Source organism: Nyctibius grandis, chromosome 18 (assembly GCF_013368605.1).
Source record: "Nyctibius grandis isolate bNycGra1 chromosome 18, bNycGra1.pri, whole genome shotgun sequence".
NCBI classification, from domain to species: Eukaryota; Metazoa; Chordata; class Aves; order Nyctibiiformes; family Nyctibiidae; genus Nyctibius; species Nyctibius grandis.
This window is the reverse complement of record NC_090675.1, coordinates 796765-851371: the sequence shown is the minus strand read 5'-3', so window position 1 is coordinate 851371 and position 54607 is coordinate 796765. Positions and strand designations below refer to the sequence as shown.

The window sequence follows — 54607 nt, the reverse complement described above, 5'->3', positions numbered from 1 at the left end:
GATGGTGATGGGGGGGGTTGTGGTGCCCTGTGGTGTGTGGGGTTGGGGGCACTGGTCCCGGTGGCCCCTGTGCCACGGCTGGGGCGAGTGGAGGGGCCACGTGCCGGGATTAAAATACCCCTTGGCAGCGGTGCGGGGGCAGCTGGGGAAGGAGGGGCCCGAACCCCCCGTGCTGCCGGCTGTGCCACCGCCGTCGGGCGTTGGAGGGCAATGGGGATGCTCCTGCCCGGCCCCGAGGGGTGGGAAGGATGCGGCCCCCGCGTGCCCTTGCTGTCCCCATGGGAGCTGGAGGGTGGCCAAGGCTCCGCCACCCGCTCGGCTCGGCCGGACTCTGCCCCGTCCCTCCCCTCGGCTCAGCTCCCAGCTGCCCGCAGGGACGGGGACGAGGACGGACATGGCTGCCCCCAGCCAGCCCCAGCAGACCACCTACGATGCCATCGTCATCGGGGCTGGCATCCAGGGATCCTTCGCCGCCTACCACCTGGCCCAGCGCCACAGGGACACCCTCCTGCTGGAGCAGGTACCGGTGTCCCCAGCCCCGCCGTGTCCCTGTCCCACCACATCCCCAGCGCTGACGTCCTGGGGTGGGCACCTGCAGACCTGGCTGCCCTCTGCCACGTCATGGAGTCGAGCTGCTGCCAGCAGCCCTGATCCGGGGTGCCAGCACCCTTGTGTCCCCAGTGCCAGGACCCTGATGACCTCAGTGCCAGGACCCCCATGTCCCCAGTGCCAGGACCTCTGTGTCCCCAGTGTCAGCACCCCTGGTCCGCGGTGCCAGGACCCCTGTGTCCCCAGTGCCAGGACCCCTGTGTCCTGCCGTTTCCCAGTGCCACGGCTGGCAGGGCAGGCTGTGTCCCCGGGTGCCCGCTGTGTCCCCGAGTGCCCGCCGCGGCACAGCGCCGGTGCATGTGGGGCCAGTGGGGTTGGGGGGTGGCGGTGGCACAGTCACCCCCACATCCCCCCCCGTGCCCCGCAGTTCATCCTGCCCCACTCGCGGGGCAGCTCCCACGGGCAGAGCCGCATCACCCGCAGCGCCTACCCCCGCGTGCCCTACGCCCGCATGATGCCCGACTGCTTCCGCCTCTGGCAGCGGCTGGAGGCCGAGGCCGGCACCAGCCTCTACAGGTGACGGGGACGGGGACGCAGCCCCCGCCGGGCACTGTCCCCTCCCTGGGGGGTCAGGCTGGGGCTGCGGCTGCTGCCGCGTTGGGGCACAGGGTGAGGCCGCCCTGGCAGGCAACCGCCAGCTCCGGCTGATTTATGGGGCTCCATAAAGGAAGCGCAATTAAGGAAATGAGCATCTAAACGATCCCGCGATGCCGGGGTCGGGGCTGATGGCGCTTGTTGTATTTGGGGGGGCGAGTGTGATGCTGGCATGCAGACCCTCCCCGTGCACCACCCCACGTGCCCTTGCCCAGCACCGCGCCGCAGGGTGCCCTAGAACCAGGGAGCAGCACATCCCGAGCGTCACCAGTGCTGCCGTACCTCAGTTTCCCCCCCGGGGGTAAAGCAAGTGGGGGTCTGCGCGGGGAGGGGGCGAGGGGCGAGCTGACGTGGCTGTTGGGGCGCAGGCGGACGGGGCTGGTGGTGCTGGGGCCGGCGGGTGACCCGGAGCTGGAGCGCTGCCGGCGCAGCCTGGGTGCCGGCGAGGTCCTCGACGCCGCGGCGCTGGCTCAGCGCTTCCCCGGCCTCCGGCTCCACGCCGGTGAGGTGGCCGTGTGGGACGGCACCGGCGGGGTGCTCTTCGCCGACCGGGCGCTGCGGGCGGTGCAGGTGGGTGCTGCCGAGGGGCCGGGATGGGGGTCCCCTGGCTCCGTCCCCGCAGCCACCTCCCATCACCGTGCCCACCCAGGATGTCTTTCGCCGGCACGGGGGAACCCTGCGGGACGGCGAGAAGGTGCTGCGCATTGAACCCGGGGCTGTGCTCACCGTCACCACCACCGCCGGGGTGTACCGAGCCCCCCGGCTCATCATCGCGGCCGGAGCCTGGACCGGTGCCCTCGTGGCACCCCTGGGCCTCCGCCTGCCGCTGCAGGTAAGGGTGGGTGGCACCGCGGGGTGGCTCGGCCATGGCCAGGACTAACGCGGTGACCCCAGCCCCTGCGCATCGATGTCTGCTACTGGAGGGAGAAGGAGCCGGGGACCCCCAGCGCGGGCACAACCGGCCCCTGCTTCATGGCCATGGGGCTGCCCCGAGCCCCCCACGGCATCTACGGGCTGCCCGCCCTCGAGTACCCGGGGCTGGTCAAGGTGAGCGGGGCACGGTGGTGGCGGGGGCATCCCCTGGCCAGCCCCCCCCGACCAGCTGCCCTCCCAGGTGTGCTACCACCACGGCAGCCCCGCTGACCCCGAGGAGCGGGACCGGGTCCCCCCAGGCACCCCTCGCCCCGACGTCGCCCTCCTGAGCAGCTTCATCAGCAGCTACCTGCCCCGGCTGGAGCCCCGGCCGGCCGTGGTGGAGACCTGCCTCTACACGGTGAGAGCCCCCAGGAGCGGGACCCAGGGGTCCACGGTCCCAACCCCACCCCAAGGTGGACCTTGCCATCCCTCCCCCCCCAACCTTGGGTCCAGGAGGGGACCCCGTGCCCTCACACCGTGGCTCCCCCAGAACACCCCGGATGAAGACTTCATCCTGGACCGGCACCCCAAGTTCAGCAACATCATCATCGGGGCTGGCTTCTCAGGTAGGTGCAGGCACCCGGCCCCTCCTGGCACCCCAGAGCTGGCATGGGCCATGGGGGTGGCTGTGCCCCCCACTCCCCGCCTCCTTCCCGCAGGCCACGGGTTCAAGCTGGCGCCGGTGGTGGGGAAGGTGCTGTGTGAGCTGAGCCTGGGCGAGGAGCCGTCCCACAGCACGGCCCCCTTCGCCATCACCCGCTTCCCCGGCGTGCTCCGGCCTGCGCTGTAGGCGCGGGGCCCTGGCTGTGCCCACGGCATCGCACCAGCCTGCAGCTGCGGCCCGGTGTCCTTACACCCTGGAGTGCCGGCATCCCCGCGTCCTTGCATCCCCACACATCTCCATCTCCCTGCATCTTGGTGTCCCGATAGGCTGCACCCCAGCACCCTTCCACTCCCACACCCCAGCTACCCCGCATCCCCACGTCCCCGTACTCCACCATCCCCACACCCAGCACCCTGGCACCCCTCCATCCCAGCAGCCCTCCATCTGTGCACCCCAGCACCCCTGCATCCCCACATCCCTGTATCCCTGCATCCCCACATCCCAGCACCCCTGCATCCCCACATCCCAGCACCCTGCATCCCCTTACCCCTGCACCCTCACATCCCGGCATCCCTGCATCCCCACATCCCAGCACCCCTGCATCCCTGCATCCCAGCACCCTGGCATCCCCATACCCCTGAATCCCTGCTACCTGCATCCCAGCACCTCTCCATCCCCACATACCAGCACCCCGGCATCCCTGTACCCCTGCACCCTCACATCCCAGCATCCCCACACCCCAGCACCCCTGCATCCCCACATCCCAGCACCCCTGCACCCTGCATCCTTACAACCCTCCATCCCCACATCCCAGCACCCCGTACCCCTGCATCCCGCCATCCCCCATGGCGGTACCCAGCCGTCTCTACCCAGCACCCACTCCCTGGAAACAAGGAGCTTTGTCAGCCTCATGAAGATGGAGCTGGAACAGCGCGGAGAGACACACTCGCTTAGGAGTCAAGTTAAATGTTTTAATGTTAAATGTGCCATTTTATTATCATTAGATCGCTCCCACTTAATGAAAGCGCATTAGCGCAGCGTGGCTTTATGGCAGCGGGCGCCGAGCTTGGCCCATTTGTTTCCAGGAGATGGTGGGGAAAAGGGATCACACGACCCAGTGTGCCGGGGTCCCAAGGGTGCAGGGGGTCCCTGGGGCTGGGGGGGGCAGTGGCAGGGCCAGGCACGAGCCGGTGGGTGCTGGAGCCGAGGCCGAGCCGTGTGCCACGGGCGGCTGGCGATGCACATCAGCATCTCCTCCGCGTTAAATAATGAACGGCGGCAGGCACAGGGCTCCCGTCCCCGCTGCTCATCTGCATGTTGATGAAGATTGATAAATGATTCAGTGCCGGCACCCACGAGGGCCGTCTCCCCCCTCCCCATCACCCATGGGTGCAGCGGGCTCGGGGCCCGGCTCGGCCTCTCCGTGCAAGCTCTGGATCCTCACCGGGGCTGGGTGCATCCCGCCAGCCCCCCCCGCCATGCAAACACCCCCCCCCATGGTGACCCCCGGCACACGGAGCAGGCGGCAGCCGGTGTCACCAGCCAGAAATGACGTTTTATTTTCATACTGAAAGTAAAGGAGGTGGAGGGGGGACACGCACAGCTGGGCTAGTGCAAACCGACCAGGCAGGGGTGGGGGACCGGGGGGGGTGACAACAACCCGGGGGGCGCGTGGGACCCTGTCCCCATGTCCCCTTCCTGGCTGCGGGGCGGCTGCTCCCCAGGGCCCGGCCAGCGAGAGACGTCTTTGGCTCAACTAAAAGGGGGTATGAGGATGGGGGGGGTGCCCGGGGAGGGGGGGGAGTTTAAGTTATAAAATAAGGAGCCAGCAGGCACTGAGGACTGAACCGCTGAGGAGAGACGGGGGTGGGAGGGGGGCTGCCATGGGGGCTGCAGCCAGCGAGCCGGCTGGGCTGCTCCCCCCGCGGCCAGGGCTGGGGGGCGGCTGCATGTCCCCATCCCCGTCCCGGTGCAGAAGAAATACCGGCTGTCCCGGGGTGGCCCCGCAAAGGAGCTGAGTGTTTCTGGGGCGATGGGCAGGGGTGGGGGGGGGGCTAGGCGGGGGTCTCGGCGGCCCGGCTCTCCGCCTCGCTGGGGGAGCTGCGGGAGGAGCGGCGTGTGCTTTCCCCGGCGTCCTGCTCCTCGTCCCATCTGTCGTAGGCGAAGGGGTGCCGGGAGCCTGGGGGGCTGTGTGGGAGAGAGCGGGGTTAGTGGGGGGACGGGGTGGGGGGGTCCATGCCCCAGCACCCTGCCGGGCTTGGCTGCCGGGCACACCTCCCCTCTGGCAAGCCGGCACGCTGGCAGCCAGCCCCACGGAGCCTCATCGCCACCTTTTTTATTATTTCCCAGATATTTGGGGCATGCTGTGCCCTGACTGACCCCTCGCCCCTGCTCCGCAGCGGGGCCGAGCCCAGCCTGCCCAGGGGCTGCAGCCCCCCCGGGCACCCGGCCCCACACACTCAGAAAAGGGCACGGGGCCGTGGATGCCACCGCTGGTGCCCACGGGTGTCACCGCCCGAGGGTCCTGGTCGCTCTGGAGCCCGTGGCTGGGGGCTGGGGGTGTTCCTCCCCCCCATCACCCCGTGATGCCTCCCCGGCCCCAGGACAGGCAGCGGGCAGCCCCACTGCGCCCGCGTTTCCAAAAGGCTTTTTCCCCTCCTCCAGCCCTTCTCCTATCCAAGCTGTCGGAAAGGAGCGAAACCGTTCCGGAATCGCTGCCGCCGAGCCCCGCCGCACCCTCTCTGCCACCAAACAGGCTGTGGAGCCCCAAAGCCCTGCGGGGTGAGGCTGCTCGCACCCCGATTCCCCACCACGGGCACCCTACGCGGGGCAGGGCAGCAGGATGAGCCCTCCGAGCCCCAGCCGCCCACCCCGGCTCCCCCCCGCGCTCACACACGGCAGCGGGTGCGTGTTAGTACCGGTCCCGCTCCCCCTCGCTGCCGTCCCCGGGGCGGCGAATCCCCCGAGGACGCTGTGCCACCCCACAAACCCTTAAATTTCCTGAAGGAATAAACTCAGCCGTGTCCTGGCCCATGGCCGGGAAGGGATTAGCACTTCCCGGTGTCCTGCGTGCCACAGCCACTAATCCGGAACACGCTGCGTCCGGGCGGCTGCCGGTCCCGCTGCGGCCACGCCGGGGATGCTCCCCATGGCCGGAGACGCGTTGCAGCACCCCAAAAGCAGGGCTGGCTGCGGGGTGCCCCGTCCCGGGGTGCCCGGCGGAGGTGGGCTCCGTGCCCGGAGCCGGGCGAGGGTTAGGGTGAGCGGTTAGTGGCACACGGGGAGGTTCATGCTGCACGGCACACACCGCTCCCACCTCCTGCCTCAGTCGCTCTCGGGCCGGTACAGGTACTTCATCATCAGATTGTCGACCTGCTTCTTGTGCTGCTTCTCCTCCTTCTTGCCCCGGCCGGGGCGTCCCGGCTCCTCGCCCCCCACCGCCCGCGGGCCCTTCTTGACGCTGGAGGTGCTGCGGTAGGAGCCAGTGGAGCCGGAGGAGGAATCGGAGGAGGAATCGGAATCGGAGGAGGAACCCGAGTCGGATGATGACTGCTGCTTCTTCTTCTTCTTCTTCTTGGGTTTCTTCTTGGCCTTCTTGGCGTGCTTCTTGGCACTCTTCTTCTTCCGCTCCTCCTCTTCCTCGGAGGAGCCCGAGCTGCTGCGGCGCCGGCCGGCGCGCCGGGAGAAGTCGAGGGCGGACGCGGAGCGACGGAGGCTGCCAGGGGCACGGTCGGCGGCGCCCAGGGGGGCCGCGCTCCGCACGCTCCGGCCGTCATCCCCCGAGTCGGCCTCGGGGCTGGAGCAGCCCCCGGCCCGCGGCGGGCGGTAGCTCAGCACCTCCTGGATGGCGGCTTCCAGGTCAGGGTCGAGGTAGGAGCGGTGCCGCACGGGGCGGGCGTCCCTGGGACCCCCCTCCTCGGAGGCAGCGCTGCGGGGCCGGGGGGGCACGGAGAAGCTGCGCCCCAGGGGGGGCTGCCCGCGGGACCCCTCGTCCGCCTCCTCCAGGCGGCTGCGGGCCAGGGAGAGCCGCGACTCGGGGCGACCCTCGGGTCCCCCGCGCCGGCTCCGCAAGCTCCCGGGGCTGGAGAGGGCGAAGCTCAGCACCGAGCACCCCTCGTCCCCCTCGTCCCCATCCTCCAGCCCGCGCCACGAGGCGGAGGAGGCCCGGCTCACTGGGGCGGAGGCGACGGAGGCTTTGTCACCATCGGTAGCCGAGAGGGACCAGCGCTTGCCCAAGCCTTGCCGAGCGCGGCCGCTGGCATCGGCGAAGGCGCGGGCGATGACGGCTGCCCGGTCCTCGGGCTCGCCGCCCCGGGCCGCCCTGCGGGCAGCGCGCTCGGGGGAAGCCGGTCGCTCTCCGAGCGCGCTGAAGAGCGTCTGCTCGTCCCCGTGGCCACCTATGGAGTCCTTGAGGCCCGGCCGCTTCCTATAGCTGAGGCAGCTCAACACCGACACGGGCCGCTCCTCGCCCTCGGGACCGTCCGGCGGGGCTGACCTGTGCCGGCGGCACCGCGGCCCCACGCACGCACCGGGGAGACAAGAGAGAGACGGAGGTGAGCGGCGCGGGGGGGGCAGTGGGAAACGGCGTCATGGGAAAATGTCACGTAAACGGGGGAATTGTTCTAGCCCGGAGCTTTGATTCCCCTTTAAAGCGCTGCGTTCAATTTATTTCGTTGTTGGCTACCTGGAGCCGCTGCGTTTGATTACCAGCTTCAGAAAAGGGGGAATTATCTCCAGTAACAAAATGTTTTACATCTGCACCGCTGAATAAATTAAACCAATTAAGAAAAACCGGCTCAGATCTTTCCCTGCTGCTCGGCAGAGGGTGGGGAGGTCCCCCTGGGGACTCCGAGAGCCCTGCTAGGAAATTGGGTTTGGATAAAAGCGATCTGTGTTCAGCAGGCGAGTGCCTTCCCCGGGGAACGGGAGCGGGGATGTGTGCCCCAGCCCCACGCTGGCCCTGTGCCATGGGGGCACCCAGGCATGTCCCCCCCCCGCTGTGGGTGCTGTGTGGGCAGCCAGTGTTTGCTGAGGGGCAGGGAGGGACGTGGTGGGGCTGCCAACGAAGGGACGGTGGAGGGGGGATCCGGCCCCGGAGTGGGGGGTGATGCACAGGGCTAGAGCCCACCGCCCTGAACCCTGGGGAGGCAGATGGGGGGGGCTGTGGGTGCCCATGCGCCTCCCTGGTGGGTCCCGGTTCTGCAGCGGGTGGGGTGCTGGGGAGGGGGACCAGGGAGGTCCCCTTGGGCGGGGGGACATGTGTCCCCAATGGAGGCCGAGCTGCTCACCAGTGTTAACCCTTCCCTGGCCGGCCATGCAAGCACCGGGCGGGAGCACAGCACCCAGAGCACCACATCCCACGGGTGCCCACACCCCACGCTGGCCGTCCCCCGGCACAGCCCACCCTGTCCTCTGCCAGCCCCGCGCCCAGCCCGCACCCACCTGCTGCCCTTCAGACTGCCGTCGTCCGAGAGCGCCTTGGAGGAGCCTTTGTTCTTGAAGAGCCAGGACTTCACCCCGTCCACGCGCTCCTCCAGCTCCGAGTCCACGTCCGAGTCGCCGTCGCTGCCGGAGGAGCACGGCGGGGTGGGAGAAAGCAAGAAGTGAGCACGGGGCGGTGAGATTTTGGGTGCTGGGGAGGCGAAATTGCTCTGGTGGGTGCCGAACCCCCCCAGCACCCACTGCCTGTGCACCCTGGCATGGGGCGAAACCCCATCCCGTAGTCCTGCTCCATCTCCCGGGCCGCAACCTGCATGCACACAGCTCAGCCTGCATGCACAGCCGTGCCACGCACCCCGCGGACCCCCAAACCACCCCCCTGCCCAGCCGAGGGGCTCCTGCACCCTCTGCCCAACATCCCCCCACCACTGCACGGCTCTGGGGCTGGGAAGATAAGCCAGCGGGGCCGGCGTCGGGGCAGCAGGCAGGGCACGGCTCCAGAAACACGGGAGATTTCCAGCTCCGGGGCTGGGAAGGAAATAAGTGGGTTCATTTTATAACCCAGCGTTGAGCGCAAAATTAGAGCGAGGCAGAGCGACGTCGATGGCCCTGGGTAAACAGGAGTTTAGCAGGCAGAACAGAAACGACTCCGGCAAGGCGGGTGCAGGAGCGCGGCGGGCAGATTTACAGCCCCGCCGTGCCGGAGAGCCCCTGATTTATATCCCAGCATAAAAAAGACTCCTATCTGGCTTAAACCATCTAATTTACAACAGCCGTTTGTAACCATATTGATTGCCTTTAGCACGAAGGTGCCGTATGCATTGCAAAATCCATTCCTCCACGGTAAAAGCATCCCTGCATAAATCTCCCGCAATACCGACCCGCTCACTGCTTTCATTAGGGTTATGGGATCTATCAGGAGATCGAAGCGGCACGGCCCCCTCTCCCCACCCCGCCGCCGGCCGGCGAGAGGCGAGGGCTCCCACCGCGCCGCCGCCGGGGAAGGGATAGATCATATAATCTTAAATGGTCGTTTTATCCGCCCGGCTTTGGGCTTATTCCCTGCCCAGGCAAGCACGGGGCCGGGCTGGGATAGACCCTGTTACGTGAATCCTCCTCATTAAATTCAAAGCAACGAGCCGCGCTCCATCACACGCAGCTCCCTCCCCTGCCACACATCCTGGCAGCGCTCGGCTTGGAAAAAAAACCCCACAGAATGAGGACAACAAAAAAAAAAACCCCAACAAGCCCCGTAAACAAACTCTGGGGGCGGCGAAGGTTTTATAACCAGCGGAATTAAACTCCATATCAAACGCAATTTATGGCCGGGCGAGCTTGCCGTTAGTTATTAGCCATGGCTAATGAACCCCCAGCCCGTGGGCTCAGCCCCCGTCCCCCCTGCGTGGGATGCAGTTACGCGCCGTGGGTGCTGTTAGGGCATGCGGAGGTGGGCCAGCGGCATGCGGGGCCCCGGGCCCGCGGGGGTGAGGTGGGGGTTAGGGGAGGGGAGGAAGGCAAGAGGAGCTCCTCACAGTTTACTCTTTCTTTTCTGATACTTTGCCACCATGTCCTGCAAACTGGGAGGGGTTGGGGGGGGTCGGGGAGGGGGTGGAGAAACACAACAGAAAGGAAATCAAATGAAAGAAAAAAAAAAAAAAAACAAAAAAAACCAAGTGGGTGGAGAGGGGGCAAATGAAATGGTGGGGAAGGGCCAGGGGAGGGAGGGGTGGCTGCCCTGCACCCCTGGCTGGATCCCAGCACCCTGGGCTGGATCCCAGCACCCCAGCCCTCCCCCCAGCCTGCGCTCCCGGGGCTCCCCGGGCCGTTCCCAGCCAGCTGGCACAGCCCCGGCTGCCCTTCGGGCACCTCGGCACGCGGGTGAAGCTGCCCGGGGCTGGGGGTGGAGGCAGGGACGGATGCACAGACTGATGCACGTGCGCACGGGTGCACAATGCATGGATGGACGGATGGACAGAGGGCACCCTGCAAGGGCCGGGCAGAGCCAAGGGGTCCCCGTGGCACTTCAGGAGTGGCGAGGAGAAGCGGTGAGCCCCGGTGACGTGCCCCGCGTGGGAGCCAGGCCCAGGCGCGCTCACCTGTTGATGAGGTCCTCATTGCTGTCGCTCTCCATCTCGTCCTCGATGGCTGCCTGCAGGTCCCCGATGCGCTTGAAGGCCAGCTTCAGGTCCGACTGCAGGCTCTGGTTGGCAGCTTCCAGGCTCTCCAGGTCCATCTCCTGCGGGGAGGGAGCGGGGTGAGCCGAGTACCCCAGGGAAACCCCCCCAGTCCCAGAATCACACAGAATCCATCAGGTTGGAAGAGCCCTCTGGGATCATCGAGTCCAACCATTGCCCTCACACCACCATGGCAACTAGACCAGGGCACTAAGTGCCATGTCCAGTCTTTGCTTAAACACATCCAGAGATGGTGACTCCACCACCTCCCTGGGCAGCCCCTTCCCATGGCTAACGACCCTTGCTGAGACGAAATGCTTCCTAATGTCCAACCTGAACCTCCCCTGGCGAAGCTTGAGGCTGTGTCCTCTTGTCCTATCGCTGGTTGCCTGGGAGAAGAGGCCGACTCCCACTCTGCTACAACCTCCCTTCAGGTAGTTGTAGACTGCACTAAGGTCACCTCTGAGCCTCCTCTTCTCCAGGCTAAACACCCCCAGCTCCCTCAGCCGTTCCTCGGAGGTCAGACCCTCCAGACCCTTCACCAGCTTGGTTGCCCTCCTCTGCACTCGCTCCAACACCTCAACATCTTTCTTGAGGTGCGGGGCCCAGAACTGGACACAGCAATGGCACCCTGCCCATCCCCGTCGCGGGTGCCTCACCAGCTCGTGCTTCTTGCGGCTGGCCTCCGCCTCCTTCTTCGCCAGCTCGCCCATCTCCTCCTTGACATCGCGGAGCTGCCGCTGCAGCCGCTTGTTCTGCTCCTTCTCCCGGTTCTCGGCGGCCGCGCGCTGATCCCGCTCCTCCGTCAGCTTCTCCATGTTCTCCTTCAGCCGCGTGGCCAGGCTCTGCGGGGCGGCGGGCACGGGGTCACAGGATGACAGAATCAATGAGGTTGGAAGAGCCCTCTGGGATCATCGAGTCCAGCCATTGCCCTGACACCACCATGGCAACTAGACCATGGTCACCCCCGGTCCCCCCCAGACCCTGCAGCAACACCCACCAAGGGCTCATGCGAGGACAGATCCCATCCCCAGGAAAGGGGCAGAACCACCACAGGGGCTTTGTCAAATTGGAAAAATAGATTTAACTGTGTGTGAAGTAATTACAGCGCGTAACGTAGGGAAAAAATAGCTCCCATTCTCCCCCAGCCGCTGAGCCAGCCGCTGCATATTTATGGCCCCGGCAGAGCGAGCAGGGAAGGGAAATAACAGCTAGGAAAATATGGAGAGGAGAGCTAAGCTGCTCCGCTCCCCGGCAGAGCTGCAAGGGCAGAATATAAAGCAGGCGGCGTTTAGCGGGGCCGGGAGAGTCTGTAATTTCCCTAAGTAGTGCAGGGAAATTATAAAATAGCGGCACTTTGCTGGGAGCTTTCCCTGTGGCGTGGGGGGGGTCCCGGCGAGGGGATATCGGGGATGTGCTCAGCAGACCCCCCCGGGGGAGCTTCGCATCACGGTCCTGTTGCATCCCGGCCCCAGGCGGAGCAGAGGGAGAGCCCAGCGCCTACCTCGAGGCGCTTGACCTGCGTCCGCTCGAACTCCAGCCTGCTCTCCAGCTCCCGGATCTTGGCCTCTTGCCGGCTCACCAGCGACTTGTCCACCATGGATTGCTCCAGGAACTCCAGCTGGCTCTGCAGGCCTTGCAGCTGCGAGGCGGGGGGGCACAGCCTCAGCCTTGACCACCACCTCCCCGGCCCCCCACCACGCTGCTCCCGTCCCAGCGCAGAGCTCCCCGTGGGACTGCCCAGCGCTCCCCGGGATGCTGGGTCCCCTCCATGGTGCTGGCAGCAGGTCTCTGGGTGCCCCCACCCCGTCCCCCCAGCTTCACTCGGGGTGCACGCCCGTGCCCAATGTCAGCACTCCCCACCTTCTCCTGCAGCTCCTGCTTCTCCTTGCTGACCTCCTCCAGCTGCGCCTGGAGGTCGTTCATCTGCGCCAGGTCCCGGGACGCCTGCGGGACACAGCGGGGCCGTCAGCGGGGTCCCCACCGTGCCTGCCCCCAGAGGGGTGTTACGGGGGGCTGGGGGTGCTGCGGCTGCTGTTCCCCCCTCACCTGGGCCACAGCCGCCTTGTGCTTCTTCATCAGCTCGTTCATGTCCTCCTGGTCCTCCTCCAGCCGACTCTGCACCTCGTTCTTCTCCCGCTGCAGCCGGCTCAGCTGCTCCTCCAGCTGGGGGGAGCCGCCTGCGTCTCCCGCTGTACCCCAGGAGCAGGGCACCCACCCCCCCAAAACCACCCCAAACAGTGTGGGGTCACCCTGCCGGCACCCACCGCGCTGGCAGGGGTCTCCTCCCGGGTGCCGGTGGGGCACGGCCCCGTCATGGTGCACCGCACCCCAAAAACACTTACCGCCGCCTTGGCCTTGGCGAGGTCATCGATCTGCAGGTGAAGGTCTTCGATCTCCACCTCCATCGACTTGCGGGCCTTGACGGCGGCTGCGCAGGTGAACTCCGACTCCTCCAGCTGCAGGGACACGGCTCAGCGCCCGGCTGGGGGACGGGGACACCCCTCAAGGGCTGCGGTTTTGGGGGGCGGGGTCTGGATGCACACCTGGTTCTTGAGCTGGGCGATCTCCCTCTTGCTGGGGGCGTTGTTCTTCAGGTGGTCCAGCATGATCTGAGCATCGGCCAGCAGCGCCTTCGTCCTCTTCAGGTCCCGGCGCAGGCGCTTTTCCGTCTCGAAGTCCCGCTGGTTGGCCTGTGGCAGGGGGGGACCGTGCCAGGGCACTCACCCCACCATGGCCACCTCGGGGTCCCCGAAGCGAGGCCCGTGCCCGGCTGCCCTGCGCCCTACCTGTTCGCTGACAGCAGATAACTTGCTCTCCAGCTCCCGTTTCTCTCTCAGCACCTTCTGCTTGTCCTCGTACTCCTCCTCCAGCTGCACCTCCATCTGCTTCAGCTGAGGGACAGCCCAGGCAGCCGGTCAGGGTGGCAGGAAGGGGCCAGGACCCCCGCCTCGTGTGTCCCCACATATTGGGGACACCGGGTGACCCCATCAGCCAGGTGTTTGAGCAACCAGAAGCATGAAGCCTGGCATGTCCTGGCCCAGGCGGCAGAGGGACCGGTCAGACCTGCCAGGCCAGCGGAGCCGGGCTGCGGCCGGGTGCTGCGTGACAGTGCCCGGTTGGCAGCTCCCAGCACCCGGCCGGGGCACGGGGACACAGCCTGGCTCTCCCTTGGGCAGAGGGGCCGCAGCCGAGTCCTACCTTCTTCTGGCACGACTGCCGAATCTCCTCCACCTCCTCGTCACGGCTCTCCATCTCCTTGGCATGGGTCTGCCGCAGCCGCTCCATCTCCATCTCCAGCCGCAGCTTGGCCTGCAAACGGCGGGGACGTGGTCAGAGCAAAGGGGACATGGGGGGACCCCCCATGCCACTCCCTGGGTGCCACTCACACTGAAAACCCCCCGGTCCGAGGCCGGCCGGGCCGCCTGCCCTACAGTGACCTGCTGGGCCATGGCACCGAGGGCCAGGAGCTGTGTCGGCAGCCGCGATGCCTGGCCCGACGCCGGGCTGAGGGCAACCGCTTGCTCTTCCCGTGCAAGCCGAGGTAATAACAGCCCTGCACGAAACCACCCCACCCAGAAACCTCGCCCCTCCCCGCCCTACCTGCTCCAGCATCTGAATGGTCCCAGCCTGCTCATCCAGTTCCTCCTCCTGGTCTTTGACCTTCGCCTCCAGGTCCCGCAGCTGCTTCTTCACCTTGGCCAAGGAGGCTTCGTCCTTCGACTCCTGGGAGGAGATGTCCTGCAGCTCGGCCTCCAGCGCCTCCGCCTTCTGTGTCAGCCCCGCGATGTCCGAGTCCTTGTCCTGCCCGGAGAGGGGGTCACCGTGAGCCTGGGGCACCCACCGACTCGGGGACTGGGGAGAGGATGGGGGGCTGCTCACCTCCAGCAGCTGCTTGAGGCCAAAGACCTCGGCCACCAGCACGTCCTTCTCGCGGCTCAGCTTCTCCCGCTGCAGCCTCTCCCGCTGCGCCTCCTCGTGCGCCTGCGAGAGCTCACTGTCGAACCTGCGCGGGGAGAGCGGGGCGGGCGCTCAGCACCCGGCCACGGCCACGGCACACGGGTCCCCAGCTCCGCGCCACCGGCACCGCGCCGAGCATCCCCATCCCACGGCAGCAGGCACCGGGAAGGGCAGCGTGACGCCGGGCACTCGCTGTTGATGAGCCTTTAATCGCCAGCACGGTGGCGTGGAGCCACTTGGAGAAACTCCTCCCAACACCTTCACCCAGTGGCTAATGGAGAGCGCAGACCCCAGCAGCCCCAGCAGCCACCCTGCGGGGCCGGCACGTGCCAGCGGGGACTGTGGCTGCGAACGGCGGCAGCTTGGCTACGCGGGGGCAGCTGGGGACACCGCAGGACACGGAGGGGCTGCCATGCACTGGGGGGTCTCCAGCAGAGCCGGGCTCTCGTGGCAGCTTGGCTCCCCCAGCTCCAACCCGGTGCCGCGGTCCCATGTGAGGTGGCACCAGTCCCATCCCCGGAGGGGACACGAGCCCTCGGTGGGGCAGCGCTCAGCACGGCCCGGAGCCAGGCAGCGCTGGGGCAGCCTCTCCCAGTGCCCCTGGGATGGGATCAGCCGGGTTTGCTCTGAAATCGCTGCCTTTGGGGCTTGGAAAACAGCCCTGCACTTGAGTTTGTGACCTGCGTTAAACACCTCGGCAGCTAATCCCCATTTTCCCTCGCGCTGGGTAATAAACAGCTGCATTAGCACAGACTCCAACCCGTGGAAATTGAAATTAATTAGATTGGATTCTCGCGCTGTATTTGTGTGTGCGATCATTACCATAATGAGATGAAAGCGTCCCTGCTGCTTAATAACGTTAGCAAACTTCGGGGCTGGGAGAGGGGACAGGACGGGAGCAAGCGCTGAGCAGAGTCACGGGGCACGAGCAGCCTCTGCCACGGGGCACAACCCCACATGGGGGGATCACTCGGCTCCAGGCCCCCCAAAAGGGCATCGGGGTCTCCCCCCAACAATGAACACATCCGACCCCGGCAGCCCCATCCCGCTGGAGACACTTCGGCCAAGCGGGAGCTGGGGAAGTGCCCAAATCCCTGCTAAAATGGTAATGCCACTTCTCCAGAGGCTCGCCGCGCCCTCAGGACGCCGTCCCCGCTGCGTCCCCCCGCCCGCGGCCAGTGCACGGTCCCCCCCACCTCCGCTGCTTCTTCTCCAGGTCGTGGTTGCGTCCTTGCTGGCCCTCGAGGTGCAGCTTGGTGTCCTGCAGCTCGGCGGCCAGGCGCTGGCACTTCTTCTTCAGCTGCTGCAGCGCCCGCTGGCTCTCCTCGCTGTCTGCCTGCAGGTCCGTGAGCTGCGGGCAGGGGCGGGCAGGGGGCTCAGGGCTCCGGGAAGCCACCACGTCCCTGCTGCCCTGGCCACACGCTCCCTCTGCTCTGAGCAGGCAGCGGCTGCCCACCCCCTGCCTGTGCCCATCCCCACGCTGAGGGGTGCCCAGGGCTCACCCTCCGCTCCAGCTGCCTCTTGCCCTGCTGCTCCACCTCCAGCTTGTCCTCCAGCTCCTGCTGCAGCCGTTTCTTGGTGAAGTCGATCTCCCGCACCGCCCGCTCGTATTTCAGCCGCCATTCGCCACCTGTGCAGGGAAAGGGGGTCACCACAGGGCTGTGTGGGGTGGTACGGGGCCACCGTGGAGAGGGGGGCACAGTGCCGTGACCACGGGGCACCCAGGGCGTGCCGGTGGCCAGCGCTGGGAGCAGGACGGTACCGGAGTCGTCATCGTCGAGCTCCCCGTTGAGCTCGGCCGCCCGGATGAGCCGAGCCTCCATCACCTCCATCTCCATCGACTCCATCTGCTTCTTCAGAGCATCGTACTTGGCCTGGGAGGGGACACGGCCACGGTGAGCGCCGGGGGGGCCGGCAGACGCTGCGAGGCCGGGGAAAGGCACATTTACCTGCAGGTCCTTCATCTCCTTCTCAGCCCGCAGCCTCTCGGCCGTCTCGGCGTCCAGCAGCTGGGAGGCCGACTCGCCCGTGTTCCGCTCGTCCGTCAGCTCCGACGTCAGCTCTGTGATCTGGGCACGGGGGGCAGCGGGACCGTGGGCTGGGGCAGGCGCCGGGGCAGGCCGGCATGGCACCCCGTCCCGGTGCTGGTAAGGACCTACCCTGCTCTCGAGGCGGTCGCTGTTAAGCCGGAGCTCGTTACGCTCCTTCTCCACCCTCTCGAGTTTGCTCTTCAGCTGCTGGATCTCTTCCTGCAACAGAGCGGGCGGTGAGGGAGGGGGCAGGCGCAAGGCAGGCAGGAGCCTGGCAGGTCTCTGCACACCCCCCTGCCCCCCCCAGCGCTGGTGGGCAGGGTTGGGGCTCCCCGGGGCCGCTCTCCCCTGCCAAGGGCTGGGCAGGGACTTTCCCCGTCCCGCTCCGCCGCCGTGCCGACTCCAACCCCATAAATGGTGTCGAAACGCCAGGCAGCTCCGGTGAAGCCAGAGAGGGGTCCCCGCACCCCCCAGGAGAGGGGGTGGGAGCAAACCCACCCATCGGCAGCTCGCCGAAGGGTTTGGGTGCACCCAGCCAGGTGGGGAGGGAGGGGGCCCACCGGGATGCCCAGGGCCCACCAGCCAGCACCGGGGAGGCGTGCCCGGCTGCCAGCTTCAAGCAGATCTTTCTCTCCCCTTCTCCGGTCCCAGCACAGGCTGTGGTGGGGCAGGAGGGGCCCCAGGTGCCCCCACCCCAGGCACCCATCCTCAGCGGGTCGGGGTGAAAGCTGAGCCAGGCAGCAGCTCCGTGCCGGCTGGGCTCGGCGGGGGCACGAGTGTCTGGTTGCCAGCGCGGCACGGAGCCCCCGCATATGCCTCTCGGCACACGGTTTCATTTCCATTCTCCACGCCTTGTAATTGGGCTCATGCAACAGCCGGCTCCTGGGATGCTAATGACATGCTGATTCGCAAATTAGGGAGCAATTTGAGCCTGGCGCTGACGGGGCACGGAGCAGCCGGGGTCCTGCATCCCACCCTGCTGTGGGGTCCTGCATCACACCCCTCATGGGCTCCTGCATCCCACCCCTCATGGGCTCCTGGATCCCACCCTACCATGGGGTCCTGCATCCCACCCCTCATGGGCTCCTGGATCCCACCCTACCATGGGGTCCTGCATCCCACCCCTCATGGGCTCCTGGATCCCACCCTACCATGGGGGTCCTGCATCCCATCCCGCAGTGGGGTCCTGCATCCCACCCCTCATGGGCTCCTGCATCCCATCCTGCTGCAGGATTCTGCATCCCATCCCTCAGTGGGGTCCTGCATCCCACCCTGCTGTGGGTCCTGCATCCCATCCCACTGCGGAGTCCTGCATCCCATCCCGCAGTGGGGTCCCGCATCCCACCCCGCTGTGGGTCCTGCCCAGGTCCAACACTCCCCCGAGCCCACCCTGCCCCATCCAGCATCCCCCCCGGCACAGAGATACCCACGTCTTTGCCGCGGATCTGGTCCTCGGTGAGCTGCACCTCGATGAGGGGCCGCACGGTGGTGAAGAGCTTCCACCAGGGCCAGCCCTTCACCCCCTTGTTCTTCTTGATGTTCTTCTGCACGCACCGGATGGCCAAATCCTGGATCTGCGCGGGGTACAGTGTGAGCACGGGGTGCGGTGTCAGCACGGGGTGCGGTGTCAGCACGGGGCGCCGCCAGCGGGGCACAGCGGGGCGGACGGGCGCTCAGCACCCCTGCCAGCACCCCGGCATGTTCCCCTTCGTTAGCATTCGGGCTAATTGCCCCCGGCTTGTCTGCTGTTTGATTCTCTCCAGCCCCTCCAAACGCTAAGCGAGGTGCTGCCCAGATGCCTATTTTCCACCCTCTTTAATAACAAAGCAGGAGCCCATACTCCGCTTCATCCCGCTGCCGTGATGCCCAGCACCCTCCCCGCCGGGTCCCCCCGGCCCCCCGGTTCCCCCCACGGCTCCCCACGGCTCGGCAGGCGCCGGGGGAGGAGGGAGGAGGAGGTGCTGGCCCAGGCGGCTGCAGAAAGGCTGCGCTGCCCATTTTAGGCGAAATTGTGCGGCGGAGCGGGGAGGGGAGAGCTGCTGGGACGAACCTTCCTCTTCTTGAACTGCTGCCGTGCCAGGAAGCCCCTGCACACCGCCTGGAAGAGGGTGATGTTCCTGCTGGTCTGGGTGTCCCGCTGCTCCTCCAGCCTGGCCAGAGACCCGGCCCGGAAAAACACCTGCGGGGGGGAGCAGGGGGAGATGGCGATGGGTGCCCGCATCCCTCCGGCCACACCGTGCCACCCGCCCGCCGGGGATGCTGCTCTGCCCTCTACAGCCACTGGTCCTGTCCCGCCGTGGGGGTTTTACTCCCCAGGCACGAGGAATGACGTAGGTGGGAGCAAACAGGGCTGCCCTTGTGCTGCCCCACTGTGCCATGCTGTGCCGAGCCGTGCCGCCCACCCCTGCCCCGTGGGCACCCACAGCTGGCGTCGGGCATCGTACCCGGCTCAAGCCCATGTGGTAGCTGCTCTTCTCCAGGTCCAGCGACTCCAGGAGCTCCTCCACCGCCTGCGGGGAGGGAGACGTGTCAGGGCCAGGCTGGCGGCACCCCCGGGGTACAGGGGAACCCCCCGGGTGCAGGGGACCCTGGCCCGCAGCGCTGGCCCCGGCACGGGGCACGTACCCGCTTCTCGTCCACCACGATGTAGTTGCGCCCGTGCTTCTTGGTCAGGTGCGGGGCCAGGACGTCAAAGCGCCGCCTGAACTCCGCAAACACCATGTGGTCGGGGTACCCTGGGGGCGTAACGGAGAGCGGGACTGGGGGGGCAGCCAGGACGCCTCAGGGATGGCCGGGGACGGCCCTGCGTGCCCTGACTTGCTGGGGCCCATCTTTTGGGAGAGCTGATGGGGTCACCCCACGTGGCACAACCTCCCCACGGGGCCAGGCATGGCCGGAGCGCCCCGACGCTCCCCGGGAGGTTTTTCTTGGCCGTGACCTCCAGGAATTTTGGCCGGGATGTGGAGAGAAAGCGGCCAGCTCCCACCTCGGGGGGAGCGCAGGGACACGTGTGTCGCCTGTGCAAACAGGCCCCGCTCTGAGCCGCAGCCAACTTCTGCATCAGGCTCGCAGCGCTGAGCCTCCACATCTTAATTAACGACGGGGTATTGACAGCGACGCTGACCCCGGCGCAGCCGCCTGGCCGTGGCCATCGATCCCGGAGGCGTGCGGGCGGCATCGATTTCCGATGGCAGCGCGAAGGGTCTGGCCCCCGGGCAATAAAACCTCGGCTGGGCGGGCAGCCACGCGTATCGATAAATGCTTTGCTGAGCACGACCCGGAGTCCCTCGCCCCAGTGGGACGGGGGCTGGCTGCCAGAGGGAGAGCTGCCAGGAGCCGGCGGCACCAGCCGAGACACCCAATTAAGGCCATGCCTGTCCCCGGCGCAGATAACGGCCCCGCGCGGGAGGGGGGACGGGGACAGGACCGCACTGGGGGGCAGCTGGCAGCCACAGGGCTCAGAGCAAGGGGTTTCCCAGGGGGGACTTTGGCTGCCCAGGGAGGAGACGCAGCCGGGACACCCCATGGCACCCGTCCCCGCAGGGGGACGCGCGCCACAGCCCCGGCCCCGGCGGCGTGCCTCACCTTGGCGGTACATGTGGAGGGCGTCGAGCAGGCGGGAGCCGCGGAGCTGGGCGCGCAGGAGGGGCACGTCCAGCTGCATGAGCCCGGCCTCGCAGTGCTCCGCCGGCAGCTCCAGCTCGCTGCCGCTCACCCGCCGGCACGGCCCGGCCCGGGGGTCCCCGCCGCCCCCCGCCGCCTTGGGCAGGAAGCAGTGCACGAAGTGCAGCTTGGACTTCTTGATGCTGTCGATGAGGGCGTCCTGCAGGCACGGGAGAGCGGGGTGAGCGGTGACACGCGGGGACGCGGGGAACCCCCCCCTTGGCACCCCCTCACTCACCACTTGCAGCTTGACCTGGATGCAGAGGGACTTCTTCTTGACGGCGGCCACGCCGGTGGTGAAGGTCTTGCGCATGCTGGTGGCCCGGCGCAGGGCCAACTGGGAGCCCCCCTCCAGCCCCGCCACCGAGCCCGACAGCACCAGCGCCGACCCGCCGCGGCCAGCGAACAGGCTGCTGATGACCTTCCTGCGGAGCACGGAGGGGACGTCACCCCCCAGATCATCTCTCCCCCTCGCTGTGTCCCCCCCCCACACCCCCACTCACTTCTGTGACTCCTGCAGCAGGACGGAGGCGTTTTGGGAGGCCGGGTTGTGCTTGACGTGGTTGAGCCAGCCCGTGGCATCGTACTCCACCCAGTTGGTCCCCGAGCTGTGGCCCAGGAGGAAGTGTCGGGGCTTGTCACTGGGGAGCAGCGGGTTGTGCCCTGCGGGGAGACACGGTGCTGCTGGGCACGGCCCCGGGGACTGGTGCTTTGCCGATGCACGGCCCCGCGGTGCCGGGCCCCTCCTGACCTTTCTTGCCCCCTTCCTGGGGGCCGTAGTAGGAGAAGAGCCGCTCCAGCAAGGTGTCCTCGTTGCCGCCCGGCTGCAGTGCCTCCTCCTCCAGCAGCCACAGCAGCCCCCGCGCCTCGTCCGTGCGGGCCAGCGACCGGACCTGCGGGCAACGCTGCGTTCGCACCCGGCCCGGCACACCGGTGTTCCCCAGGGCAGGGATGGCAGGGGACACGGGCCACTCAGGGAGCATGCAACCTCGGCCACCATCAGTAGCAAGACAAAGCAGCACCACGCGAGAGGGCCCCGGCTTAACGGAGACCCGGCAGGGAAAGGGACGATACGTAACGCTCAGGGCAGGGAGGTGCTCGCTGGGGTGGAAAATGCCACGCTCAGGTCCCCTCGGTCTCTGCAGCCTCTGCCAGGAGGGACTGGAGCACCCCAGGGACCTGAGCACCTTGGGGACCTACACACCCTGAGGATCAGAGCACCCTGGGGATGGAGAACCTGAGGACCCAGGCGCCCTGGGGTCCTCAGCACCTTGGGGACCTGAGCACCCTGGGGACTGGTGCACCCCAGGGATGGAGAACCTGAGGACCCAGGCACCCTGGGGATCTGAGCACCCTGGGGACTGGTGCACCCCAGGGACTGGAGCACCCTGGGGATTGCCCAAGGGCTCGTCACGCTCCTGCCTGCACCACGGGCAGCTCCCGGCGCAGCGGGGGACACCACGTCAGGGGATGCACCGGGAACACGAGCTGCACACACGCTTGCAGCCGCGCTCTCACAGCCGAGCATTCGGGATAGCCCCTCTCCTTCCCCTGCCAAGGGGCCAGGAAAGCCGCCCGGCTGCTGCCTCACACCACAAACTGCCACAACGCGGCTGCGAGGGAGCACGGCGGGTGCTTACCAGTGCCTGGTGCGAGGGCTGGTCCACAGCAGCCACAGAGCCGGAGGAGCTGGGCTCGGCGTCAGCCAGGGCGAGCTCGATGTTCTCCTGGCGAGGGGGCACAGGGCTGCAGTCAGTGCCCGTGCGGTGGGGGGGCAGCGCCAGGGACCGGCAGCCGCTCAGGGTGTTGGTCTCTATGGGGTCTGGGCAGGAGGCAGGGCTTTCCCGGCGCCCCATCACCCCCGCTGTGCCGGCACAGGTGGCAGGGGGGGACCAGGACACGTGGAGGGGTGCCCTTTTCCCCACCACCATCACCCGCAGCCGCCCCAGCACCTCCCAGCCCGGCACGTTTGCAGGCAGAGCTGCTCAGCTGGGGCCCGAGCAAAGGTGCTGCTGTCACAGGGAGCCCCGGGGAAAGCCCTGCTGCCCCCAGCATCGTGTCAGAGCTGCTGGCTGGACTGGTCCAGAGCAACCCCAGGGTAAGAAACTGGAGGGGTGTGGGAACGTAGGAGCTGCTCGTGCAGAGAGGGGAGCCCCGGCGTCCCCGGTACCTCCTTGTAGCGCTCCAGCTCCCGGGCGAAGGTGCGCTGGTGGAAGAGGAGCTGCAGGCGCTCCTGGGCGTAGTTGTGGCAGAGCTCCTCGAAGGTGGCCCCCCGGCTCTGCCCCGCCAGCTCGGGGTTTTGCGCCCCGGGGGTGTCTACCACCGTCACCGAGCACACCGAGTGCTGGCTCGACTTCAGCGCCCTGCGGAGGACAAAGGGATGCAGCGGGGTGAACGGGTGCCGCCGGGCCCCCCCTGCTCTCCCCTCAGCCCCCCAGCACGTACCTGTTGAGGAGGGAGATGAGGAGGGTGAAGAGCTCGGAGTACAAGCTGGTTGCCATCCCCTCCAGGCACTCCAGCGCCGTCAGCTTGGAACCTGGCCAAAGCAACCCTGAGTGTCCCCAGCCTGGTGTCCCCCGGGGCCACCCGCTGTCCCCACCGTCCCTTCACCCTACCTGTGCCGCCGTCACCCAGGGGGGGCTCGTCAGGGCCCTGTCGGAAGGAGGTGGATCGCTGCAGGGTGCCCTTGGGCTGGTGCTTGAAGATGGAGGAGGAGAGCTCCTCGAGGCTGCAGCCCAGCAGGTACGCGGCTTTCTGAGCCCACTCGTGCCGTGCAAACTGCTTCCTCCCGGCTGGAGGGTGGAGAAGGGGGCTCAGCGCTGGCCAGGGCATCCTCCCAAATGGGGGGGGGGTCTCCAGCCAGACCCAGCATGGTCCCGGTGCCCCCCAGAGCAGGCTGGGGATGCTGTGCACAGCGGGAGCACGTGGCCAGCACCAGGGAGCCGGGAAGCACGTTTTGGGGGCTGATTAGGGGAGGTGGGGGGTGAACGGCTTCGTGGCTCTGCAGGGCCGAGCCCAGAGCCACGCTGTGGGGCAGGGAGTGGGGCTGACCCCTCGCCGCTGCTGCCTGGGGACCTTGCGGGGTCCTGAGCTGCCCCGGCACGGGGACACGTTCCCACTTGGCCACGCACACCGAGCAGCCCCGCGGCGGGACAGGCGACGGCTGCCGGACACAAGCACACGGATGGCGGGGGAGGACGGGGGAGGTGGGAGCGGGTTAATGGTGACACGCAGGGACACGACAGCGGGACGACGGTGGCACGTGGGAGGGGGAAGCCAGAGACACGAGCGGAGAACAAGACTTTACCTTCGTCGGCGTCTGCATTGCGAAAGGGCAGCATGCACCATGCGAACAGAGACGGGGGTTAGAAACAGCGGCACGGGGACACGACACGCGCGGGCACCGCCACGCCACGCACGCGCCGAGCCTGGCCTCCCCCCTCGATGCTGTGACCACCGCGGGGGCCCGTCCCCTGCGAGCCCCAGCCACACCGCGGGCGCTGGTGGGGAGCAGCCCAGCTCTGCCCCGGAGCACGGGGAGCTGCTGTTGGGTCCAGCCTCATACAAGGGTCAAGGGGCCAAGGAAAGGGGCTGGCACGGCTGAGCTGGCTCCGAGCATCCCCAGTGCCCACGGGACGCAGGGAAGGCTCCAGGAGCAGCACAGAGCCGGGGCTGGGACGATCGCCCCGAGGTGGGTGCAGGGATGCTCGCCCCGAGTGGGATCTGGGGTTCCCCTCAAGCAAACCCCCATGAAAAGGCTCCCAAGCTGCCTGAGCACCTCACCAGCGTGGCTGCAGCGGGGCCCTGCTGCCTTCCAGTGCCTTGGAGCACTCCACGGGCCAGCCCTGCACCCCGCTGCACCCCCGAGACCCCTCCAGTCCCTCCCTTCTCATCCCCAAATCATCTGCAAAATCCTGTGCCCGTTTCGGATGCGCCATGCCCAGGCCCTCCTGCCAGCACCACGAGGGCTTCCAGCACCGCGGGGGGAAGGTGAAAGCCCCGGGGGTAGAAGAGCAGCCCCACAAAGCCACATTCGCTGCCCCCAGGGATGGAGAGCGGAGCCGGTGCCTGTCAGAGCGAGCCCTGCAGCCCACGGTGAGCTCCGGGTGCCGGGGCAGCCCTGCCCCGCACCACCAGCTGTGCCAAGAGGACGGGGGGGGCCCAGACAGGCAGCAGGCAAATTTGAGGCTGCCAGCACCCAGCCAGGGGTCAGGGCTGGTCCCAGCACACCAGCACCATCCCAAGCCCCCATTTCAGCCCCCAAACCAGCCCCCCACGGCCCCGATTACCGGCTCCATCTGCCAGCGGCTCTGCGGGGAGGACAGCGGGGGAGAGGTGTTACGTGGGGGACACACACGAACCCCCCACCTCCCTCGGCCCCAGCCAAGCCCCACGGCTTCCCAAGGCATGACCGAGAGGGCAAAGCCGGGTGTCCCAGAGCGCCCAGGCTGGCAGGGCACTGTCCCTCAGCTGGCACAGCCCCAGAACACCCCCCAGGGCTCACCCACACTGCGGGGGGGCCGTCTGCAAGGCGCCGAGGTGCCAGCAATCCCTCCAGTGCCCGTGCAGCCATCAGCCCCGAGCCTTGGCTCATTAATGCCTCCCACCCCTGAGCAGCTCGTTACCTTTGGTGGCCCCAGCGGCCCCCAGATGATAAATGGCCCCCAGGACGAGCCAGAAGGCTTTCTGCTCATCGCCGGAGATGCCCATGACCTTCATGGCAGCCTGGAGCTTGTTGAACTGCTGGGTCGCCTTCTGCTTTTCCTCCGGCTGCAGGGAGCAATGGGAGCCATCAGTGTGGGAGCCCAGCTCTAACCCCCTGCACCCAAATGGGCCAGGGACACCCGTCCCCCTGCCGCAGCCCCCCACCCAGCCCCACAGCAGTGACCTTGGAGAGGGGCGCGATGCCAAAGACGTTGTTCTCTGCCAGGTGGTTGAAGTGAAGCTCGGTCCTGGGGGGATAAAGGTTGGGATTGGCCCCATGTGGGAGACCCCGGAGCCCCCCCAGGCTGGGGACCGTGCCCTCGCCCCCCAGCTCACCGCAGGGCGCTGTCGGAGCAGGCCAGCAGGTAGTAGAAGACGTTGAAGGTGGCCTCGTTGGCTGGGCGCCGGGCGACACGCAGCTTCTCCAGCAGCAGCGTCTGGCGGAGGTGGGACGGTTGGGAACAAGCCCCGAGGGCCCCGCTCCCACCAAGACCCCCTGGCCCACCCCAGCCTCAGCCTTGCTGCCTGCCCAGGGTCCCCATGGAGACGTGAGGGTCTCCCACCCACCGCAGGGCATCGTACGAATGCAAACATCATCCAAGCAACCCACGAGCATCTCCTGTCCTGGGGTGTCTGCTGCTACAGGAGCACAAAGCTGCTCTATTGAATTTTAAGGGCCACCCCGGTGAGGATGGACCAGCTCCCGTGCGAGGGGGGCCACCCCGGTGAGGATGGACCAGTTCCCGTGCGAGGGGGGCCACCCCGGCCCCCTCACCTGTACAGAGGCAGATGCCACCTGCCCAGCCTGGTCGAAGTCCAGAGAGATGATCTGGGAGAAGCGCGTGGCGTTGCCGTTCATGCCGGTGCTGCTATTGCCGAACGCCTCCAGGATGGTGTGCAGCGCCTGGCACCTCTCGGCTGCGGGGAGAGGAGCGGGGCGGGGCGTGCAGGGGCTGTGCAGGCAGCCGGAGCCGGTGGCACTAGCCGGTGCTCCCGTGCCGTGCTCCGCGCCGCGGCAGCCCTTGAGAGCGCGGTGATGGCACCGGCGTGAGGCAGCGAGAGCGTGCCGTGGAGTGTGGGGGGCTGTGACCGCAAAGCAAGGGGCATGCGCAGGCGGCACGGGGACCCCGCGGGGGGACTCACCGGAGAAGACCTTGCCGGTGCTGCCGGCAATGGTGGCGAGGTACTGGAGGAGGTGCTGGCAGTTGGTGGTTTTGCCGCTGCCGCTGGCGCCCAGCAGCACAACGGCCTGGTCCTGGCGGCTCATCAGCATGCTGCGGTAGGCGGCCTGGGCCACCGCGTAGATGTGCGGGGACGTGTCCTCCCTGCGGCACCCTTTGAACATGTGCATGACCTGGTGGCAGCAGTGGGGGGGGAAAGCGGGCGAGGGTCAGCACCCTGCCACCCCCACCAGCTCCCAGCCGCCAGTCCCCTCTGGTCGTCCCCATCCCCGGGGTCACCTTCTCGGAGTACATGGAGGGGGAGCTCAGCGGGTTGATGATGGCCATGGTGGGGCCAGCGTAGGTGTGCAGGAGGTTGCCGCCATAGCGCTGCCGCAGCGTGTGCAGCACGCTGGACTCGTTGAGGTAGAGGAGGCTGGCGAGGTCCTCGACACGGTCGCAGGAGGGGGGGTTCGCCTGGCAGCGATGAGAAAGGGGGGGCGTCAGGCGGGGAACGGGGGTCTGCCCCTCCGCTCCCCCCGCCTCACAGCCCTACCTTCTCCACATCGTCCTCCTCCACCTCCAGGATGGCTCCGTCGTGGTCCAGCTTCACCTTCACCTTGCCCTCGGGCAGGGGGTTGCCCTCCTCCGGCCGCAGCTGGCTGCCTGCGAGGGACACGGGGCACTCAGCGGGGCCGTGCCCGCAGCCCCCTGGGGCCAGGGGGGCTCGCTGGGCCACGGGAAGGACAGGGGCACGCCCAGGCAGCACCGGGCTTAGCCCCGACTCACCCAAGGAGAAGCCATCCCTGTGCACCAGCCACACCTTCTCGGTCTCGTACCAGGCCTCCTCAGCCGCGATCTGCTCCTCCGTCTTGGCCTGTGGGACAGCAGGACGTGGGGTGGTTGTGCTCACCTGCCCCCCACCCCTTCTCATCCCCTCCCCACGTCCTTGGGGCAGGAGAGAGCAGGGCTGCCTGGCCACGGGGCCCTGTGCCGGGCAGCCACAGTCACCCTTCGCAAGCCCCAAGCCCTCCTGGCACGTGTCCCCAGCTTGCCCGCTGCCCCCAGGGACCCCAGTGGGCTCGGGGCAGGCATGAAGCCACAGTGGCCCATGAGCACATCCATCACGGCCACCTTGGGCAAGCCTGGAGGGGCCAAGGTCCCAAACCGCAGCCCAGAGAGTGGCACCCATGCCAGCCACGTGCCGGGACACAGGGACACTGGGCATGCTGTGGGGACATGGGACATGCTGCAGGGACATGGGGCAGCGACACGCTGTAGGGACACAGGACATGCTGCAGGGACATCATGGAGGGACACAGGACGTGGCACAGTGATGGCAGAGCACCACAGCACGGGAAATGCCGGGCTGGAACTGCCAGCACAGTGGGGACATCCCTGCCACCCGGAGCAGGGCAAGTCCCAGAGCCAAACCTGAGCTGCAGCAGGGCCAGGGCCGAAGGGGGCTGCCGGGGCATCGTCCGCTTGACCCTGCCGAGGCCGAGAGACGGGGGGTGAAGGCGAGAAGGGCGAACCTCTGCCCCGCAGACAGCGCAGAAAGCGGCGGGGGAAGCAAGCGGGGGCAACGTGCCGCTGTGCCAAACCCCACGGGCACTCCTGGCGAGGGCCAGCGCTGCGGCCAGCGGAGCGGCAGGTCCCACGCGGCACCGGGAAGGACATGGGCCACGAGGCCCCGCCACCAAAGCTCCCAGGGTTGGGGGCCGCCGTGCCAACGCGCTGCAAGCCCAGCCAGCGCTGCACGCCACGAGCCATGCCCTGCCTGTGCCGGGCGCTCTGCCCTTCCCGTCCTGCTCCACAGCCCTGCCCGCCCCGGCCGTGCCACCTCCACTGAGAGCACCCTCCCAGGACGCCCGGCTCCCTGGCACGGCCCCGCTGGGGAGAGGCACCTGGCTGGCACCCTCCGGCCCTGTGGGTGCCGTGGCAGCCCACAGAGGGACGGGGAAAGCCTTACGCTCCAGCACGAGGCGCGGGCGCAGACGCCAGCCCAGCGGCACACAGAGGACGGCGGGGGGTCGCCGGCGGAGACAGAGGGCTCCTGAGGACGGGGGCACGGTACCTGGCTGGGTGCCGAGGCGGAGGCGGCGGGGTCCAGCTAACGGCAGCAAGGAAGGAGAGAAAGGAGAAGAGAGGAGGTGAGAGGCAGAGAGAGCAGCAGCAGCACCGCGATGTGCCACGGGGTCCTGGCATGGCCACAACCCCCCCCGGCACCGCCTGGGCATCACCCCAGCCATGGCAGCCATGCCCGAGCTGCCGCGGGGATGCTGCCAGCGGGGGCTGCTGGGCAGTGACCCCAAACCCACCGGCAGCCCCGGTCACCCATCCCCTGCTGCCAGTGCCACCCAGGGAGGGACCGCGGGGCTGGTGGCCAGGCACAGGGGTAGAACCACCCTGCGCGGAGCACACGGCACAGCCCACGCGTCCCCATCCCCGGACAGGGGGCACGCGAGCGCCGACGCCCCTGGCATTACAGAAGCGGTGAAGATCCTCTCCAGCCGGCGCTGCGCCTCCTCGGACGGGCTCAGCCGGGACGCGGGGCCGGGGCCAGCCTGGAGGCAGAGCACCGTTAGCACCGTGCCAGCTGCCCCATGGCCCCACCAGCCCCGCGCTCGCAGCACCCGGGTGGCAGAGGGGCCATTGCAGAGGCTTTCCCAGCCCTGCAGCCCGCCGGTGCTCGGGGCAGGTACCGGGGCGAAGGCTGGCGCAGCCGGGGTACCGGTGGGTTCCCCGCAGTGCCCAGGGACCCGGGTTCCCGCTCCCACACACCTGCTGGGGGGGTGCCGGGGCAGTTTTTGCGGGGGTCAGACGCTTCTCACCGGGCTGCAGTTTCTTCTCCGCATGAGCCGGGAGGGAGACAAGGGGGAGCGTGATGGGGCGGCCGCAGCGCACAGAACTGCCCCGAGAAGTGACCCCCCCCAGCACTGCACACCCCAAAACCACTGCAAACCATGCGGGTGAGCTCACACCGTGCCGCGCCGGGCGGCACAACCCCGCCGCCGCGTTAGAGCATCCCTCGCCGCGCACACACGGGTACCTTGTGCCTCTCCAGGGCGGTGGGTTTCGGAGCCGGTGCCTTTGCCGGCTCCACTTTCCCTCCCGAACGCTGCACTGGCGGCTCGTGCTTGGCTTCAGCGCCTGGGGACAGGGACGGCTTCGCGTCCCCCCCGCCCGGCTCGGGGGACTTTTCCTCCCGCCTGTCCCCCGGCCGGAGCCGCGGCCGGTGCTCTTTGGTTTTGCCCTTCGCCATGAGGGTTTTGAGCCCCGCTGAGATCTCGTCCTTGGGCTCCGGCTTGGCAGGGGCTGCTGGCATGGCGGGGGGAGGTGGCACGGCGGGGAGAGGCGGCACGGCGGGGGGAACTCGGGCAGCAGGACGGCCCGTCTCCTCCTTCCTGGGGGGTGGCACTGGCTCGGGACACTTGGGGTCTCGGCCCAGCTCCTTGGCGCTGCCATCCTCCCCTGGCAGGACTTTGCGGACCACCTTGCGCACCACCCGGACCACCCTGCGGCGGGACAGCCCCTGCCCGTCGTCCCCCTGTGCCTCGGTGCCCGCCGCCGGGCCCTCCAGCCCGTTCACGGCCTCCCCGTTCAGCGCTGGCTCCGGGCTCTTCCCTCGACCGGGGGGCGGCTTGGGGCTCTTCGGGGGCTCAGGATTCAGGGGCTCGGATGCCGCATCCTTGGGGCTCTCTGACTGCAGCCACAACGACACTGGTGTGAGTGGGGGTCTGGCACTGCGGCGCCTGCCACCGTGAGCACCCTCTGCTCGGGACACGGTGGTGCCCGGGGCTTCGTGCCCTGCCACAGGAGCACAGCTCCTGCCCAGACCCCGGCACCGAGGGACACAGCACCCAGTCCCCTTCCCCAGCCACCCTGCAGCCCCGCACCGGGCCCTGGGGACAGGGAGCGATGGTGACCTTCCCAGCCCCGCACCCAGGGACCTGTCGACCCTCGGGCTGCCGGTACGTGGGTAAAATTTGGTGCTCAGGGCACCAGTACCCCCTTTGCAAAGCTGCAAGATCTCCTCTGCCTGCAGCTTTAGCGGGCGGTGTGGGAGCTGGTGCCATAACCATGGGGTGGGCACGGTCCCACCGGGGTGGGCAGGGCAGGAACAAGCCCCAGGAAGGCGGAGGGGGAGAGATCACTGGGTGCCAACAGTTGGGCATCCCTGCCAAAAACACCCGCCGCCCTCCACACGCTGCCCTGGAGCGGCCACCGGCGCTCCCCGGGGACCGGGGCAGGGATGCAGAGCCCACGACCCTCCTCGATGTCCCCAAGCCCTGGCACAGGGTCTGTCCCCACGAAGGACGAGCCCCGTCCCCAACACAGCTCCACCCTGCCCGTGCCCTGTGACACTTACAGCCCCGTCCTCTTTCCCAGGTCTTTTCACAGCTAAGGATTTGTCCTCGTCCTTGACCTGAGGGTCACACAAACAAGAGGAGCGTGTTTCAGCCCGCCGCAGGGCCTCGCGGCCCGAAAAGCCACAAGGGACCAGGAAAAGCCACAGCAACCATCACTCCATGCCAGAAGGGCAAGAGGCTGCTGTGTGAAACAGCCCCAGTTTGCAGCCCCAGGACATGTGTCCTTCCAGGCCTCCTGGCAGTCAAAAAAATGGGGGGACATGCAGAGCTACGCCCCGGTTATGGCAAACCCCAAAGGTGGGAGCGGTAAACGCCCGAGCCCCCTCCTTGCGCGCGTAGAGCCCCGTCACCAGTCCCCACGGCGGCTCTGCCCTCCTGCACGTCACCCTGCCGGGCGTCACGGCACGTTTTAAGTGTCACCAGCTAATCTCTGTGGCAGCCGCACCGCGGGACGTGCCAGCTCCCGGCCGAGCGGGGCGACCAGGGCTCTCGGAGGGGGTGTGGAAAGCCAAACCCTCCCCTGCCCTGCGCCGTGTCCCCGAGCTCCAGGGCTTGGCCATGGCATCGCTGCACCCCGTGGGCAGCGCTCCCCGCTTGGCCATCGCCAGGCTCCCGGGGCTGCCGGCGGCACCGGCACATGCGGCTGAGGGGGCTCACGCCGTGTTAGGGGCTGCAGCAGCCACTCGCAAAGCGGTCGTTAGCGATGGCGTTAGTAATTGCGTGCGTGGCTGCGGCGGTGAGCGCAGCCGTGGGGCGCGGGGCAGCTCCCCGTGTGCCCAGCGTGGCCCCCGGCGCGGTAGTGCGGTGGGAGGCTGGGAGTGCTGCACTGGGCAAACTGGGGGAGCTGCTGGGCAGCGTGACCCAAATGTGGGGTGCGGGCAAACATGCGCGAGACTTCCCTTCTGCTCCCAGAACGCAAACCGGGATGAAAACGCCATGGCGATGTCTCATGGAGCCGCAGCCCTGGCTGGGGAGAGAGGGAGAGGTGAGACGGGCTGGGACCGGCACGTGGGACACCGATGCCTGGCATGAGCACATGCCCTTCCCCACCGGCCCTGGGAGCCCGGGACCCTCCGGAACGGGGCTCTGAGCCCACCCGGCCCCGCTCGGCATACGAACTATGGGGAGGGCTCTGGGGACAGGCAGGTGGCCAGGCTGAGACTCAATAAAACTCATTGTGCAAAAAAAGCCCTGTTAGTCAGGCCGCAGGACCGTGCCCGTCACCCCCGGGCGGGCTGGCCGCTGCGGTAAGCAAATGCCAGGGTGAGGGAAGGGATATTTTCTGCCCCCGGCACCCTGCTCGACCTGACAGCCGGGGTTTATTCTGAGCCTGACCCTGTGCCAGCGGCCGGGCGGCCCCGGTGGGGACCTGCCGCCCTGGCTAGTGCCGCGCTCTGAAACCCAAGGGGGTTGTGCCCGGGGCCATCGGGGAGAACTCTCCCTCCCAGGGCCAGGCACGGCGTGGAGGAGCACCCGGCCACCGAGCCAACCCGCCTGGCCGGGGGTAATCGCCCCGTCCCTGAGGGGTCCCCTGCACCCCCCTGTCACTGCAGTGTGAAACGCCGGTGCCCAGAGCACGGGCTGGGCACGGGGTTCCAGAGAGGAACCTGTGTGTGGGTCAGAGAGGAACCTGTCCGTGGGTCAGAGGCCCCAAACCCTCTCCCCACAGCGTTCCCACCTCCACGCAGCCTTGGGGCACCACCCAAAGGACCCCGGAGAGCACCAGGGTCCCCAGGGCGCTGCAAGAAAGCCCCCGGCTGCCAAAGCGCTCCAGGGGTGGGTGCAGCCTCCTGGCCCCCAACCCCGGTGCTGGGACTGGCTCCCATGTGCCCCCCTCGTGCTCCCCCATGCCGTGCCAGTCACGCTGGGGGTCCCCACCTTACCGCAGGGTCGGGGCGAGCCGGGAGCGGGGTTTCCGGCGGGGCGAGCGCGGCGCAGCGCGGTGGGAGAGGCACTGGCGAGGCGGCAGCCAGCGGCGCGGGGACAGCTGGGCTGATAGGGCCACCCTAAAAATAGCCGAGGAATGCGAGGGGCCCACCGGCGCGCGCAGCTGCCGGAGGGAGCGCTGGGGGGGACACGCGGGCAGCGGGGCCTCGTCACCGTCACCACCGCCGCCGCCGCCGGAGGAAGTGATGTGGGCTCGCAGCAGCCCAGCGCCGCGGGGGGAACTGCCCGGCCTCCGTCCCACCGCCCGCCCCGAGCACAGCCGCAGGGCTGGGGGGACCCAAGGAGGGCCCTGCGCCGTGACGGACGGGGTTGCAGGCTCCTGCGCGCCGGGGTCCCGCGGCGGGGTGGCTGGTGTTGGAGTGGGGTGCCCGGCGTTGTGCTGGGCGGTGCAGCCCCGACACCGCTCGCTCCTCCCTTTGCTTTCTCATGAACACAACAGCCCCCCCAAAACGCTCCCGGGGACGGACAGCCCCCCCGCCCCAAGGCGATGGTGGCACCACGGACACGTGCCAGCCCAGCAGCCCCCCAGCACACCAGGGCAGCCCAAAGCAAAGCCATTTTCATTGCAAAGCTGCCTCTGGGGGTCCGAGGTCTCCCTGGAGACAGTGGGAAGGGGGCAGCAGACAAGGGGCTGGGAGCAAGCCGGCAGCAGGGAGCCTGGCACGCCGGCAGCGCCAAGGAGAGGTGGTGACTGCCTAGGCATGGGCATGGCACAGACCCCAGCCAGCACATGAGCAGGTCCCTGCCCGACCCCAGGGACACAGACATGCCCTGAGCCAAAAACCACTCCCGAGGGAGCAGGGGGTCCCGGCCTGACTGGTGGGCTATGCCGATGGCGGGCTGGAAATCCCTGTGCCAGGGATGCCAGCACTGGGCCATGTCCCTCCCGGCCCATGGTCACGCCGGGTTTCGCAGCACTGCCCCGGGGCTGGCAGCGCACGGCAGCCCCAGCCCCTCTCCGGGGAGAGGCCACGGCAAACACCCTTGGCAGGGCTGGCACAACGCGGTGGACGGCGCCCACAGTGACGCTGGTGTCCCCAGGTAGCGCTGGCGGCAGCCACTGGGCTATTAGCCAAAAGTCACAGTCACGTCCCCTGGCCGCAGCCCCCTCCACCGCGAGCCAAACCTGCACAGACCCGGGTGATGCAACGTGGTCCTGCCTTTCCGGGGGGTCCCAAGCACCCCCGAGGCAGGGCACGGAGCCACCCACCGGGCAGGAGCCCGGCTCCCCCGGCACACCCCCACCGGGACCCCCAGCCCAGCCCTGCAGCCATGGCAGCATTTCTGCCCAGCCAACAGATCCCTCTCGAAGACGCACCGACACCGCGGACAAGCCTGCCCGACACAAGCCCCCTCCCCAGGGCCCTTCGGGGACCCCCACGCCGGGGACATCCCACGCCAGCAAAGAGCCAGCACCCAGCCATGCCATGGCATGGTGGCCTTGCACCCTGGGGACAGCAACCTCCAGGGACCAGGGTGCCCGTGGCCGGTGGGCGAGCATGGCACACGGGGTCTGCCGGCGCGGCCGCCGAATGCCTGTGGTCCCGCCGAAGCAGTCGGAGGCGTTTCTGGAATATTTCTGCCCGGCCGGCGCACGCCTGGGCCCTGCCAGAGGAATTTCGCTGGTAAATAAATAAATACAAGCGTGGAGCCGAGCCAGCCTGGCTGCGCCGCGCCGGGAGCAAGGCTGGGACACAGCGGGGGCTTTCCTCCGGTCCCCCACGCCATGCCACGGGCCAGCCCCCCGCGCACCCCATGGCACTGAGAGCTCCCCCAGACACGGCGGGTGCTGCCCTGCCCGGCTGCGGCGCGGGTCCACGGGGATGGGGGTAGCTCAGCGCAGCCCCTGCCAAGGGGGGTGAATCCCCAGGGGTACGCAGGGAGCCCGGCACCGTCCCCGCTCCAGCCCGGGAGGGGCTTCCAGAGCAACAGCCAAAAATATGTCTATAATTTCCTGTTTCAAAAAGGATCATTTTTATTTAAATTAGGAACAGAAACATTCCAGGGAGCTTAGCGGGGCCTGGGGGAGAGCCGGGCCTCCCTGTGTGCCGGCACCTTGCTGGGTGAGGGACCCCCGACCGTACCCCGCGCCGCAGCCTCAGCGCCCCAGCACCGGCGCGTCCCCTGGTGCACCCCTGCATCCTGCGCCGGGAGGTGCCCGTGCTGCGGTGGCACCCGAAGACACCACAAACATGGTCCCCGCCACCCCTCTGGCTGGTTCTCTCTGGCCGATGCCGTCCACCCGCGCCAGGACCCGGCACGAGGCCGTACGCTGTAGCCTCTCCCCCGCAGCCCCAAGGGCACCGGCGTCTCCTCTGCCCCGTTCCCAGCCGCAGCACCGCGCTCTTCCCGGGCACAAGCGCCTCGCCAGCCTCCACACACTGGCATCAAACCTGGCAGCAAGGGCGGCAGCCGTGCCCCCCAGCCCCGTGGGGTTATCTGGCACGGGTTACCCCGGCGGCACAGCCCGCATTGCCCGGTGACGGGGAGGAGGTGCCGGAAAGCCAGCGCTCCGGCTCGGTGCAGACTCCACCCCGCAGCGCTGGCGCCTGCTCGGGGAGCACATGGAGCCCCACGGCCTCACCACGGCCACCCTCGCTCCATCCCGGCCACCACCCCACGGCGATGGGGCCCTGCTGCGCTCGGCATGGCTGTCCCTGGCGCAGGCGACCTGCTCTGCAGGCACAGGCACCCTCCTCTCCCTAAGGGAGCCTTAAACATACACTAAAGGAGCCCGGTTACAAGCTAAAGCAACACCACACTGCTGCACCCCCCGCCACATGGAGGGGGTCCAGCCCTGTTGGCTGTCGGCATTCAGGGGCCTCCGCCAGGCCACCAGCCAGCCAGGACGCTGGTTAGCCCGCGGCAGGGTCAGCAGAGCCAGGCAGCTCACGCAGGAGATGTGGGTCACGCAGCCATTAAGTTTCTATTTATACAGCAGCACATCGCACGCAGGGCTGCGCACGCCGTCGGAGCTCCGGTCCCCCAGCACACCGCACCGGTCCCCGGGGAGGGAACCCGGCTGGGGGGGCTGGGGCGGGCAGCGGGGCGGGCAGCGTCCCTCCCGCAAAGCAGCGTTAGGGATTTCCCAGCAGCAAGGAGCAAAGCTCCTTTCCCTGCCAGGCTGTGCTGCCTCAGTGACGGGACGGGGACTGACTGACCCCAGACAACGCAGAGCTGGGCTCTTCCAGAGCCCCTCCGGCAGGAGGAAGACCAAACCCAACAGCATGATGAGCATTTTGGACGGTAAACCCCCCCGGTGCCAGTTCACAAGCCCTGATGCAAACCCGCCCTTGCAGCCGCTCTGCTGCCCTGGTCCCAGGCAGGCATCGCCCCTGCATCCCAGCCCCAGCCCCCTGCTCCTCCCCATGCATCGCTCCGGGCGCCCGCCAGTTCCCACGGCCCCTGCCAACCCAAACACCCACCGCGAGGACGCTGGCAGCCAGCAAAAACCCAGGGCACCGGCCCCGCGGCGGGGACAGCGTTACTCACATCCCAGGCAGCGCGGCGTGTCCCCTGGCCGCCCCGCAGCCAGCAGCGGCTCAGCTCGCTCAGCTCCAGGATGGGCTGCACCTTCAGCTGCACCGTCTCCCCCGACTGCCGGATCATCTCCACGATCTCGTCCCGGGATTTGTTCTCTACATTTCGCCCGTTGATCTCTACCAACCGGTCACCTGGCACCAACCCCAACGCCAAGTCTTTAGTGCCGGCTCCGGGTTCGGCGAAGTGCACGACGCGCCGGTACACCTGCCCGTCGGGCGCCCGGTCCAGCATGGTGGTGCGGCGCAGCGAGAAGCCGAAATCGCCGGTGTTGCGCCTCTGCAGCTCCAGCTGCCGCGGGGGTGGGGGCTGCGGGGGCACCAAGGCGGGCAGCCGCAGCTCGGCGGGGAACCTCTTGCCGACGAGCTCCGGCACCCTGGCACGCAGGGAGGCGGCGGGAGGGGTGCAGGGGTGACCCGGGGGGACCCCTTGCTTGGCGAGCTGGGTCTCCAGCGTGCGCACCTCCACCTGCGGGGAGGGGGCTGCAGAGTGCTCGGAGGGGGTGGACGTCTCCGAGGTGCTCTCATCCCGGCTCTTTTGGGAGAAGGAGAAGCGTTTGACGATCATCTGAGAGTTCTGCTTGGCCAGCGAGCCGAATTTGGCCGCCCGCTGCAGCACCGAGCCCTTGAAGTTGGCATCGTCCACCTTGAGATCGTCGCTGGAGCTGGCCGTGCTCAGGTGGCCCGAGTCCAAGATGACGCTGCCCCGGTTGCTGTCAGAGTCAATGTCCGTGAGATGCAGGTCAGAGCCACTGGCCACCTTGATGGGGATGGGGTTGGAGATCTCCAGGCGGGTCTTGGAGTCCCGCTTGGAGGCACGGTTGAGGTTGAAGAAGCCCCGGCGCATGCTCATCTCCTCCAGGCTCTTGAGCTCAGCCGCCGACATCCGCTCCTTCTTCTCCTTCTTTTCCTTCTTCTCCTTTCGGGCCCCATCCTTCTCTCTATCCTTCTTCATCAGGTTGAACATGGCGGAGGGGGGCTCGGGGCGCACTCGCCCCTGTGGCACGGCGCTGGGTCAGGGCGCTGGTCACGGCACAGCCGCCTACCTGCAGAAGGACAGACAGGCAAAGGTGCCATCAGACAGCGGCACGGCCAACACCCACCCCACTGCCCCTCGCTCCACCCCACTGGTCACCCCAGCTGCCACCCCCAGCCCTGGGCCATGTCCCAGCGTCCCCACCCTCCCTGGGGACAACAGCACCGCAGGGCTCTGAGACTGCCCCAGCCACTGTGCCCTTGCCCTGGCTGGGCACCAAGCCCCAGGGATGCAACAAGGGTGGCCCTGCACCCCCAGGGATGCCCCGAAAGAAGCCTGGCACCCCCGTGCATCCCCATGCCAGTGCCAGGGCCGACTGCGGGCAAGACCCCCAGCACCTCCCGCAGCTCGGGAACCGTTTCGGGGCAGCACAGGCGGGCAGGGGAGGGACACATCCCTGTGGCATTTGCAGCGGTTACTGCCGGTGCGGACGCTCCCTGGGCAAACCCGCCTGTCCCTGCCGGCTACGGCACCGCAGCGTCCCATCCACTGGCTCAAAAGCCCCTTGTCAAAGAAACAGAGGCCCCTCTGCTGCTCGTCCTGGCCCCGGCCACCGCGAAGCCATGGGGGACAGCCACAGGCAGTGTCCCCACCGGGGAGGGAGCCGGAAACACGGCCCGAAGTGAAGGCTGCTCTAATAAACAGGAACCTGTAAAATCACATCCCTCCCAAACACTGATAAGTGTCTAATTTTAGCTGGGTCAGTGTAGACACTCCTGACGCTGCCGGCGCCCTCCAGGAACAGTCGCTCTTTCATTCGGGCACCCCGCGCTGGGGGGAGCACCCGGCCAGCGGCAAAACCACGGCCCGGCAGAACCCTTGGGCCCCCGCGCCCCAGGAAACCCCACACGCACCCAGAGCCCAGGGGCACCCCCAGCCTCGCCCCGCATGGGGCTGCTATGGGACCCCCGGGGCAACCGGTGCCCACCAGCCCCCCTCGACCTCCGTCGAGCGCTTGGGCTGGGGATAAACAACTCGAACGCGGAGCAGGCGGCTGGCAGCGCGGCGCGGGACGGGCTGACAGCTATATATAACGGGGCAGGAAGCCGCGCAGGAACGTAACCTCAGCACAAAGGACAACAGGAAAACTCCCCGCGTTGGAAGCATCTGCTTTAGAGCTCTCCGACGGGCGTGGGGACGAGGCTTGGGCAACCTGTGGGGATGGACGGTGCTGCTCGTGCTGTCAGCGCGGGCTCTGTGGGCACTCTGGGGTGCACAGATGCTGTGCCATGCCGTGCCGTGCTGTGCCAAGCTGCACCTTGGCTCCAGCACAGCATCACTGCTGCATCACCACCATTGCCTGAGCCACCTCCCTGCAAGGGCATGTGGTCCCCGCTGCCCCTGAACGCACCCCGTGGGACACGGGGAACCCGGCCTCCCCTTGGCAAAGCCACACGGGTCCAGGGGACAGCAGGGGACTGCCCCAACCCCACTGCCCCTTGGGGCTGGGGTGGGAGCGCACGTGCCCAGGAGAAGCGTGACCACAGGGCTGGCCAGGGCAGGGCTCTGCAAGCCATGGCACGATGCCGGCCCCGGGCGTGTGATATGGCCGAGGCGGCGAGGGGCAGCCGTCGGAGGGACAAGGTCGGGCACGCAGCACGGCCAGGCGGCTGCATCTGCCGGCCCCGAGCCTCCTGCCCACAGCCAACAGGGCTGCCAAGGCTCTGCCCACAGCGCTCAGTCCCGGGGCTCTGCCTGTTCTGCCCTCCCCTGCAGCACCCAGGGCTCTGCCCAGACCCACAGCCAGGACCTGGGCAGTGCAGGACCCCAAAACACGTGAAAACAAGCCAGCTCCTTTCTCTTCTCCCAGAAACACCGGCTGCGCGGTGACTGCTGACCTGTGCCCGAGGATGGCACAGCTCCTTCCCCTGACCCGCAGCAGGTCCTGCTGGCAGAGGGCCCTGTGGCCGTGCTGCCGTGGGGGCTGCTCTCCACCAGCTCCTCCGCGGCGGTGCCGGGGCCTCAGCGCAGACAATGGCGGGGAGGGAACCACCTGCGCCCGTCCCCGTCCCCCAGCCGTGACATGTGCCACCGGTCCCCTCAGCTGCCTGGGCATCCCCCCGAAGCAGTGCTGCCAGGGGGATGCACAAAGGACTGCACCCCCGGGAGCACCCCACGCTCACCCTACGGCAGGGAGGGGGCTGCCAGGACCCCTTCCCGGGGCTGGGGGGGACCCTCGGAAGCAGAGCCGCTCACCGGGCAGGTGCTGGTGAGAGCCGAGGCGCTGGAAGCCAGCGCGTTCTTTGTCCTCGGTGGTTCCTCTCCCTCCCGGCCTTTGTACGCTCAACAAAAAGGGGGACCAAGCGTTACCATCTGCATCGCTAAGCAGGCGGCGCCGGCAGCCAGCGGCCCGGCCACGTGTGCCCCACGCACGGAGCAGGGCAGGGGGGACAGGAGTTTGTGTGCTGGGGTGAAGACCCCAGCACCCCTGGCCCACGGGGGATGCCGTTGCGGTTCGTTCCCTTTCCCCTGAGGAGGGTCTCGTGACGGCAGGAGGCGGCTGCTGAGCGTCTCCCTGCTCCTGAATCAGACCCAAGGCACCTTCCCTGACTCAGCCCGGGCTCGCTCCGGGATTACCCATCGCCAGGCGTGTTCGGGACAGCGGCGTGCATGAGCCATGACGGGGAGGGAGAGGCGCCCGTGGGCGCCGGCTGTGCCCGGACATCGCACACCAGGCCGCTGCTGGGACACCGGGGCTGGCAGGGGACAGCGGATGTCACCCTGGAAGGGCCAGGTGGCAGAATGGGAGACCCAGCTCAAGACTCCCAAACCCAAAAGCCCTCCCGGAGCCCCCCAAGCAGGAGCAAGGAATGCAACCTCCCCTTCAGCCCCGCACCGTGGCCATAAGCCCCCCGCGTCCCTGCCAGGGCGCCGGGGAGTCCCAGGCGGGGAGGAAGGCGTTCACTGAAACTCCGGGCCACTCCTTCCCTCCCCGACACGCAATCTCGTCCGACGCGCTCCCTGCGCAGGGACCTGCAGCGCAAGTTTCCCCGTCACCTGCCCTCCCCGCTCTGCTCCCCGACGCGGTGCCGGCAGTAGGGTCACGCTTGCCCGTCACTTCAGCACAGGAGCTGGCGGCTGTCACCTCCTTGGGGACACCACGTTAGGGCACCCCACACCCCAGCTGTGCCCGGCCGGGCAGGGACGATGCGGTGCCAGGGAGCGGGTGCTGCCAGCAGCGATGTCCAGCAGCTGGCCTGGCTCTTGCGCGGGGCGGAGGGGGCTGACCTGTGCGACAGCTCCTCTCCTCTTTGTCGGACACAAGTTTTCCGCAGAACAAGGAAATTTAGGGGTTTTCCAAATCCCTCTGCACTGCCCGCCCTTACGGACAACGCTGGGATGCGTCAGGAGGAAAACAATCCCGGATTTACCCGAGTCACAGGCGGGATGTGCCGCCAGGCTGTCTCCAAAGCAGGATTTTGGGTCCTCCTGCTGTGGGAACCCCGTGTCCAAGAGCAAAGGACCCAGCCTGGCTTTGAAGTGTCACCCTGGGCTGACGGCGGAGGCCAGGAGGGTGCACAGGGTGCGTGCGTGGGGTGCAGGCACTCGGCGCACCCCGGCACCGGCCTCGCCCCAAAGCTGGGCAATAAAACAGCCCGAGAGCCCTTACAAAACATTGCTGGGTGGGAGCGAAAGCAGGAGACGATTTAGCAACCAGCTCGGGGGAGGACAGGCAGGTCACAGCCCTGTCACCACTGAGCACGTGCCTCCCCCACCGCCCGTTTCTGGCCCCAAATTTGCAGCCTGACCCCCTGCACGGCCCAGCCCACGGCAAAGGTGAAGGGCTGAGCCACGGCTCGTCAGCGGGCAAAGTCCAGGGCCGGCGCAGGCGCCGTGGGAACGCTCGGCTCCCGACGGGGGACGGGGTGGTGGGAGCTGCCGGGTGGGGGTCCCCCAGTGCTGAGGTGCCAGGGCCAGCCCAGGGTGTGGGAACACTGGCCGCTGCACACCCCTGCACACCCGCCGTGGGCCCACACTTTTCTGTAATTGCCCTAAGTTTAGCTCCGGCGCCCGTTGACCAGAGGATTTGCATCTCACAGGCCGGCTGGAAACCACACTATTTCTGGACGCGCGTCCCAGCCCTCACCCGCCGCTCTATATATTCCTCCCCGGGCAAATTAACGTGCAGGCAGGCGCCGTGGTGGCCACAGGCCCCACGAGCCCCTGCCGCCCCCAGCGCGGCAGCTTGCTGCAAGGCCACCCACCGCCCTTGTGTCACCCCGGAAAGGGACCCAGGTGGCAGTGCCGCCGGCCCCCGCGGCGCTGCGGTTAACGGCCAGCCGGGCTAATGGCTCGGGATGCGATTCCCCGGCGGCGCGGGGAAGGCCCAGGCGAGTGGTTTCTCCCTGGAAGCGGGGCCAGGCCTGAGGAGCCCCGCTGCGGGCGCTGGGGCACCCAACGTGGGGCACCCAAGGTGGGGCACCCTTCAGGGACAGGCTGGCTGTCCCCCGACGGAGGGTGCAAGCCCACCCTGGATGCACAGCTGCCCCCACAACCCCCAGCTGTCCCCGGTGGGGTGCCCACACCTCCAGCACCCCACGGCGTGTGCGGTAAACACACAGGTGCTGCAGTGCAACGGGGCGGGGGGACACGCACAAGGTGACACAATGGGGGCCGCCACGCACACACATGCACACACATGCACACACATGCACACACACGCACACATGTGCACGCACACACACGCACACGCAGGACCCCAGGGGCTGCACCAGCCCGGGCGCTGCAGGACAACAGCGGCCCGTGCGCGCACCCGCAGCCCGCAACCGCACCGGGGGGCACGCGCGCGCGCACCCGCACACACCAGCTGTGCAGCGGCGCGGGGGCCCGGGCACACGCACGGACACGGGCACAGCCCGGCCCGGCCCGGCCCGCCCGGGGGGCGATGCAGCCGCAGCCCGCCCCGCCCCGCCCCGCGCGATGCGTGCCGCTGCCCCGGGGGCCGGTACCGGTACCGGTAGCGGTGGGGACGCGGCGGGTACTCACCCAGCGGCGGCGGAGCGGGGCCCCGGTGCTGGCGGCGGCGGCGGTGCCGGGCCCCGGCGGCGGCGCGGGGCGGGGCGGGGCGGGTCCGCACCGGGGCGGGCACTGCCGGCTCTGCGCGCGCCGCCCGCCGCGCCCCGCGCGGCCCCGTACGGCACGGAACGGCATCGAACGGCACGGAACGGCATCGAACGGCCCGGCACGGAACGGTACGGAACGGTACGGCGGGGTCCGGCCCACCCGGGAACGCTCAGGCGCTGCCATAAGCAGCCCCGGTGCGCACCCGCCCCCCACGGCCCGGTGAACCCACCCGCTGCCACAACACACGCAGCACCCCGAAGAGACACACGCACACCCCCCGGTGCACGGGCTGTGACACACGCACACCCCCCCGGTGCACGGGCTGTGACACACACGCACACCCCCCCGGTGCACAGGCTGTGACACACATCTCCCCCCGGTGCACACATGGGCTGTGACACACACACACACCTGCTGCAAGGGCTGTGACACACGCCCTGACACACGCGCACACCCAGCTCTGCACAGCGGGTGCACGCGCAGGCGGGTGCTCACACCCCGGTCGGCACACGGCAGCGCACGGCCCCTCCGGCACACGCGTGCAGCACACACACACTGGTCATCCCACGACACAACACACACGCGGGAGAACGCCCGCCCGCCGTGCGCTCACAGCCCCGTGTATCACACCAATGCACACACACACGCTCCGAGGGGTCCCCTTTTCAGAAGGACACGATCAGGAGCAGCACCTGATCCGGCACAGGGAGGGCTTCAGGCTGCCGGAGCAGGGTGGCCGTCCCCGCAGGCGGCTGTGCCGGCCGAGCCGGGGGAATACAAAGCAGGACGTGGCGGAGCCGCCTGCGGAGCCATTTTGCGGCCGGTTCGTCGCCCCACACCGCCTGTCCCCAGGGAGGGCTGTACGGCTGCGGGAACCAAACCGCTCAGGACGGTGCCTGGCTGCCTTGGCCGGGAGACGGCACGTGATTAACGATGAGCATCTCTCAGTGAGAGCCACAATGCCTTTATTACGCCCCTTCCACTCACGTCCAGCTTTGGGATGTCATATTGGGGTCGGTCACATACAGCCAAAATCCTGAGGGTCCCTCCGGCCACACACAGCGCGAAGGCCGGTGGCGGCTGCCCTAGGGTGGATGGTTTCAGGCCAAGCCCCGCAGTCTCCGTGCTGGGGTATCCTCCCTTGCCGTGGGACGTGGGAGCAGCTGGGCCACCTCCAGGCCTTTCATGGGACACGGGTGGCCCAGCAGCCCAGGGAAGCTGGAGCGGGGCTTGGGGAACAGGGACCCCCAGAGAGAGGCATCCGCGAGCACTTCTCAGGGGAAAGCTCAGGATGGACAGAGAGACCTGTGGGGACAGAGGTCTGCCCCCAGCACCATCCCTGCCACCTCCTGGGGTGCCCCGGAGCACTCATCCCGAAACTCTGCCACCATCCATTAGAGGCTAAACTGGGGTCAGCCGCACCGCCCTGGCTCTCGTGCGGTCAGGCCGTGAGCATGATGGGGCGAGGGGGGGACTCGGGTCTCTCCTGGGGCTGCAGCCTCACTGCACAGCAGAGCCGGGCTGTGCGCTCACCGGGAGCTGAGCCTTGCCATGTGCTGGGGAAAGGCCCCCAGGATCATCCATCCCCAGCACGGAGCATCTCCGCAGCAGCAAGCATCGCACCACAAGCACCGGGAATCGCACGGGGTTCTCCTCCCTCGGGACACGCTTGCTGGAGTGTCACAAGCCCCTGTTCCCTTGCAGCAGTGAGGCCAGGTGTGATTTCCAGCCCACAACACATGCCCAGGACATGGCCCCGACGCAGCAGCAGAGCAGCACACACGTGCGGGAGCACAGTGAGAGCAAGCTGGCAGCCGTGCGAGGGGCCCCGTGCTGCACCCTGGGCTGAAGGACCTGGCGGTGGAGGAGGCGCAGCCCTTGCAGCGGCAGAGGACGGCGGCAGTGAGCGCAGCCGCCTGCTTTTGCCACGCTTTCCTTTGTCCCAGGCACGTGGCACCAAGCACAGGGAGCCACAGCCGTCCAGAGAGCAGGGACGGGGACGAGTGAGCCAGAGGGGAGGCAGAGCCCCGGCTCGGCTGCTAGGAGGGTTTTCCGGCTGCGGTGGCAAGGGGACAGGCGTGACTGTACCCTGCCTCCCTGGCACGGGCGGGTGAACAGCCGGTCACAGCCTGCGGCAGCTCCTGCTTCCTTATCACACCGGGCAGGCAGTGGCGGGGCTGATGCCGGTTGGAACCGCTGAGCCGTGGGATGGCGCGGGCTCCCTGGTGTCTCACACAGCCCTGCCACCAGCAGCCACCCAGTGGGGCCAGCCTCCTGCCACCTCCCCAGGGCTAAACACCTCTGCGCTTCCCAGCAAGGTGCCCAGGTTCCCATGCCCACGAGATCCCATCTGGCCTCGCCAGCCCCTCTCCCAGGGTTGTGCTGAGCAACAATCCCCCGGCACGGGGTTTCACAGGCACCAGCAAACCCCCCGCCCAAGGAAAGGCTCCGTGCTGCCCAGAGCTTTCCAAGGAGAAGCAGGACAGAGCTCTGGTGCCAGCGGTGTTTTGTGGTGCCCCCGGCAGGGGCAGACAGCTGACCGGAGCGGCGAGGGCCCCGAGCCGGGCTGGCAGGGGATGCATCTGTCTCGCAGCGCCGCAGGGTTTCCTAAATAGGTCACTGCTTTTTTATAGTCTCTGGGATCTAGAAAAACCAGTCGTTCCGGACAACCCGTGGACCCGCCAGCATCATTGCAGCGGTGGCTCCCCAGGTGCTCGTGGAGGGGACCTGCCCCATCAGCAGTGCTCGGTGTGAGCTGGGGGGGCAGTTGGGGAGCCCGCTGCACCCTGAGCCATACCCCGGGGTCCTGCTGTCTGCCAAGGGTGACCTGTCCCTGGCCATGCGCAATGTAGGGTGTGCAGGGGGGGCTTCCCCCTGGCCTGGGGTGGCTGCCAGCTCTGGGCTTTGCCCGGGGACCGTTTGCAGCCAGAGCCAGCATTTTCCCTTTGCGAGGGGAGCCGGGTGCCTGTGTGGGGTGCAGAGGGGTGTGCAGTGCCACACACCCGCATGCGCCCGCTGCGGCGCGGCCTGCTTGGGGTCAGCTCTCCCTCTAGTGGCACCAGGCTCCTGGCAAAGCCACCGCACCACCGGGGTGGCCGAAGCCATGGCCAGGGCATGCCTGAGGGTCTGGAGGGAGCTGGTGGATGAGCTCCAGCCCAGCCTCCCCCTCGCAGCAGGCCTGGGGGGGGTGCACATGGCTGGGGGGGCACAGGGCGGGTGCCCGGGGGCTTTGCAGGAGCGTTCCCAGCACCAGCCCACGTTTTGGCAGCCCCACGGAGGGCAGGTGGCCCTGCTTGTCCCTTTCCCTGACCCCACGTTTGCTGGGACATGGCAGTACAGTCAGCCAGTGTGCCCCGGGAGCCGGTGTCAGGCTTTAGCGGCACAGCCCCACAGCTCAGCTCCCCAGCGATCCCCCCCATCTTCACGGACACTGTGCCCATCCCTGTTCCCCTGCAGCAGGCTGCATGGCAGCAGCCGGTGAGGGGAAAGATCCCCCCCAGGCCCTGGTGTCCCCCTGCCACACCAGAGCCCTGCCCGCAGGAGGGGACCCCCAGGACCCCGCTGTGCCCCCTCGGGCTGGGCTGGGCAGGTACCACCCCTGCAGCACAGCCCCGGCAGGGTCCCCCGGGCCGGGCGCCAGGCCTGGCCGTGGGCAGCGCTGACAGGGCGCTTTGTTTTGTGCCGGCCGCCCGGCAGGGAGACAAAAGGAGCAGTCAGACGCGGGCGGCGCATTGTGCCGGCAGCCATGCGCTGAGGCAGCAGCCCGCGCCGCTGCGCTCGCCTCGTGACCCCCCAACGGCCTGGGCCTGCGCCCACCGTGGCACCCCGGGGCCCACAGCGCCCTGAGGGAGCCATGCTGTGGGGAAGGGGGAGCCGGACCCGGCTGCCATGGTTACTGCGAGGCCTGAGGCCTAGGGGTGCCTCGTTGCCATGGTTACCGCAGGCCTCAGGCCTCCCCAGGCCCATGGCAGCTCCCCACGGGGACGGGGACGGGGCGGCGGCAGCTCTGTGCGGAGCTGGGGGGTGAGCAGTGGGGCCCGGTGTGGTGCTGGGGCCATGGTGAACGGGGGGCCCCACACCTCTGCCCACCGAGCGGGGAGCAGCAGCCTTGCAGCCACCCTCGCCCGCCATGGGGGCTGCGGTGGGAGGAGGGTGTCCACAGCAACATGGAGACAGGGACCCGCCGCGGCCGGCAGAGCAAGGCGATGGCGGTGCCCAGCAGGCACCCAGCTGAGCCCGCCGCCTGCAGGGTCTCACCGGGAGGGTGCCGCGCCATCCCCACCGCGCCCACCAGTGCCAGGGCCAGGCCAGCCCCCGCGCTCACCCCGTGACGGCACGGTGCATTGCCCCTGGAAAATGCCAGAGCGGTCAAACCGTTGAGTCATTTGTGCCCAAGATTATCTGTGCAAACAGCCGTCTCGATTATTTTTTTTTTAATTATCAATTTTTTTTTCTTTTTTTTTTCTTTTTCCCCAAGAATGTGGCTCAGACCATGGGGATGAGCAGCTGAAATCTCCCGGGATCAACAGGACAATGCCAGAGCAAGCATTGTGCTGACGGCTCTGCAAACGCTGGCACCAGCTCCCGGCCAGCAGCACCCTATAAAAGCCGAGCCGCTGAAGTAGGCAAACATTACATGGGTGAAGCAGCAGTAACCGCCTGAGCTAGGTGAGTCCTGTGACCGATTCGTACCTCTCCCACCTCGCCCCCTGCTCACCCCGCTGCCGCTGGCCGGGCAGACACCCTTCCTCCTGCCTGGTGGCAAAAGACACCCAGAGGGACTGTCGCCATTTCCCATGGCAAAAGACAGGCTCACACGTCCCCACTGGCAGCTGGAGTGGCTGAGAGCCCCTCTATCATGGGGCACCCCACTCCTGGCACCCACCAGGCCCCGGCCCCTGGCACGGCACTCTGGTTGGCATCTCCCACTGTTAGCCGGGGCCATCCATGGGACCCCACTGCGCCTCCCAAGGGAGGCATAGTCAGGATGCTGGGGCAGGGAGAGGGGAGTAGGCAGGTCTGTTGGACACCACCAGGCACGGGGCAGCCCGTGCCCCCCGCTGCAGCTCCCCACACCGGCTCAGGGGTGCTTTTCCTAGTGATGGCCTGGCCTTGGGGAAGGAGAAGGGGGAGCTGGGCACTGTGCCGCAGAAGGCAAGCAGGCTCCGTGCCACGGCCAGGAGGAGGGAAGGGGCATCGCAGCAGTGAGAAGGGAACACCCTGCTTTGGATGTGTCCCGGAGCCCGCCGCCATGCCCCCTAATCCAACCTGCGGCTAGCAAGAGGGTCTTGCTGTGGTGGGCGTCCTGCCCCCAGCAGCAGGGCAGCTGCCTTTGAACAGGCACCGTGGGCAGCGGGTGCAGAGCTGTCCCCCAGCCCCATGAGCTGGCAGCGGGGATGCACAGGGGCAGGCTGCAGCGCAAACAGCTTTTCCTTCCTTCTCCAGACACCGTTCCAGCAGCAAAGATGGCTCAGACAAACCCTCTGCCCGTCCCCATGGGCCCGTGGAAGGTACGTCCTCGCACCCCGTGTATCTTGCTTTTCTCTGGGTGCAGGTGGGGGACAGGGAGAGGGGCAAAGACACTCCTCCGGGGCCAGAAAAGCTGCACGGTGGGCAGCGAGGTGGCAGGAGCACAGGAAGCAAGGCACCCCTGTCCTCTGCCCACAGGAACATGCCTCCCACCTGCTCAGACATCTCCCGGGTGTTTTTCTTAAGCCTTTTTGCAGCACCCTGGCCCAGCTGTGCCCTGCTCTTACCAGTCCTCCCGTGCCGGGCAGTTAGAGCAGTCCCCGAACGCCACACGCTGTTACTCGCCCTGTTGATGCAGGCAGGCAGGGTGGGCAGGGGCCGGCCAGGCACGAGGGCTGCAAACAGGGTGGTGGGCATGGTGGAGCAAGGTGGGGAGCAGCCCCGAGGGGTCTGGCGATGGCTCCAGGGCCGGAGTTCGAGGAGGGAGCCGAGAGGGAGAGGAGAAGCATGTGTGCAAGCAGGGTGCATCCCACCGAAGCCTGGAGCTGGTTTGGGAGAGGAGAGTGTCAGCCACAGCCCCCCGGGGAGTTCCCCCTCGGCCTTTCCCCCGTTAATCCTCTTTGCCCTAGAGCGTTCGGAGCAGAGGCCGGGAGAACCGCCAGCCACAGCCCTGCCACCCGCCCGTCCCCGAACGGCTCCGCTCCTCTCTCCAGACGGCACAGCTGCCCCGGGAACTGATCTCCGCAGGGGTGAGCAGGAGAGCGGAGCGGGGGCCAGCATGCAGCTCCCCCGGCACCAAGGCAGGGCACCACGGGGCCAGCAGTGCAGGCACGCGCGGAGGCATGCGGGGCTGCGTCCCAGCGCAGAGGGGTGCCCGGGGCTGCCCCTGGACGCAGCACGACTCTCCGTCTCGAAGAGACGCTGAATCACCCGTGGCCGCTGCCGGGCAGTTCCCAACTCGGCAGCTCGCTCTCCGTTCCAGATCACCGTGTACGACCAAGAAAACTTCCAGGGCAAGAGGATGGAGTTCACTTCAGCCTGTCCAAACATCATGGAGTGCGGCTTCGACAACATTCGCTCCCTGAAGGTGGAGAGCGGCGCGTGAGTACCCGGCGGTCAGCAGTGGGGATGCTTTCCCAGGCGGGCTGGCAGGGCGAGGGGTGCCTGAGCGTGGAGCGGGGCCGGCTGTCCTTGCTCTGCTCAGCTGGGGGAAGCCAGGTACAGGGGATCCCGCGCTGCCAGGGTAGAGCAACCACCCCCGGGCAGCACTGACACAGACACAGGGCCAGAGGACAGCAGCAATGCCTTTGGCATCATCCAAAACTGCCTCCTGCAGTCTGGGAGCAGACAGGTCTGGAGCCTGCCAGTGCCCCACAGGGACGCTGCCCAAGGATGCAGGGAAGATCAGTGCTCAGAGAGTGGCTCTCGAGCTCAGCCTGGTCCCCATCCTGCCTGTGTAACCCCATGAAGCACCGTGCCCAGGGAACAACCTTTCTTGCCCCAGGGCCCAGCCCTGCTCTGCCCCGTGCTCTCCCATGCCGTGCAGCTCCCCATAGCCTGATCAGAGCCTGCCCACAGCCTGCGCTGGGCTGCCCCAGGGATGGGGCAGGGAGCAGAACCGGGCTTCTCCCTGCGCACGGGAACGATACAGAATCATAGAATCGTTTGTTGGAAAGGACCTCTCCTGAGCTGCTCTGAGGCGCCGTGTGTAAGGAGCGGTCCCCACGTCAAGCATCCCGCTGGGGCCGGGGAAGCAGACAAGATAGATTTGTGCTGCTATATTTAGGATTTGTAATGCTAATGGGATTACAGCGGCACGCGTGCTCACGCCGTAATCAGCTCACTGCTCCAGTTGACGTGTTCCTAACCAGGCTGGTCACCTTGCGCGGGGGGAGGCCGACTGCGGGACACAGGATCGGGGCTCACTTTGGGTCAGGGGCAAAACGCCCTCGCCCCCCCTGGCTCAGCGTGCCCCTCAGCACCCCGTGTACCCTATAAGCAGGGGGTCTGTGGGCTGCACAGCCTGTGCCATCCGCCTTCCAGCCCCCAGCCCAGCCTCTGCCTCCCCGCTCGGCTGCGGCTGTCCCATCCCCAGTCTCTGGAAGGGGACGTGGCCAGGAGAGGTCCCCACTCTGGGGACAGCCAGGCTCTCCTGTAGGCAGCACCAGGGCTTGCAAATGTTCCCTGCAGGCTGGAGGCATCCCTCTCACCTCCCCTTGTTTGTTTGCAGCGAAGAGAGGGGACCCAGAAAGGGGAAAGGCAACAGCCCCCTGCCCTGCCCACAGCTGGCTGGGTTCTGCCTGGTTTGGGCATTGGGAATTCAGCTCTTTCCAGCTGTGCCAGGTTGTAATTGGGAAACAAGTAAGAAACGAGGCCTTTGGGAGAGAAGGGCAGCCGGGGGTGTCCTGTGGCACCCTAATGCGCTGCCAGTCTGCATAAATAACCACAGAGCGTTAGGGGAAAGCGAGCCGCCCTCGCAGGCCGGGCCCCTGAGGGGGGGAAACCTGGCCCGCCGCAGCCGGGGGATGCCAGCGCTGCCATGCGGGCTGCTCCCGGGCACCAGGTGCAGTTACAGGCTCCCCAGGTGCTCTGCCCACATCCAGCACTGCTTCCTTTCGTCCCGACTCGTGGGCAGAGGTCAGACCCCAGCCTCTTCCTTGCACCTACATCCGTGCCCCGGTGCCAGCCCCGAGCAGGAGGCCCAGAGCTGCCGCAGGAAGCCCTGGCAGCCCTCGCTCCGTTTTTGCAGCTGGATCGGTTACGAGCACACCGGCTTCTGCGGGCAGCAGTTCATCCTGGAGAGGGGAGAGTACCCGCGCTGGGACGCCTGGAGCGGCAGCAACGCCTACCACATCGAGCGCCTCATGTCCTTCCGCCCCGTCTGCTCCGCTGTGAGTGTCCCGGCTCCCACGGAGCTCTCACGTCTCTGATGCCATTAAAATGTCACAGGCAATAGCCCCAGGCCAAGAGTGAGGTTAGGAAGGGCAAACACAGCTATGCCAGTGGCTCTGTGGGTAGCAGAGGCTCCTTGTGGCGGGCTCAGCTCTTCCTCCCCATGCCCAGCAGGACTTGCTTTCTATCCTGCTTTCTGGAGCCTTTTAAGGGAACTTCAGGGCCAGCTGTACATGACCAGAGCTGGGGGACAGCCAGCCTGAGGCAGCAGCTGTGGCATAGCTGCCACTGACACCTCCCAGGCCAACCCCTGCCCTGTCCTGGCCCAGCACCACCCTGCTGAGCACCTCCACACATCTGGGCTTTGGGAAAACCAGCCCAGGTTCTCAACACCTCCCTCTCCAGGAAACCATCCGAGCATATGCCCTCCCCTGCCATAGGGAGGGACAGCCATTGCCCCACCGTCCCCACCCACCGCCTCCCCCTCACCCCCTGCTGTCCCCCCGCCAGAATCACAAGGAATCCAAGATCACCGTCTTCGAGAAAGACAACTTCATCGGCCGCCAGTGGGAGATCGGTGACGACTACCCCTCGCTGCAGGCCATGGGCTGGGCCAACAACGAAGTGGGCTCCATGAAGATCCAGAGTGGCGCGTAAGTGACGGGCAAAGGGCCGTGGGCAGCGGGAACAAACCGCTGCCACCGCTGTGCTACCACAGCTGGAGGGGGGACACCCCGTAACCCCCTTCCTTACCTCTTGTCCTCTGTACAGCCACCTGACGACTCCTTTTTCTTCCAGCTGGGTTTGCTACCAGTATCCCGGGTACCGTGGCTACCAGTACGTCCTGGAGGCCGACCACCATGGAGGAGACTACAAACACTGGAGAGAGTGGGGCTCGCATGCCCAGACCTGCCAGATCCAATCCATGAGGCGTGTCCAGCAGTAGCTCCCCACTTCCCAGTACATCTCTGCAAGGTTTCTCAAGCTCACCGGCTCCCTTTTGGTGCTAATACTCCCCTCCCGAAATAACCGCCCCTTCTTGTACTGCAACTGCTTATGGAACAACACTCCCCAACGGTACCAACCGCCACAATTGCCAATAAATGTGACTGAAAGAAAAAGACAAACCAGCTGTTCGCTGTCGTGTGTTTGGGATCGAAGTCGCACATCCCCAGCCCAGTAGCAGGGACCAGGCTCTTTCTTGCCTATTTGAAGCAGGACTGAAGCCCGGTGGGGCTCACACCACGGCAAGTTCATCCCCCAAACGTCTCGCACGCACAAACACAGCGGCCAAACCCTTGGTTGCTGCAGCTCTGCAGCCACGTGGCTTCCTTGCCTCCCTGCCCTCCCCTTCCCCAGTCAAGGTGAAGGTCACTGTGCTCCCGGCCCCACCGAGCCACGCCAGCACCAGGCACCCACATGCACAGAGCCACGCGTGCCGCGCTGCTCGTAAGCTTTGTGGCCAGCGCTGCCAGGCCCGAGGGAGCGCGAGTCGAGCCCTCAGCCGTGCAGCATCCCCCGCGCCGAGGGATGCTCCCTGAGAGCGCAGAAAAGAAAGTCACGCTGACACCCACAAAGTTTAAAATTTTTATTCAACAATTTACATCACTTATTGTCTGTCTTAACATATTCGATCTACACAAACTTTTTTTTTTCCTGATAAAATAATAAAATTTGGATAAAGTTTGAAGACCTGTTGGTGCAGAATAAACAAAATTTCAGGTAACTTTTTTTTTGTTGGGTTTTTTTTTTTTTTTTTTAGAACATTTAGTGTGAAGTATGACATCATTGGTAAAGATACATCATGCCATTACAGCTCATGGACATCACCTATCCTTACAGTCCGTGACATCACCCCTACCAGCGCAAGGGGCTGCGCCAGACACAGCTACAGCAGGTATTACACTAACTCTTCTAGCCACCCTCTCACGACCGGGAAAACGCCTACGCTTTTCCAGCTGGGCACACAGAGTGCATTAAACTAATCTGAAAATACCGGGGAGGGGAGAAGAAAACAAAGGACTACCTTTACCGATCCGTGTGGTCGCACGCTACGACATCGACACCAAAGAGGGGCTGCCCCTCTCTGCGGGTCAGAGGTAATTCAGCTCCTGAGCGGGTAAGAGCACAACCCCTCACGGCGAATTGAATACACACCAGGAAACCCGAACGAAATGAGAACTTATCGACAGGGGGGTCAGGAGAGGCGACGGCTCCGGCGGCTCTGCCCGGAGGGACCTTCTCCCGCCCCAGCTCGCAGCCGAAGCGCACGGTTGTGTTTCGCACCGCCCTTAACACTGAAATATTCAGGGGAGGGGGAGAGAGGGGCGTCCGTCCCCCCAGTAAACAAGTCGAGGACCTTTAGAGGCTCGCGAGCCGCTGAAGGTGTGTAAGTACACGTGTGATGGTAGATAGAAAAGCAGCCCTGTTCTGTATGAAAAAAAGCTGTCAAGTTAGTACAAATTTCTGCCATGGCGAAGGGAACACGAGGAGAAAGCTGTCAGGGGCCTTCTCCTGTCACAAAATCCTGACTCTCCTGCACAAAGGCTCTGGGCTAAGCAACAAGTTTCCAAAGGTGGTACCTACAACCCAATGCACCCAACTCAGGAAACCAAAACCAAAATAAAGCTCTTGCCCCGGACACCGACGGGAGCCCACGCGCCACTCCGGCGGGCCGTGAACGACAGCGGGGACAGCGAGGAAGCCTGTCCCTCCCGCCTCACAGTGGGAACACGCAACCCTAGGGTTTCTCTTCTGTTAATTTTGCCATTAGAAGCCTCAAGTTTGCCCATGCCGTTAGCCTGCAACGCAGCGGACCGACCTCCATCCCTCCTCAAAGCTGGCTGGTGTGGGGTCGAGCCGCGCGCTCCCCATCCCCATCGCTGCCCCTGCACCCGGAGGGACCGGAGGAAAAGGGGCACGCGTTCATCCGACGGCACGAAGTGTATCTGAAACGCAAGCCAGCACACCTCGCTCCCTCCAATTCAATTACTAAAGTAGGCTCTTTAAAATAAAAAAATAATATATATATTTATATAGCTATACAGAGAGATACAGAGAAAGCAAAGGAGAGAGGCTACTAAAAAAAAAAAATCAAGAAGCGCCAGTTTTCTGCTACAGCTGTCAGCAAAGAGCTGTCACCTTGCATCATACCCTCCGAGCTGGTGAAGATGATGCAGGCAATGACAGCACAGGAATGCAAGAGGGCAGATAAGTCACTTCTGGTAATGAGACACAAATTAAACTTTCAAAACATGTGCATAGCTTTATTCATTTGCTTCAAACTAACCTTTTCACGGAGCTTCAGCGAAACCCGAGTGTGCAAAATGCATTTCTAAAAAAAAAACGGATGCAAGCAAGCTTTCACATTTACAGTGGCAGAAGTACGGAAAGACTCGGACAGAAATCACACACTGGGGCGAGTGAGGCGGGAGAGAGGTGAAGAACCAAGAATTGCACAGCTTCGTATTCCGAGTCACTGACTGCAAACACCAGCGTTTCTATTCCGTTAACTTTAAGCAAGGCGTGTTTACTTCTCCTTTACCAAAACAAACCTGAAAACAACCCCACAGTAACAAGAACCACAACCTGGAAGGGGAACAACCCCCTGGATAACGGGGTCCCTGGCACCGCAGAGAGCCCTAACTCAGAGCAAAGCCGGTTCCAGCCCTTCGCTTGTTCTCGCTCCGCAGGCAAAGCATCGCAAGGCTTATTTTTGTCCACAGGAGAGCAAAGCAGCTTCTCTTCCTCTCCCCGCTGCTCCCCTCCAAAGTCACAGAGAACGGCTCGCGTTAGGAAAGGAAAGGTGCCACCCGCAGGACATCGTCCCCAAACGGTACGACAGCCACCACGCAGGCTCGAGTCCAAGTCGCATTTCGATGTGGTGGGTCAGCGGGACAGTGTCGATCGCTGGACTGTAGATGGGGCACGGCCATCGCGCCGCCAGCGCGGAGGCGCCCGGCCCGCGCCCCGGCCCAGCGGCTCGCACACCGCGAACTCCTCAGCACGACCGAGCACACACGCAAGGCACATTTAGTCAGATGTACACACACGTGTGTGTGTAAAAGAGCAAACGCTGGCTAAAAACAAAAACTGATGCTGAATAAACTAATCAAACAGACAGAGAGCGCTGGCCTATGGTATTTATACACTATTTTCCAGGCAGTGGTAATCCCCAAGCGTTTTTCCTACACGACTTTAAGACCTTCCTTACTCTTCCCTCACTTTACAGAGGTACTTTATTTTCCTAAAGGATCTTCTATAAATAGTCAAGTAAATTCCCTTTTTTCCCCTCCAGTAAACTCTTCCTTACAGTACGCACCCCCCTGCGGTGCTCCTGCTGTGAGCCACGGAGACAAGAGGCTCTGGACCTGCCCGTGCCCCGTGGCAGCACCTCGATGCAGCGAGACCTGCTTCTGCAACTCCCTAAGCCGTG

General features: G+C 66.7%; 3 protein-coding genes across 13 annotated transcripts; 2 read left to right on the top strand and 1 right to left on the bottom strand.

The window, feature by feature from the left end:
- The first annotated feature begins 394 nt into the window (after positions 1-394).
- On the top strand, positions 395-2908 carry PIPOX (pipecolic acid and sarcosine oxidase). Its single transcript, XM_068415853.1, has 8 exons — positions 395-520; positions 977-1125; positions 1572-1773; positions 1853-2035; positions 2098-2250; positions 2318-2476; positions 2609-2684; positions 2778-2908. The coding sequence occupies exons 1-8, from the start codon at positions 395-397 to the stop codon at positions 2906-2908; spliced, it is 1179 nt and encodes a 392-aa protein (XP_068271954.1).
- Positions 2909-3679: 771 nt separating this feature from the next.
- MYO18A (myosin XVIIIA) lies at positions 3680-41793 on the bottom strand. 11 transcript variants are annotated; one of them, XM_068415468.1, is made up of 49 exons: positions 41734-41793; positions 35665-36757; positions 30225-30281; positions 28905-29558; positions 28637-28699; positions 28342-28419; positions 27930-27965; positions 27287-27343; positions 26642-26729; positions 26409-26518; positions 26153-26329; positions 25836-26046; positions 25468-25610; positions 25029-25129; positions 24877-24940; positions 24614-24758; positions 23296-23307; positions 22604-22780; positions 22434-22524; positions 22159-22351; positions 21629-21715; positions 20740-20881; positions 20492-20651; positions 20227-20413; positions 19911-20148; positions 18951-19060; positions 18770-18835; positions 18376-18504; positions 17756-17899; positions 16455-16544; positions 16245-16364; positions 16058-16169; positions 15798-15925; positions 15492-15646; positions 14218-14341; positions 13939-14139; positions 13537-13647; positions 13125-13229; positions 12882-13028; positions 12681-12794; positions 12385-12501; positions 12199-12282; positions 11840-11977; positions 10995-11180; positions 10258-10397; positions 9694-9738; positions 8165-8287; positions 6039-7217; positions 4820-4909 (listed from the first exon to the last, which is right to left on the bottom strand). In XM_068415468.1, exons 2-48 carry the CDS (start codon positions 36676-36678, stop codon positions 6047-6049), a joined length of 8145 nt encoding a protein of 2714 aa, XP_068271569.1. In that variant the 5' UTR covers positions 36679-36757; positions 41734-41793; the 3' UTR covers positions 4820-4909; positions 6039-6046. The 11 variants fall into 11 exon arrangements, with proteins under 11 accessions (XP_068271567.1, XP_068271569.1, XP_068271561.1 ...); XM_068415460.1 differs by lacking the exons at positions 35665-36757; positions 41734-41793 and adding exons at positions 31127-31192; positions 32109-32215 and having other exon boundaries at positions 30225-30283; XM_068415461.1 differs by lacking the exons at positions 27287-27343; positions 35665-36757; positions 41734-41793 and adding exons at positions 31127-31192; positions 32109-32215 and having other exon boundaries at positions 30225-30283.
- A 4654-nt stretch (positions 41794-46447) lies between these two features.
- CRYBA1 (crystallin beta A1) lies at positions 46448-51118 on the top strand. Its single transcript, XM_068415793.1, is given in 8 exon segments — positions 46448-46465; positions 46467-46479; positions 47257-47321; positions 47910-48029; positions 48263-48381; positions 50030-50171; positions 50683-50825; positions 50971-51118. Coding segments are annotated over 8 exon segments (768 nt in total).
- Positions 51119-54607: the final 3489 nt, after the last annotated feature.

Excerpts from the sequence above, each read along its gene's own strand:
- MYO18A (XM_068415468.1), bottom strand. The coding sequence starts at position 36,678 with ATGTTCAACCTGATGAAGAAGGATAGAGAGAAGGATGGGGCCCGAAAG. Across the intron at positions 26,730-27,286 it reads CTGGCCCTGCTGCAGCTCAG|GCCAAGACGGAGGAGCAGAT; the intron begins GTTTGGCTCTGG and ends GCTGTCCCACAG. Across the intron at positions 14,140-14,217 it reads GCCTCAAGCAGCTGCTGGAG|GACAAGGACTCGGACATCGC; the intron begins GTGAGCAGCCCC and ends CTCTCCGGGCAG.
- PIPOX (XM_068415853.1), top strand. The coding sequence starts at position 395 with ATGGCTGCCCCCAGCCAGCCCCAGCAGACCACCTACGATGCCATCGTC. Across the intron at positions 1,774-1,852 it reads GGGCGCTGCGGGCGGTGCAG|GATGTCTTTCGCCGGCACGG; the intron begins GTGGGTGCTGCC and ends GTGCCCACCCAG. Across the intron at positions 2,251-2,317 it reads AGTACCCGGGGCTGGTCAAG|GTGTGCTACCACCACGGCAG; the intron begins GTGAGCGGGGCA and ends CTGCCCTCCCAG.